The 72,089-nt window shown below is 31.8% G+C and overlaps 1 long non-coding RNA gene and 1 pseudogene across 1 annotated transcript; one reads left to right on the top strand and one right to left on the bottom strand.

The window, feature by feature from the left end:
• Positions 1-45,265: 45,265 nt before the first annotated feature.
• LOC143055238 (uncharacterized) lies at positions 45,266-62,208 on the top strand (annotated as a pseudogene).
• Positions 62,209-64,738: 2,530 nt separating this feature from the next.
• Positions 64,739-69,985, bottom strand: LOC143055106 (uncharacterized). The gene is made up of 3 exons (XR_012971953.1): positions 69,735-69,985; positions 66,637-66,798; positions 64,739-64,994 (listed from the first exon to the last, which is right to left on the bottom strand). It is a non-coding gene; the product is annotated as an uncharacterized LOC143055106 (long non-coding RNA).
• Between the last annotated feature and the right edge of the window lie 2,104 nt (positions 69,986-72,089).

Genomic DNA, 72,089 nt, shown 5'->3' with positions numbered 1-72,089 from the left:
GTTATAAGAATGTACTTAGTGCTATGCTATAAGAATGAATCTTACAAAATCTTTAACAAAATAGGTAAACATACACCTTCTCATACATAAGATTGAGAAAGGATACACCAATGTGTCTGTATGGCTTAGGGTGATGATTTCTTAAACATCTACTTGAGATCCCAAGCTTGTCTCAAATGCATCTGATTGAGTAAGGGCACAGCACAGTTTATTGAGTAATTATACCATTCCTCATTCATCCGATTTAGGTCCAAATCATATGTTAATATATTTTATTTAGTAGTATCTGACCAGAATGTACTTAATCTGATGTTAATATAATGTACCTAGTGTTATGTTTTAAAGTAAGAACAAAGTGTTATGCTATAAGAATGTACGTTTTTTTTTTTTAGTAAGTGTATAGTTTTTTTATACATCTGATTGAGTCCTCAAGCTTTCAAGTTCAGAATGTGTCTTTTCTTGTGTTATGCTATAAGAATGAACTTAGTGTAATGGGATAATAATGTACTTAGTGCTATGCTATAAGAATGGGGAAGCTTTCTCAAACATCTGCCTGAGATCCCAAGCTTGTTTTAAATGCATCTGAATGAGTAAGGGCACAGCTTTGTAAACACATCAGAATATGGTTGCAATCAATCCACAGTAGTTTATTGAGTACAGCTTCTCATTCATCCTTATAAGGTCTAAATGCTATGTAATCATATGGTTATGAAATAAGTAAGAATACAACTTCTCATACATAAGATTGAGAAAGGATACAACATATGTATCTGTATAGCTTAGGGTGAAGCTTTCTCAAACATCTGCCTGAGATCCCAAGCTTGTCTCAAATGCATCTGAATGAGTAACGGCACAGCTTTGCAAACATATCAGAATATGGTTCCAGTCTAATCCACTGTTTATTGAGTAATTGTTCAGCTTCTCATTCATCTGATTAAGATCTAAATGCTATGTAATCATATGGTTTCTAGTGGTATCTAACAAGAATGTACCTAATCTACTGATAATATAATGTTCCTTGTGATATGTTGTTAAGTAAAAACTTAATGCTATGCTATAAGAATGTACGTTTTATTGAGTACGTGTACAGTTTTTTATTCATCTGATTGAGTACTATAGCTATAAAATTCAGAATGTGTATTATGTTATGTTATAAAAATGTACTTAGTGCTATGCTATAAGAATGTATCTTGCAAAATCTTTAACAAAATAAGTAAAAATACACCTTCTCATACATAAGATTGAGAAAGGATACACCATATGTGTCAGTTTGGCTTAGGATCAAACTTACTAAAACATCTGCTTGAGATCCCAAGTTGTCTCAAATGCATCTGAATGAGTAATGGCACAGCTTTGCATATCAAAATATGGTTGCAGTCAAATCCACAGTTTTTGAATAATTATACAATTCCTCATTCATCTGATTAAGGTATAAATCCCATGTTACTGTGGATTCATTATTATTCGTTGGATACCAATTTTCGTGGCTTTCGTGGGTACAGGTGAACCACGAAATTATATGTTCATCGAATAGCAAATTTTTTATAGGCTTGTACGCAGACTTTGACAAAACCACGAAAATAAATAACCACGAACATGAAGGTTTTTCTTAATCCACGAAAATTGGTACCCACGAAAATAAATGAATCCACAGTATTATATTGTATATAGTAGTATCTGACAAGAATGTACTTAATCTTATCTTAATATAAAGTACCTAGTGTTATGTTTTAAAGTAAGAACAAAGTGTTATGCTATAATAATGTACGTTTTATTGAGTTAGTGCATAGTTTTTTATACATCTGATTGAGTCCTCAAGCTATCACGTTCAAAATGTGTCTTGTCTTGTGATATGTTATAAGAATGTACTTAGTGCTATGCTATAAGAATGTACTTAGTGCTATGCTATAAAAATATATCTTGCAAAATCTTTAACGAAATAAGTAAGAATACAACTTCTCATACATAAGATTGAGAAAGGATACATAAAGGCAACAGTAGTATACCGCTGTTCAAAACTCATAAATCCATGGACAAAAAACAAAATCGGGATAACAAACTAAAACCGAGGGAAACGCATTAAATATAAGAGGAGAACAACAACATATGTGTCTGTATGGCTTAGGGTGAAGCTTTCTCAAACATCTGCCTGAGATCCCAAGCTTGTCTCAAATGCATCTGAATGAGAGAGAGCACAGCTTTGCAAACATATCAGAATATGGTTCCAGTCTAATCTACAGTTTATTGAGTAATTATACAGCTTCTCATTCATCTGATTAAGGTCTAAATGCTATGTAATCATATGGTTTCTAGTGGTATCTAATAAGAATGTACTTAATCTTCTGATAATATAATGTACCTTGTGATATGTTGTTAAGTAAAACTTAGTGCTATGCTATAAGAATGTACGTTTTATTGAGTACGTGTACATTTTTTTATTCATCTTATTGAGTACTAAAGCTATAAAGTTCAGAATGTGTCTTATGTTATGATATAAGAATGAACTTAGTGCTATGCTATAAGACTGTACTTAGTGCTATGCTATAAGAATGTACTTAGTGCTATGCTATAAGAATGTACGTTTTAATGAGTTAGTGTATAGTTTATTATTCATCTGATTGAGTACTTATGCTATCAAGTTCAGAATGTGTCTTGTCTTTTGTTATAGCATAAGAATGTACTTAGTGCTATGCTATAAGAATGTATCTTGCAAAATCTTTAAAGCAATAAGTAAAAAATACACCTTCTCATACATAAGATTGAGAAAGGATACACAATATGTGTCAGTATGTCTTAGGGTGAAGCTTTCTTAAACATCTGCTTGAGATCCCAAGTTTGTCTCAAATGCATCTGAATGAGTAAGAGGACAGCTTTGCATATCAAAAAATGGTTCAAGTCTAATCCACAGTTTATTTAGTAATAATACAATAACTCATTCACCTCATTAAGGTCCAAATCCTATGTTATTATATTGTATTTAGTAGTATCTGACAATATTGTACTTAACCTTATGTTAATATAATGTACCTAGTGTTATATTTTAAAGTAAGAACAAAGTGTTATGCTGTAAGAATGTACGTTTTATTGAGTTAGTGTATAGTTTTTTATACATCTGATTGAGTCCTCAAGCTATCAAGTGCAAAATGTCTCGTCTTGTGGTATATTATAAGAATGTACTTAATGCTATGCTATAATTTAGAACTTAGTGCTATGCTATAAGAATGTATCTTGCCAAATCTTTAACGAAATAAGTTAGAATACAACTTCTCATACATAAGATTGAGAAGGGATACAACATATGTGTCTGTATGGCTTAGGGTGCAGCTTTCTCAAACATCTGCCTGAGATCCCAAGCTTGTCTCAAATGCATCTGAATGAGAGAGGGCACAGCTTTGCAAACATATCAGAATATGGTTCCAGTCTAATCTACAGTTTATTGAGTAATTATACAGCTTCTCATTCATCTGATTAAGGTCTAAATGCTATGTTATCATATGGTTTCTAGTGGTATCTAACAAAAATGTACTTAATCTTCTGATAATATAATGTACATTGTGATATGTTGTTAAGTAAAACTTAGTGCTATGCTATAATAATGTACGTTTTATTGAGTACGTGTACAGTTTTTTATTCATATGATTGAGTACTAAAGCTATAAAGTTCAGAATGTGTCTTATGTTATGTTATAAGAATGTACTTAGTGCTATGCTATAAGAATGTACTTAGTGCTATGCTATAAGAATGTACTTAGTGCTATGCTTTAAGAATGTACTGAGTGCTATGCTATAAGAATGTATCTTGCAAAATCTTTAAAGCAATAAGTAAAAAATACACCTTCTCATACATAAGATTGAGAAAGGATACACAATATGTGTCAGTATGTCTTTGGGTGAAGCTTTCTTAAACATCTGCTTGAGATCCCAAGTTTGTCTCAAATGCATCTGAATGAGTAAGGGCACAGCTTTGAATATCAAAAAATGGTTCAAGTCTAATCCACAGTTTATTTAGTAATAATACAATAACTCATTCACCTCATTAAGGTCCAAATCCTATGTTATTATATTGTATTTAGTAGTATCTGACAATATTGTACTTAACCTTATGTTAATATAATGTACCTAGTGTTATATTTTAAAGTAAGAACAAAGTGTTATGCTGTAAGAATGTACGTTTTATTGAGTTAGTGTATAGTTTTTTATACATCTGATTGAGTCTTCAAGCTATCAAGTGCAAAATGTGTCGTCTTGTGGTATATTATAAGAATGTACTTAATGCTATGCTATAATTTAGAACTTAGTGCTATGCTATAAGAATGTATCTTGCCAAATCTTTAACGAAATAAGTTAGAATACAACTTCTCATACATAAGATTGAGAAGGGATACAACATATGCGTCTGTATGGCTTAGGGTGAAGCTTTCTCAAACATCTGCCTGAGATCCCAAGCTTGTCTCAAATGCATCTGATTGAGAGAGGGCACAGCTTTGCAAACATATCAGAATATGGTTCCAGTCTAATCTACAGTTTATTGAGTAATTATACAGCTTCTCATTCATCTGATTAAGGTCTAAATGCTATGTTATCATATGGTTTCTAGTGGTATCTAACAAAAATGTACTTAATCTTCTGATAATATAATGTACATTGTGATATGTTGTTAAGTAAAACTTAGTGCTATGCTATAATAATGTACGTTTTATTGAGTACGTGTACAGTTTTTTTTCATCTGATTGAGTGCTAAAGCTATAAAGTTCAGAATGTGTCTTATGTTATGTTATAAGAATGTACTTAGTGCTATGCTATAAGAATGTACTTAGTGCTATACTATAAGAATGTACTTAGTGCTATGCTACAAGAATGTACTTAGTGCTATGCTATAAGAATGTATCTTGCAAAATCTTTAAAGCAATAAGTAAAAAATACACCTTCTCATACATAAGATTGAGAAAGGATACACAATATGTGTCAGTATGTCTTAGGGTGAAGCTTTCTTAAACATCTGCTTGAGATCCCAAGTTTGTCTCAAATGCATCTGAATGAGTAAGGGCACAGCTTTGCATATCAAAAAAATGGTTCAAGTCTAATCCACAGTTTATTTAGTAATAATACAATAACTCATTCACCTCATTAAGGTCCAAATCCTATATTATTATATTGTATTTAGTAGTATCTGACAATATTGTACTTAACCTTATGTTAATATAATGTACCTAGTGTTATATTTTAAAGTAAGAACAAAGTGTTATGCTGTAAGAATGTACGTTTTATTGAGTTAGTGTATAGTTTTTTATACATCTGATTGAGTCCTCAAGCTATCAAGTGCAAAATGTGTCGTCTTGTGGTATATTATAAGAATGTACTTAATGCTATGCTATAATTTAGAACTTAGTGCTATGCTATAAGAATGTATCTTGCCAAATCTTTAACGAAATAAGTTAGAATACAACTTCTCATACATAAGATTGAGAAGGGATACAACATATGTGTCTGTATGGCTTAGGGTGAAGCTTTCTCAAACATCTGCCTGAGATCCCAAGCTTGTCTCAAATGCATCTGAATGAGAGAGGGCACAGCTTTGCAAACATATCAGAATATGGTTCCAGTCTAATCTACAGTTTATTGAGTAATTATACAGCTTCTCATTCATCTGATTAAGGTCTAAATGCTATGTTATCATATGGTTTCTAGTGGTATCTAACAAAAATGTACTTAATCTTCTGATAATATAATGTACATTGTGATATGTTGTTAAGTAAAACTTAGTGCTATGCTATAATAATGTACGTTTTATTGAGTACGTGTACAGTTTTTTTCATCTGATTGAGTGCTAAAGCTATAAAGTTCAGAGTGTGTCTTATGTTATGTTATAAGAATGTACTTAGTGCTATGCTATCAGAATGTACTTAGTGCTATGCTATAAGAATGTACTTAGTGCTATGCTATAAGAATGTACTTAGTGCTATGCTATAAGAATGTACTTAGTGCTATTCTATAAGAATGTATCTTGCAAAATCTTTAAAGCAATAAGTAAAAAATACACCTTCTCATACATAAGATTGAGAAAGGATACACAATATGTGTCAGTATGTCTTAGGGTGAAGCTTTCTTAAACATCTGCTTGAGATCCCAAGTTTGTCTCAAATGCATCTGAATGAGTAAGGGCACAGCTTTGCATATCAAAAAAATGGTTCAAGTCTAATCCACAGTTTATTTAGTAATAATACAATAACTCATTCATCTCATTAAGGTCCAAATCCTATGTTATTATATTGTATTTAGTAGTATCTGACAATATTGTACTTAACCTTATGTTAATATAATGTACCTAGTGTTATATTTTAAAGTAAGAACAAAGTGTTATGCTGTAAGAATGTACGTTTTATTGAGTTAGTGTATAGTTTTTTATACATCTGATTGAGTCCTCAAGCTATCAAGTGCAAAATGTGTCGTCTTGTGGTATATTATAAGAATGTACTTAATGCTATGCTATAATTTAGAACTTAGTGCTATGCTATAAGAATGTATCTTGCCAAATCTTTAACGAAATAAGTTAGAATACAACTTCTCATACATAAGATTGAGAAGGGATACAACATATGTGTCTGTATGGCTTAGGGTGAAGCTTTCTCAAACATCTGCCTGAGATCCCAAGCTTGTCTCAAATGCATCTGAATGAGAGAGGGCACAGCTTTGCAAACATATCAGAATATGGTTCCAGTCTAATCTACAGTTTATTGAGTAATTATACAGCTTCTCATTCATCTGATTAAGGTCTAAATGCTATGTTATCATATGGTTTCTAGTGGTATCTAACAAAAATGTACTTAATCTTCTGATAATATAATGTACATTGTGATATGTTGTTAAGTAAAACTTAGTGCTATGCTATAATAATGTACGTTTTATTGAGTACGTGTACAGTTTTTTTTCATCTGATTGAGTGCTAAAGCTATAAAGTTCAGAATGTGTCTTATGTTATGTTATAAGAATGTACTTAGTGCTATGCTATAAGAATGTACTTAGTGCTATGCTATAAGAATGTACTTAGTGCTATGCTATAAGAATGTACTTAGTGCTATGCTATAAGAATGTATCTTGCAAAATCTTTAAAGCAATAAGTAAAAAATACACCTTCTCATACATAAGATTGAGAAAGGATACACAATATGTGTCAGTATGTCTTACGGTGAAGCTTTCTTAAACATCTGCTTGAGATCCCAAGTTTGTCTCAAATGCATCTGAATGAGTAAGGGCACAGCTTTGCATATCAAAAAAATGGTTCAAGTCTAATCCACAGTTTATTTAGTAATAATACAATAACTCATTCACCTCATTAAGGTCCAAATCCTATGTTATTATATTGTATTTAGTAGTATCTGACAATATTGTACTTAACCTTATGTTAATATAATGTACCTAGTGTTATATTTTAAAGTAAGAATAAAGTGTTATGCTGTAAGAATGTACGTTTTATTGAGTTAGTGTATAGTTTTTTATACATCTGATTGAGTCTTCAAGCTATCAAGTGCAAAATGTGTCGTCTTGTGGTATATTATAAGAATGTACTTAATGCTATGCTATAATTTAGAACTTAGTGCTATGCTATAAGAATGTATCTTGCCAAATCTTTAACGAAATAAGTTAGAATACAACTTCTCATACATAAGATTGAGAAGGGATACAACATATGTGTCTGTATGGCTTAGGGTGAAGCTTTCTCAAACATCTGCCTGAGATCCCAAGCTTGTCTCAAATGCATCTGAATGAGAGAGGGCACAGCTTTGCAAACATATCAGAATATGGTTCCAGTCTAATCTACAGTTTATTGAGTAATTATACAGCTTCTCATTCATCTGATTAAGGTCTAAATGCTATGTTATCATATGGTTTCTAGTGGTATCTAACAAAAATGTACTTAATCTTCTGATAATATAATGTACATTGTGATATGTTGTTAAGTAAAACTTAGTGCTATGCTATAATAATATACGTTTTATTGAGTACGTGTACATTTTTTTTTCATCTGATTGAGTGCTAAAGCTATAAAGTTCAGAATGTGTCTTATGTTATGTTATAAGAATGTACTTAGTGCTATGCTATAAGAATGTACTTAGTGCTATGCTATAAGAATGTACTTAGTGCTATGCTATAAGAATGTACTTAGTGCTATGCTATAAGAATGTATCTTGCAAAATCTTTAAAGCAATAAGTAAAAAATACACCTTCTCATACATAAGATTGAGAAAGGATACACAATATGTGTCAGTATGTCTTAGGGTGAAGCTTTCTTAAACATCTGCTTGAGATCCCAAGTTTGTCTCAAATGCATCTGAATGAGTAAGGGCACAGCTTTGCATATCAAAAAAAATGGTTCAAGTCTAATCCACAGTTTATTTAGTAATAATACAATAACTCATTCACCTCATTAAGGTCCATATCCTATGTTATTATATTGTATTTAGTAGTATCTGACAATATTGTACTTAACCTTATGTTAATATAATGTACCTAGTGTTATATTTTAAAGTAAGAACAAAGTGTTATGCTGTAAGAATGTACGTTTTATTGAGTTAGTGTATAGTTAATTATACATCTGATTGAGTCCTCAAGCTATCAAGTGCAAAATGTGTCGTCTTGTGGTATATTATAAGAATGTACTTAATGCTATGCTATAATTTAGAACTTAGTGCTATGCAATAAGAATGTATCTTGCCAAATCTTTAACGAAATAAGTTAGAATACAACTTCTCATACATAAGATTGAGAAGGGATACAACATATGTGTCTGTATGGCTTAGGGTGAAGCTTTCTCAAACATCTGCCTGAGATCCCAAGCTTGTCTCAAATGCATCTGAATGAGAGAGGGCACAGCTTTGCAAACATATCAGAATATGGTTCCAGTCTAATCTACAGTTTATTGAGTAATTATACAGCTTCTCATTCATCTGATTAAGGTCTAAATGCTATGTTATCATATGGTTTCTAGTGGTATCTAACAAAAATGTACTTAATCTTCTGATAATATAATGTACATTGTGATATGTTGTTAAGTAAAACTTAGTGCTATGCTATAATAATGTACGTTTTATTGAGTACGTGTACAGTTTTTTTTCATCTGATTGAGTACTAAAGCTATTAGGTTCAGAATGTGTCTTATGTTATGTTATAAGAATGTACTTAGTGCTATGCTATAAGAATGTACTTAGTGCTATGCTATAAGAATGTACTTAGTGCTATGCTATAAGAATGTACTTAGTGCTATGCTATAAGAATGTATCTTGCAAAATCGTTAAAGCAATAAGTAAAAAATACACCTTCTCGTACATGAGATTGAGAAAGGATACACAATATGTGTCAGTATGTCTTAGGGTGAAGCTTTCTTAAACATCTGCTTGAGATCCCAAGTTTGTCTCAAATGCATCTGAATGAGTAAGGGCACAGCTTTGCATATCAAAAAATGGTTCAAGTCTAATCCACAGTTTATTTAGTAATAATACAATAACCCATTCACCTCATTAAGGTCAAAATCCTATGTTATTATATTGTATTTAGTAGTATCTGACAATATTGTACTTAACCTTATGTTAATATAATGTACCTAGTGTTATATTTTAAAGTAAGAACAAAGTGTTATGCTGTAAGAATGTACGTTTTATTGAGTTAGTGTATAGTTTTTTATACATCTGATTGAGTCTTCAAGCTATCAAGTGCAAAATGTGTCGTCTTGTGGTATATTATAAGAATGTACTTAATGCTATGCTATAATTTAGAACTTAGTGCTATGCTATAAGAATGTATCTTGCCAAATCTTTAACGAAATAAGTTATAATACAACTTCTCATACATAAGATTGAGAAGGGATACAACATATGTGTCTGTATGGCTTAGGGTGAAGCTTTCTCAAACATCTGCCTGAGATCCCAAGCTTGTCTCAAATGCATCTGAATGAGAGAGGGCACAGCTTTGCAAACATATCAGAATATGGTTCCAGTCTAATCTACAGTTTATTGAGTAATTATACAGCTTCTCATTCATCTGATTAAGGTCTAAATGCTATGTTATCATATGGTTTCTAGTGGTATCTAACAAAAATGTACTTAATCTTCTGATAATATAATGTACATTGTGATATGTTGTTAAGTAAAACTTAGTGCTATGCTATAATAATGTACGTTTTATTGAGTACGTGTACAGTTTTTTATTCATATGATTGAGTACTAAAGCTATAAAGTTCAGAATGTGTCTTATGTTATGTTATAAGAATGTACTTAGTGCTATGCTATAAGAATGTACTTAGTGCTATGCTATAAGAATGTACTTAGTGCTATGCTATAAGAATGTACTTAGTGCTATGCTATAAGAATGTATCTTGCAAAATCTTTAAAGCAATAAGTAAAAAATACACCTTCTCATACATAAGATTGAGAAAGGATACACAATATGTGTCAGTATGTCTTAGGGTGAAGCTTTCTTAAACATCTGCTTGAGATCCCAAGTTTGTCTCAAATGCATCTGAATGATTAAGGGTACAGCTTTGCATATCAAAAAATGGTTCAAGTCTAATCCACAGTTTATTTAGTAATAATACAATAACTCATTCACCTCATTAAGGTCCAAATCCTATGTTATTATATTGTATTTAGTAGTATCTGACAATATTGTACTTAACCTTATGTTAATATAATGTACCTAGTGTTATATTTTAAAGTAAGAACAAAGTGTTATGCTGTAAGAATGTACGTTTTATTGAGTTAGTGTATAGTTTTTTATACATCTGATTGAGTCCTCAAGCTATCAAGTGCAAAATGTGTCGTCTTGTGGTATATTATAAGAATGTACTTAATGCTATGCTATAATTTAGAACTTAGTGCTATGCTATAAGAATGTATCTTGCCAAATCTTTAACGAAATAAGTTAGAATACAACTTCTCATACATAAGATTGAGAAGGGATACAACATATGTGTCTGTATGGATTAGGGTGAAGCTTTCTCAAACATCTGCCTGAGATCCCAAGCTTGTCTCAAATGCATCTGAATGAGAGAGGGCACAGCTTTGCAAACATATGAGAATATGGTTCCAGTCTAATCTACAGTTTATTGAGTAATTATACAGCTTCTCATTCATCTGATTAAGGTCTAAATGCTATGTTATCATATGGTTTCTAGTGGTATCTAACAAAAATGTACTTTATCTTCTGATAATATAATGTACATTGTGATATGTTGTTAAGTAAAACTTAGTGCTATGCTATAATAATGTACGTTTTATTGAGTACGTGTACAGTTTTTTATTCATCTGATTGAGTACTAAAGCTATAAAGTTCAGAATGTGTCTTATGTTATGTTATAAGAATGTACTTAGTGCTATGCTATAAGAATGTACTTAGTGCTATGCTATAAGAATGTACTTAGTGCTATGCTATAAGAATGTACTTAGTGCTATGCTATAAGAATGTACTTAGTGCTATGCTATAAGAATGTACTTAGTGCTATGCTATAAGAATGTATCTTGCAAAATCTTTAAAGCAATAAGTAAAAAATACACCTTCTCATACATAAGATTGAGAAAGGATACACAATATGTGTCAGTATGTCTTAGGGTGAAGCTTTCTTAAACATCTGCTTGAGATCCCAAGTTTGTCTCAAATGCATCTGAATGAGTAAGGGCACAGCTTTGCATATCAAAAAATGGTTCAAGTCTAATCCACAGTTTATTTAGTAATAATACAATAACTCATTCACCTCATTAAGGTCCAAATCCTATGTTATTATATTGTATTTAGTAGTATCTGACAATATTGTACTTAACCTTATGTTAATATAATGTACCTAGTGTTATATTTTAAAGTAAGAACAAAGTGTTATGCTGTAAGAATGTACGTTTTATTGAGTTAGTGTATAGTTTTTTATACATCTGATTGAGTCCTCAAGCTATCAAGTGCAAAATGTGTCGTCTTGTGGTATATTATAAGAATGTACTTAATGCTATGCTATAATTTAGAACTTAGTGCTATGCTATAAGAATGTATCTTGCCAAATCTTTAACGAAATAAGTTAGAATACAACTTCTCATACATAAGATTGAGAAGGGATACAACATATGTGTCTGTATGGCTTAGGGTGAAGCTTTCTCAAACATCTGCCTGAGATCCCAAGCTTGTCTCAAATGCATCTGAATGAGAGAGGGCACAGCTTTGCAAACATATCAGAATATGGTTCCAGTCTAATCTACAGTTTATTGAGTAATTATACAGCTTCTCATTCATCTGATTAAGGTCTAAATGCTATGTTATCATATGGTTTCTAGTGGTATCTAACAAAAATGTACTCAATCTTCTGATAATATAATGTACATTGTGATATGTTGTTAAGTAAAACTTAGTGCTATGCTATAATAATGTACGTTTTATTGAGTACGTGTACAGTTTTTTATTCATTTGATTGAGTACTAAAGCTATAAAGTTCAGAATGTGTCTTATGTTATGTTATAAGAATGTACTTAGTGCTATGCTAAAAGAATGTACTTATTGCTATGCTATAAGAATGTACTTAGTGCTATGCTATAAGAATGTACTTAGTGCTATGCTATGAGAATGTATCTTGCAAAATCTTTAAAGCAATAAGTAAAAAATACACCTTCTCATACATAAGATTGAGAAAGGATACACAATATGTGTCAGTATGTCTTAGGGTGAAGCTTTCTTAAACATCTGCTTGAGATCCCAAGTTTGTCTCAAATGCATCTGAATGAGTAAGGGCACAGCTTTGCATATCAAAAAATGGTTCAAGTCTAATCCACAGTTTATTTAGTAATAATACAATAACTCATTCACCTCATTAAGGTCCAAATCCTATGTTATTATATTGTATTTAGTAGTATCTGACAATATTGTACTTAACCTTCTGTTAATATAATGTACCTAGTGTTATATTTTAAAGTACGAACAAAGTGTTATGCTATAAAAATGTACGTTTTATTAAGTTAGTGTATAGTTTTTTTATACATCTGATTGAGTCCTCAAGCTACCAAGTTCAAAATGTGTCTTGTCTTGTGTTCTATTATAAGAATGTACTTAGTGCTATGATATAATTAAGTACTTAGTGCTATGCTATAAGAACGTATCTTGCCAAATCTTTAACGAAATAAGTGAGAATACAACTTCTCATACATAAGATTGAGAAAGGATACAACATATGTGTCTGTATGGCTTAGGGTGAAGCTTTCTTAAACATCTGCTTAAGATCCCAAGCTTGTCTCAAATGCATCTAAATGAGTAAGGACACAGCGTTGTATATCAAAATATGGTTCAAGTCTAATCCACAGTTTTATGAGTAATTATACAATTCCTCATTCATCTGATTAAATTCTAAATCACATGTTATTATATTGTATTTAGTAGTATCTGACAAGATTGTACTTAATCTTATGTTAATATAAGGTACCTAGTGTTATGTTTTAAAGTACGAACAAAGTGTTATGCTATAAGAATGTACGTTTTATTGAGTTAATGTATAGTTTTTTATACATCTGATTGAGTCCTCAAGCTATAAAGTTCAGAATATGTCTTGTCTTGTGTTATGTTATAAGAATGTACTTAGTGTTATGAGATAATAATGTACTTAGTGCTATGCTATAAGAATTGTAAAGCTTTCTCAAACATCTGCCAGAGATCACAAGCTTGTCTTAAATGCATCTGTATGAGTAAGGGCACAGCTTTGTATATCAAAATATGGTTCAAGTCTAATCCACATTTTATTGAGTAATTATACAATTCCTCATTCATCAGATTAAAGTCTAAATCATTTGTTATTATATTGCATTTAGTAGTATCTGAAAAGAATGTACTTAATCTTACATTAATATAATGTACCTAGTGTTATGATTTAAAGTAAGAACAAAGTGCTATGCTATAAGAATGTACGTTTTATTGAGTTAGTGTATAGTTTTTTATTCATCTGATTGAATCCTCAAGCTAAAATGTTCAGCATGTGTCTTGTCCTGTGTTATGGTATATGAATGTACTTAGTGATATGAGATAATAATGTACTTAGTGCTATGCTAAAAGAATGTATCTTGCAAAAAGGTTAAAGAAATAAGTTAGAATACAACTTCTCATACATAAGATTGAGAAAGGATACACCATATGTGTCAGTATGGCTTTGGGTAAAGCTTTCTCAAACATCAGCTTGAGAGCCAAAGCTTGTCTAATTGCATCTGAATAAGTAAGGGCACCAGCTTAGCATATCAGAATATGGTTCAAATCTAATCTACAGTTTATTGAGTAATAGTACAGATTTTCATTCGTTTGATTAAGGTTTAAATGCTATGTATCATATGGTTTCTAGTGGTATCTAACAAGATTGTACTTAATCTTCTGATAATATAATATACCTTGTGTTATGATGTAAAGTAAGAACTTAGTGCTATGCTATAAGAATGTACGTTTTATTGAGTACGTGTACAGTTTTTTTATTCATCTTATTGAGTACTAAAGCTATAAAATTCAGAATGTGTTTTGTGTTATGATATGAGAATGTACTTAGTCCTATGCTATACTAATGTATCTTACGACATCTTCAACGAAATAAGTAAGACTACACCTTCTCATACATAAGATTGAGAAAGGATACATCATATATGTGTGTATGGCTTAGGGTAAAGCTTTCTCAAACAACTGCTTGAGATCCAAAGCTTGTCTCAATTTCATCTGAATGAATATAGGGGCACAGCTTAGCATATTAGAATATGGTTCAAGTCTAATTTACAGTTTATTGAGTAATAGTACAGATTTTCATTCATCTGATAAAGGTTTAAATACTATGTTATTATATTGTATCTGGTGTTTTCTAACGAAAATGTTCTAAATCATATAGTAATATAATGTACATAGTGTTATGTTTTAAGAAAGTATTTAGTGCTGCGCTAAAAGAATGTACATAATGTTGTGCTACAATAGGGATACAGTTTTTCATCCCAAGCTCACCTCAAATGCATAAAACTAAGTAAGGGCGCAATTTTGTATATTAGAACATGGTTCCAGTATTATCTGCAATTTATTGAGTAAGTTCACAGCTTCTCATACATAAGATTGGGAAAGGATACACGAATATCAGAATACAGTTTCAGTGTAGGATACACCATATGTGTCAGTATGGCTTAAGGTGAAGCTTCTCGAACATCTGCTTGAGATCCCAAGCTTGTCTCAAATGCATCTGAGTGAGTAAGGGCACAGCTTTGTATATCAGAACATGGTTCCAGCATTATCTGCATTTTATTGAGTAAGTGCACAGCTTCTCATACAACTTATCAAATTTTGAATACTACTAGTTTGTTATTAGAATGTATCTAGTGTTATTTAATAAGAATGTACTTAGTGCTTTGCGACACGAATGTACAAATTAATGTGCTATAAGAATTGTACATTTTATTGAGTAAGTGCACAGCTTCTCATACAACTTTTCAAATTTTGAATACTATGTTTTTAGAACGTATCTAGTGTTATTTTATAATTAGAATGTACTGTGAGATAAGAATGTACAAATTAATGTCCTATAGGAATGGTACAGCTTCTTATACATATGCTTGAGTTGCCAAGCTGTCGCATATGCATCTGATTGAGTAAGGGTGCAGCTTCGCATATTATAATAGGGTTCCAGTCTAGTCTCAGTTTATTGAGTATGTATACAGCTTATCATTCATCTGATTAAGGTCTGAATACAGTGTTATTATTGTTGTTGTGGAAACTCTGCAGATTTTTGCACATGACGGAGACAAATCATTGGAGAAAAAGTTAATTCGTCACTTTATAAATCATATGACGTATTGTATGAACGAATTGTTTTTGTGAATTCAGCGCATTTTTGTGTATATAATTATAGACATGTTGAGACACAACACACCTCATTATTTCCCCTCCACAACTTAAAAAAAACGTTATTGGCTTATAGTTAGATGGTAACGACCTATCTCATTTTTATTAGAAAAGCTGTTACAATAATTTTGTACTCTTTTAGCTAATGGAAAACTGACAGAGAATAATTATTTATCATTTTGAACGGAATTTTTATTTTTCGGGACTCATTTTCAGCATTTTATATCGTGTGACATCTCGATCTGATTCCGTATTAAGATCTACAATTTTATTTATGTCACCTATTTCAAATCAATAGATCGAAACGGCGTCTAAACTTCTTAGAAAGATTTCTCTCTGTGTAGATTCAGTCTATTCAGACTTGATCAGAGCGAAATGATCGTTTCAGATCGAAATCTTGTTACTGGTGCTAAACGACCGTTTCAAATTGAAATCGTGTTACTAGTGCTAAATAACCGTTTTAGACTGAAATATTGTTACTAGTGCTAAATGACCGTTTCAGAATGAAATCTTGTTTCTAATGCTAAATTACCGTTTCAGATTGAAATCTTGTTACTTGTGCTAAATAACCGTTTCAGACTGAAATCTTGTTACTAGTGTTACATTACCGTTTCAGATTGAAATCATGTTACTAGTGCTAAAACACCGTTCCAGACTGAAATCTTGTTACTAGTGCTTAATTACCGTTTCAGACTGAAATCTTGTTTCTAATGCTTAATTACTGTTTCAGATTTAAATCTTGTTACCATTGCTAAAAGACCGTTCAAGACTGAAATCTTGTTACTAGTGCTTAATTAACGTTTCAGAATAATATCTTGTTTCTAATGCTAAATTACCGTTTCAGATTGAAATCTTGTTACTTGTGCTAAATAACCGTTTCAGACTGAAATCTTGTTACTAGTGCTAAATTACCGTTTCAGATTCAAATCTTGTTACTAGTGCTTAATAACCGTTTCAGACTGAAATCTTTTTACTAGTGCTAATTTTCCGTTTCCGATTCAAATCTTGTTACTTGTACTAAATAACCGTTTAAGACTGAAATCTTTTTACTAGTGCTAATTTTCGTTTTCAGATTGAAATCTTGTTACTAGTGCTACATTACCGTTTCAGATAAAAATCTTATAACTAGTTCTAAATGACTGTTTCAGACTAAAATCTTTTTACTACATGTAGTGCTAAATTTCCGTTTCAGACTGAAATAATGTTCCTATTGCCAAGTTACCGTTTCAGACTGAAATCTTGTTACAAGTGATAAATGACCGTTTCAGACTAAATCTTATTACTTGTGCCAAATCATTTAAAAAATACTGGCTCTTGTCTCAGCTTCAGAAAATGATCAATGTTGAAAGACCTTCATCCTCCATGGAAGAACTCAGACTTTTTTCAACATATTACATTTCTCGTCGTCTCCTTGTACTCCTCTTTCTATGCTTTCATTGTGAACAATACTTATAAGTGGCAATTTAACTAATGGGCCAATATTGCTACGCCTACAATAGTGGAGGCGTGATATTACAGGCTTGCTATAGTGTATACGTGCTATTATAGGCGTGCTGTAGGAGATGCATGCTATTATACGCCTACAATAGTGTAGGCGTTCTATTATAGGCGTAGCACGATTGGCAGAGTAGTTACGATTCAGATTGATTAAGTACACATTTTCGAATAGGTTCAAGTCACGTAATATATAAGACTCGGAACCTTGATAGTACAGTGAACCATGATGGACATGCTGGGGTGCGATGGTTTGAGGCTTAACTGGTCAACATAATTTTTTTCAAGTCAACGAAGAAGTCAATTCAGTTGTTAGAACACTTTTCGGATTTTTTATGTCTAAGGTGTGTATTTCAAAATAGCAAGGCATAAAAAGCCACAAAACTGACTATTGTTAAACCATTTGAACAGAAAGCCAAAGGTAAGGTCTATATAAAACAGAAACAATAATGAACCACATCAACACACGACAATCACTGAACAACAGGTTTCTGACTTATGACAGATGCAAACAAATGTTCCGGGTTTAAACGTTTTAATAGGTACCAACCTTCACCCTAGCCTGAAACAATAGTGTAACATCACAAAATAGAGTGATGCACTTATAATATTAATTGAAACAGCTTAATTTAATCGAAAGACATATTAACACAAACAAGTGAACATACAATGAACGAATACAATTACATACCATTCAGCAAACAAGCAACTCGTAGTCTTGTGGTCTATTGTCATTATCGTTCACTCTGTTTATGTCAGCCCCTTTCTAAGCAGTATTGTTTTTCCAAGTTCTACACATAACAAAATATAATACAAATGTTATTCGTTTAAAATCAATTGTCGATCATTTAATGTTTTACATGATTCTCTAACACTTTGTAGTAATGATAGAATTTTAAATCATGCAGGAATCATTTTTATGTGATTACTGTCAATACTGATTCGCAATCAGTTCTAGTACCTAACCTACATCGAAAGCAAAAACTAACTTCATCGTTATATGCACAAAACTACAACCTTCTTGAAGTTTTAAACTTTTCCACCCTCTTTTAGTTTTTACGAAGAAGCAAAACCAGATTTTAAAAATATCATTCAAATTCATCATGTAAACTTACCGCTATGATGATCCACGAAAAGATTATGAAAATGAGGTTGCAGTCAGATTTACCTTGCTAAACGTAAAAGTGACAGATGCCGATTTAGGATTTCCAAAAGGGGGGGGGGGGGTCTTGTGAATACCTTACAATCATTCCGTATACCAATAATACTGTTTCAATTGCTCATCTTAAGTACTCAAGATACAGGCCATTCTGTATGTATTTGCCTGTCCAAAGTAAGGAGCCTATAATTCAGTGGTTGTCTTTTTTTATGTTACATATTTGTTTTCGTTCATTTTTTGCACATAGTAAGGACGTTAGTTTTTTCGTTTTAATTTTTTTTACTTTGGCCTTTTAAAGCTGACTATGCATTATATTGGCTTTGCACATTAAAGAAAAACGTACGACTACCTATATTTGTTAATTTTTGTGTCATGTTGGTCTATTGTGGAGAGTTGTCTCATTTGCAATCATACCACATTTTAATTTTTGATATGTACAAATTGCAGAATATTAACAGTGTCAATGAAGCATGAGGCCCAAGTCATATAAACCCTACCAGATAGACATGTACACCTTACAATCATTCCATACATCAAACATATTTTAAGTATTGCTTAAAGCATCTAGTTAACTGACAACCCCATGAAAACTTATCACTGTCCAATAAACCAAGAGCTTGAGGTCAAGGTCATATGAATAAATCTGACAATTATGAACAAAAGAGGGACAAAAGATTCCAGAGGAACAGTCAAACTCATAAATCGAAAAAAAAATGACAACGCTATGGCTAAAAATGAAAAAGACAAACAGACATGCAATAGTACACATAATACAACATATGAAACTAAAGAATAAGCAACACAAACCCCGCCAATAACTGGGGGTGATACAATGTATACCCTACACTCATTCATTACACCAAATATAATGGCCTTATTGCTCATAGTAACTTATAAATAGACTAGAATGCAAAAACTAAACATTGTTTAATATAAAATGAAAATTAGGTCATGGTTAAAAAAACTGTCAGTCAGACATGTACACCTTACAATAATTCCATACATCAGAATAGTTTACTTATTGCTTATAGTATATGTATATGAACTTAATAGTGTGTTAATTTACGTTTTTTGATTGAGTTAATCCTGCCAATTGATATTTTATCGTGTGTTATTCTATGTTGTTATGTTATGCTATTTTGTTCAGAAAAAGGGAGAAGGTTTGGTACCATTACAACGTTTAATCCCGCTGCAAATGCTTGCACCTGTCCTAAGTCAGGAATCTGATGTACAGTAGTGGTCGTTTGTTTATGTAATTTATACGTGTTTCTCGTTTCTCGTTTTTTATATAGATTAGACCGTTGGTTTTCCTGTTTAAATGGTTTTACACTAGTAATTTTGGGGCCTTTTATAGCTTGTTGTTCGGTGTGAGCCAAGGCTTCGTGTTGAGGGCCGTACATTGACCTATAATGGTTTACTTTTATAAATTGTTATTTGGATGGAGAGTTGTCTCATTGACACTCACACCACATCTTCCTATATCTATTGACTACGAAAATTAGTTGATCCATGTTAACCTTGTCTGACAAACACGTTCTCCTTGTACTTTAGTTGGGTAGGTAGGCAGGCAATATCAACCAATCCAAATAATGTGTTTTGCCTCATTCAGATATTTCAAAGATTTTCCAAGGAAACAATACATAACCCTGCGATTCAAAATATGATAAAAGAAGACCTATTTCATAAGTAAATATAATGTTGTGATCTGAAATTTCAGTAAAAATTATCATCAGACGTTAACAGGACCTCCATGTCTTAACCATGTATTGTCGTTTTTACATTAGCTTTGGGATTGTCCAATTTATAGAATTTTTATTTTTTGGTTATTTTTTTGTTTGTTTTAGTTTCAAAAGGATTATATATATTGACTTCTTCCGTTTTGTTTGTTTGCTGCAATGAATACGATATAACACTAAGAGTAGTTTATAAACGATGATACTATATCACAAGCATTAGCCTTTCAAAAAGGGCTAGTCGACTCTTAGCTGATGAAAATGGAAAGTGCTCTCGTTTTGTAGATTAATTCATTTACTAGAATAGCCACGTGAATCAATCAACAAATTTTATCACACACGTGAGGTCACACGTTATTAAGTAGTATATATCATTTAACGACGTTGTTTACGAAACTCCAGAAGATTCGACTATGTATAGATAAAAGTTACCTGTGTACCAATATCATGAATATGCATGATTAATGACCAGGCAAAATCTAATTGCTAAAATAGAGAGGACAAATCCGATACTCTACGGGATTGAAGGACATTTACTAGGTTTGGATTGTCCTAACCAATCAATAAACTTTGATTATTCACGTCTCGTAATATCTTCCAATCAGGTAGCAAGAAAAATCCACGCACTAACTGTCCATCGTTCAATTCTTAATATCGACTCCTATGAGGATGGGTTGGAGTCACATGTAGAACATATTAAATAAGTTTAAATAGTTTAAATCTAAAGGAATATTTAACCGATATTTTATACGTTATACACCGTTGAGATATTCTTCCGGAGCACCTGAGAATACCACAGTTTTTGGTGGGGTTCGTGTTGCTCAGTTTTTAGTTTTCTATGTTGATTTTAGTAAAATTATTTGTCTTTTTTTTTTTTTCGATTTATGAGTTTGGCTGTTCATCTGGTATGTTTCGTCCCTTTTTTCGCCTAATGATTATTTTGAAAGTTACACGCAAATGTTAAAAAAAATAGCAATTCTTCTTATATATGAAATACCCGAAATCAGCGACTCATGGTCGAGAGTACAGGGCATATACACGATATACCAATGCTTATACAACTGCGTACCAAATATGGTTTACACAAGTCATCATAAGTGGTTCCCCTTAAAGTAACTTAATCATAATTTGCAAAAGTTACACAGTTTATAGACCAGGATTGTCGGTTCAACTTGGGACCAAATAATTTCCATAGAAACGAAAGTGCCCAACTGAATGCTTACACATCTGTTTTCCAAATAAAAAAATTTTTAAAATGCTATTTTTTCCTTGTTTATAGTCAATAGTCGAAAAAAATATTGACAGACAAAGACGTTCAATTTACTGGAGTGCCTCATCGATGTTCAACGTAAACTGTGTGAAGGAATTGCAAACTTTAATTCAAATGGAAATAATATGCATGCACAGTGCGGTTTAAACTTTGGAAATATTGCATATCCTAGTTAATTTGACCTTGGTTTCTTAAAAATGACAATAAGAATAATAATAAAAAACATTTATCATTAATTGATTTATTGATTTCTAGCTTGACTCCTTGTGGTGGAAACTTCGTGTATATTCAGGGCGATTAAAAGAATAGAGACAAAAACCTCCCTTGGAGATAGTTTTTTTTCAAAAAAGGAACTCGGATAGTGATTAAACTGTATTTTAAAGCACCTCCTAAAATGAAAACGATATTTCCTCTTCACTTTCCTGCTTGGGTAAAATTAAGGCTTTCCGTATTAAATTATATATTTTCCCAGCTTATGCTGCTTTAAATATATCAAGATACTTGTTATTGTAAAATTTATTTGACTTTAACTGACCTATTATGATAATGATTTTATTGACACATGTTTCATCAATATTAACTATAATTGACCTTTTCTATATAATAACTCGTCCTGAATATGCATGAAATATTTGCCACTGGACGTTAAGCAACCAACAATCAATCAATATATAACCCTTGGAAGCTCTTCCGTTTATTCCTTATATTGTCTTACACAAACCCATTTCATCAGTCTATACTTTTAAAATTTAAATACAGATGAAAAAATAAATCAAAGATTAATATGAGAAACTTAAGTATTTAAAAATATTTTTTTCCGGGAAGTCTGGTGACCTAAAATATTGCGTCTTTTAAACTTTCGAAATCACATATCCTACTATGAGAGAGCATAATATCATATCTAAAATCAAAATCATAACTTCGTCGAAAATTCAATGATAGTCTTTGTCAAATCCAAAACTCAAGAGACAATGAGAAAAGATTAATATATATATAAGGTCGTGTTTTTTTTTTTATTATTATATATAACATAAAATAAAAATAATCTGGGAAAGAATGAAGAAATAATTACCTACCTTGTATGTGTAGTTGTTCGAAAAGTTTCAAATTTAACATCAATCTGTTTCTTCCAAAAACATGGCTGGCTTTTTCATGTTGTGTGGCTATTTAAAAACATTGAGGATCGCAAAACATCAAACCAATGAAAACCCACAGAACAAGACACACCCTCGACACTAAAACTACTCACAACATTTGACCACATACTTTTTGATCAATTAACTTTTAATCAATTCGAGAAAAAGTAGCCTACGGACATAATATATAATAAAGAACGAAAACATTCGTTTAAATTCTAAATACTTAAGAAGGACTTAACTATTTCTTCATAGATATATTTTTAACAATATACATGTATATACCAATTGAAATTTCAATTACAAACTAACCGGCGAAATAAATGTTATCTAGATTTCAATACGGCACCCGGAATTTAATACACGTATAACTTATTGTTATTCATGTCCTGGCGCGAACTACTTCAGGAGTCCATACATGTCAACTTACAAGTGGAAATATTCAGACTACGTCCGAAAACAATAGACCATAGTCCTGGCCCTACACCAAATCAAAGGGGGTTTGGGGTTAGGGAGCCAAGGACTTTCCTGCTTAAACTAAATATATCGTTTTTGCATCGACTACTTACGTGTCCTACTCCATTCGTTACCTATAGTTTGGGGGTCCAATGACTCTTATGTCAAAATCATAATGACCATACGTATAGTTTAGTTCTAGCTCAGGGAATGCGTATGAAATATTTGCAACTGGACAACTAACAGATAGAATGATTAATAAATCACGAAATCCATCTCCGTGTATGATAAATATCAAGCTCCGTGCAAGTTATGAAAGCATTGTCATAATCTTTTTTTAGTTTTCGTCAAACTAGTCAAGTGTTCGGCCTGTACCTAACATACTTGTAAAAACATCCAGTCTTCGACTTTGTAATTTGTAGAAACCTTATAAGCTTTTCTCATCTTAATATGCATTAACTATTTGTCACTGGACATTAATAAATATGCTATAAAATAAATCGCATTCATCATTAAATATCAATATGAATCATAAATTGAGATATACATTTTCAAATTCTTAGCTTTTCCCGCCCAATTGCTCTAATATACATGATATCTTTTTTTTAATTTTGCCCATTATACCCTATCTTTTACAAATTAGAAACTCCGCTATTGTCTAATCCTTTTTTTTCTATTCATTGTTACTTTATAAATTATCAAAATAACATGTGACTGCATTCGGTCTCATTTTTTATGCTGATATTTTCATTTTTAACGCGATTGAGGCAGCAGATTGAAAGTGAAACATGAAATATAAAAAGTATTTTTTCCATTGGTATCGGATAATCACAATTATCTGATAAACAAAACAACATAGTTTACATCATTTAAAAGGCATGTACTTATTTAATGGACAAAATATTAGCATATCAAATGTAGATAGTTATCAAAGGTACCATAATTATAATGTAATGCACCAGACACGCGTTTCGTCTACATTACACTCATTAGTGACGCTCATATCAAAATAGTTATAAAGCCAAACACGTACAAAGTTAAAGAGCATTGAGGATAACAAATAGCAAAATATAAAGAAAACTGTCATATTCCTGACTTGGTACATGCATTAATTTCTGTACAAAATGATCGTTTTATAACCAGCTTACTGGAATAGAAATGTTGCCCGTAATCATGGTAATTGGAGTAATTTGTGAAAAAAAGCAAGTGCACCGAATTCTATCTTTATTGTATCATTTGGCTGCAAGCTCCACATTATGAACCGAGCTGCTTTCCGTAATGTTTAAGGGTTTCGTAATACCGATGGATATATATTCGTTTTTATATAGATTCTATAGATCGTTGGTTTTACAGTCGTAATTTTTGGGGCCCTTAATAACTTGCTGTTCGGGGTGAGCCAAGGCTCCGTGTTGAAGTTCGTATCTTGACCTATAATGGTTTACTTTTTATAAATTGGTATTTGAATGGAGAGTTGTCTCATTGGCACTCATACCACATCTTCCTATATTTATGTATATAGGGCTCAATTATAAGGTTTCACACTTTTATTATTGATTTCCAGCTATAATGGTCCAGGCTTCTTAGGAATGCGAAGCCAGTGTTATTACCACAGGCATTTGTCTCAGCATTTGTTTTCCTATATACTTTAATATTATTTTCTAAAAAGCATATCGTTTATATATATATAAGAAAAAATTATCAGAGACAAGTGCCTGTGGTTTTAATCCAAATAGATGAAATATATAGGACTGCAATATAAGAATCAATCAATTCACTGCTATGAATGAAATTACTTGTCCTGACTTTATGTTGATTTAGTCTTTTTACATTTTTTATATATATTTTAAAAGTAATCTAAACTAGTAAACTGTCTTCTTTGGTTATCTGTCAATGATTGAACCTAATACCGATGAAATAAACGCTATGTTCAACGTCCACTATGTGTAGTATTTCTATTTATATTCATCTGATGAGTTAAGCCTTTTCAACTGATTGTTATAGGTCATTCTTATGTGGTACTGATACATCACTGTCCCGGGTTAAGGGGAGGGTTAGGACCCCGCTAACATGAACAACCCCGCCAAATTATGTTTGTTTGTGTCTTTCCCAAATCAGGAGCTTATAAATCAGTGGTGGTCGATTGTATGTTGATTTGTAACATATTTCGTTTTCGTTTATATTTTGTAAACAAATCAGGCCATTAGTGTTTCGTTTGAAATGTTTTACAATTTTCATTTCATACATGTAGCTGACTATGCGGTGTGGGCTTTGTTTATTGTTTGATGTTGTACGGTGACCTATAGTTGTTAAATTCTGTGGCATTTGATATCTCGTGGATAGTTGTCTCATTGGCAATCATATCACATCTTTTTTTTTCTATATATATCATATGATATTTAGAACTAAAGCAGGGTTTGGAGCACTTTTTGACAACTATGTGCAACTGAGGAAACGTGATTCAAGGACTAAAAAAAATAACTGTGTGAAAACTATACAGCACAAACAAATAATTTAATAACGATCTAGTATACTGTGCAATACAGTACTGCAATGTTTAAGTTAAAACGACCACACAGTTGCATCCAGTGGTGAGTCAAATTATTTCATCATAACATGTGAATGTAGGTTACAAAGAGCGCATATATTCGTAAAGCATTTTCATAGGGTACCACTGGTGTTCCGTATTTCTTTTTCTATAAGACTACACAAAATAGGGAAAAACGGGTAGCTGTTCTTGTTTCTAGAAATGCCAGTGTTGCATAACAAGTCAACCAAAATATATATATAGGGTCATACTGCTCAAATTGAATTAAAACGCAGTTGAAAAAGGTCGTCTATATTTTTCGCTGAATGAAAACGGCATATTTTGTATGGCTCCGACGTGCAGAAATAGAAGATATTTTCTATACTTCGTAAAATATTCAAATTGTTTATACTCATTAAATAAGCTTTCAATTAAATGTAATTCCAATCCTGTATCATCCATTCGGAAGCCGTATATGATTCTATTCTGAGTACCATCTTGGGGTAGAAAAACGTATCGGTAAAATGTAAACAAATAATTGCGCTCTTGTAACCTGTATCTCCGTTCTTATCTTGCATCTATATAATGTATTTGCAAATGGCGACATGCATTTTAATATAAAAGCAGCATAGCAAATCGCATTGTCCCAACTTGCAAAAAATGTCTGTCATTCAACATCTTTCGATCAAATTAAACCAAACACTTTGCACTATCATGCGTTTGGATGTAATGCATAATATTACGCCACAAGCGCATGCTACGCCTATCATCTTGTGTGCGAAGATTGATGGAAGAATCATAAATAGTTTCTGAGATAAGCCCGACATGTGAATCCCCCCCTTTTTTTTAAACTCAAAATTTTGACGGGCGTATAATAATGCAGCGTACAAAAGGCAAGGCACTGCATGGTTTTGTAACTTGTAAAGCATGTTGAAGTTGTTGAGTTTTACTTTTAATTCAAAACTTATGGGATATTTTCATTATAACTTTTAATGAGGGTATATTAAGTACGATTGTCACAATAATTTAAATACGTTAGTATTGCAATAGTGGTCCGTGATCAAACGGTATTCAAAAATAGTTATATCTTAAATAAAATTGCATACTATTTGGAAAGAAGCATGAAGGGTTGTGTTTTATTAGTCATATAATAGTGCATGCAATGTTGATAAATAAAGAAACACGGGTATAACAATCAGATTTTTGCATTACACACACCGATGGTACATAAAAAAATTATTGTACTGAAATTTCAATTTAATATTTAGTTTAAACAGTTACATATTTATGCATAGTGAATTGGGAAACAATTTAATATTTATTTAAAACATATCAGTATCCATATACACTAGACAGTATCTAATCAATATAATGGGGAAACTCAAAATGTAGCATTTAAAAAAAAATGGAAATCGTAAAAATCACACACAACTCGTTTTGCGTGTGCGCTTTTGAGAAATAAAAACCATGGATACGTTGGATTCGATAGATGCGTGGACCATTTGTCACTATCATTAAACTGTTTTTGTGATATCAATAATCAGTAGAGCTATTCTTCATTCTTACTTTCACGCGGCAACGTTAGGATCACCTTTCACTACTTTCTTGGTTGTTATGCATATAACTAGTTAGTTAACATTTGTTTGGAACTGACGTATTTTTTCTACGATAAAGAAATATTAATATTGGATATCTTTATGTATACAGGTATCAGCAATTTTGCGCCTGTCCCAAGTCAGGAGCCTCTGGCGTTTGTTAGTCTTGTATGATTTTTAACTATAGTTTCTTGTGTATAATTCGGAGTTTAGTATGACTTCCATTATCACTGTACTAGGATACATATTTTTTAAGGGACCAGCTGAAGGACGCCTCTTGTTGCGGGAGTTTTCTCGCTACATTGAAGACCAATTGGTGGCCTTCGGCTGTTTTCATCTCTATGGTGGGGTTGTTGTCGCTTTAACATATTCCACATTTCCTTTCTCAATTTTATTTAGTATAAACACTGCAGCAATTAAGTAAGTATATGAGGTGGTCAGGAGGATTGATATTTTATTTTCTTACAGACATATCTTTCATTTTGGTCTTTAAAATAGAAAATCTTTTCCAAAACTACATCGATTTGTATTAAACATAAATCATTACAAACTTAGGGGAACGGTTGGAACCCCTCTTGCATGTTTAACCCCCTCACACTCTGTATGTATGTTTCTGTCCCATGTCAGGAGCCTGTAAATCAGTGGTTGTTGTTTGTTGGTGTGTTTCATATTTGTTTTTCGTTCAAGATCTGTACATAAATTGGTCCGTTAGTTTTTTCGTTTGAATTGTTTAAAATCTGTCATACATTTTTATTCGGGGCATTTTAAAGTTTACTATCCGGTATGGGATTTTCTCATTGTTGAATGCTAGACGGTGAGCTGTAGTATTTAATTTCTGTGTCATGTTGGTCTCTTGTGGAGAGTTGTCTCATTGACAATCATTCCACATCTTCTTTTTTATATAGACACGGTGATAATTCTAACATATAATTAAACAAATGTGTTGAAGTTCAAACTATAGTGTCTTGCTCTCTACTATAATATCAAGTGAAAATTAAAAGTGACTTTTTTGTTTAAATCACAAAATCCTGGATTTTAGGATGCCCCTTTTTCAATTATAACAAGACAATATGACATATACAAAAATCGAGTATTTGTGTGGAATACAATGTATTTCATGTGAAGTTATAAAATTGTATGTTCAAGATACATATATGTACGATAGATACATGTATGAATAAGCAATGAATGATTGTAAAGAATTCACATCTTTTCAAAAATATTTTGATTGTGTACTGAAATGAAACTTAAACAGATATCGAATACAATGCTCTCGTATCAAGTGCATATAATGATATCTAGCTCTTTAATCCGGAATTATTTAAAAACAATTATAACGTTATTTAAAAGTCTTTTCATTTAAAGAAAAAACAATTAGTCTTAAGCTTGTCTCCTACAAATGTCGTCAAAGCTAGACATAGCAATTCTTTTCTCTCGTGTCAACGTTTGTTCTTTGTCTTTTTAAACATCAATGACGTCTTAAAGTTTTGCTAGCACACTATGTGCTATATAGTTGATATTAAGTCTTCAGGAAAAATATGTTGTCTTGAATTTTACCAAAGAGGCAACGGCATGGCTAAAAAGGAAAAAAGTCAGACCAACAATAGTACACAAGACACAACATAGAAAACTACAGACTAAGGAACATGAACACCTCCAAAATCTGGGGTTGATTTCAGGCGCTCAGTGACGGTATTTTATAGATCTACAGTATTCCCTCTTAAAACAAAGTAAATGATGCACCTTTATAGCACCAACTTCCATATTTGAATGTTACTACCAAAGTAATCATAAATGTTGCGCTCACAAACAAAAATATTAAAAAGTACGACTAAAGTCTTTGAAAGGGATACTCAAGTTTATAAGAAATACAAGTATTACTTCAAACTATGTTTTAGTAACAGTGACCTTGACCTACTGACCCCAAAATCAATAGGGTTCTTTGAAAATGTTACAGTCATAAGAAACCTCAAATTAAAAAAAAAATCATGCATATGTTTTTTTATAACTAAATGGATAGTTTTCATTATACAACTTATGTACATATACTTTTTTCTGAGGAAAATTCTTTAATTTGTCCACATTTAGAAGAAGTTTATTTGTTTTTAATTGCTTGCTTCCAGGAGCAATTCGCCGACATATTTTCCGTATGCATAGTGACCTGAGCGTAACCCTCCTCGTAAAAATCCGGCGATCGCAATACACATGAATCTGTCATTAAACAGGTCGGGACCACTACCTTATATGGAAATGCATAAATTAGCATACTTATGTTCTCGCACATGTAATTGTTTATTTACATGTGACGCAATTTATTTTTACCTAGGTTTTTGACCAATCCACTAAATGAGTAACAATGCATGATGGACTACTAAGTGTTTACATTCAACCGAGAACACGTGTTATTTACTGAAATACAACACATTTTTTCGTGCAATGCGGGATTCACAATTTCGCTGAGTTTTTCATTTTGTGTATCTTCATTTATAGTTCGTGATACAAAGTATTTCTTCCATGCTCAGATTAACGAATAGTTGTTTCTCTCCGAAGAAAAAAGGGTTTGAATTACCCGATATATAGCCATTAATATGTTTGATGATGGCACGGAGATTTCATGTATTCGTCCACCAGATAGCAACGAAACAACAGCGAAAAACACAATTACCCATGAGACAAACTTACTAGTGTAAAGTAAGCCGTCGATAACTGTCGGTGCTAATATTCACGAGTACAGCAATTTTGGTATAGATAATAAAAGGCAAATGTGTGATCCTTGAACTTTGTGTTCGTAAAAAAGGCGAAGAAATATTAACATACTTGGCAGTGTTAACAAAATCTATAAGTATTGAATTTTGTCACATTTCAGTTTATGACACTTCCAAACTGTTCCCTTTGTTTTGAAGGTAGTGAAGTCAGCAACTGTAGTTTCATTTTGTTATAGTTTTTTAACGGGGCTCGGACATTTGCCAAACTGAATAAAATCATTACAACTGATTAACTTATGCTTGCAAAGTAAAACTTTGGTTGGCTTTCTTGCTTTGTGTGTATAGTTGTTAATACAAGCTTTGAAAATAAGATTGACATCTTTAAACAATATATATAGGAATATTTTAACTTGTATATTTTATATTTGAATTCAATTGGTTGTTATCCTAATATGATTGTACAGTATACAAACAAAGCAAGCAAGCTAACCAAAGTTTTGCTCTACATGCATTAGGAAATAAGCTGTAATGATGTTATCCATATGTATGTACGACGAGTTGGAAAATTTGATATGTTTTGTGAAAATTGCAGCGTTAGATCTAATATAAAAAAAAGATGTGGTATGATTGCAAATGGGACAACTGTTCACAAGAGAACAACATGACACAGAAATTAACATTTATAGGTCACCGTACGGCCTTCAACAATGAGCAAAGTCCATACCACATAGTCAGCTATAAAAGCCCCGATATGACAATGTAAAACAATTCAAACGAGAAAACTAACGGCCTTAATTATATAAAAAAAAAAATGAACGAAAAACAAATATGTAATACATAAGCAAACGACAACCACTGAAATACAGGCTCCTATACATACAAACATATTTATTTATTAGATAGATTTCTTCTCCTTTTATATATTATATTGGGCCGGGTTTTTTTTTTTTTTTGTTTTTTGTTTGGATTTTTTTTTCACAAGTAATTTTTGGGTCATTTATAGCGTACTTTTTGGCATTGAACCTATGACTGCTTACTTTACTAGACTATGCCTTTTTTGGAAAGATGTCTACTTTGGCACTCATACCTCATCTTCTTATTTCTATATACAAAGCACGTTTTAGAATAAAAATAATAGGTAATATGGCACCCACTGTGATCCAGGGGCTTTAAATATTGGAGAACTTTAACATACGTCAACATGACAGCAGCCGAACGACAAAAAACCGGGTGTTGGACCCCTTTTTTCTTAACGATCAATGCATTTGAATGGGAACATGTAGTTGGAATCCCCATCCCTCCTTTTGTCCTGGGTTAGGACCCCCTTTTTAAAACGGATGGATCCGCCCTGCCGCTTTCATAACACTTATTTTTAGCATACTGAATATTATGATGTTCTATTATATTAGTTGACACGTCTTCCACTAATTCCACGTGTTTTCCGGTTGTAGTAAACTCGTAGTAGCCCACAATGCATTGCAGCTCATTGAGTCGATTGGTCAGTTTTTCAAGGCCGTATTGGCCTTGTGTTTGGGAGATTACTATGCAAATATATTCTGACGTAAAGAAATCTAGAGTTCTCGACCTGTTAAAATAAACAATTAATATTTGATTGTACATGTTAAACACGTGCTCAATACCCATGCTTTTTGTTATTTATTTACTAAAAGGTGACAATCGGTAAACTTCGGCTTTTAAACACGGCATTTAATGAACAGCCGATATTTGTTAAATCATAACAGATAGAGAGAAAAAAAAATTAACGATTATACGATATATTTGGGTAAAAAATGACAAAATTTTGCACAGAGTTCTAAGTTTATGATATATACATGCATTGGTTCAAGAATTGGATAGACATTATTTTTCACCACTCACTGGTTTCATATGACTTTAAATCTGTATCTAAATCGTCTGTTTTTCGTTCGTTTCGTTTGCCAGTTTATCAGGAATTTAGGGGTGTAAGTAATGTTTTATACAGTTTCCGGTGAGTATATGTTGAAAAAAGATAAACAAAAGACGCTAAAAGCACAATCAAAGTCATAGATTGAAAATAAACTGGCAACACCATGGCTAAAAAAGAAAAAAAAGACTAAAAATAGTACACAAGACACAACAAAGTAAACTAAAGCATAAACAACACGAAAACACGAACCCCTACAAAAACTGGGGGTGATTTCAGGCGCTCAGTGACGGTATTTAATTGATCTACAGTATCCCCTCTTTAAACAAAGCAATGATCAGTTTGCTTGACCAGTAGTGATGGAAACTGCTTTTGGGCTGGGCTGGGACATGTAGGAGAAGAAATATAGCCAGTATCATCTAACAACGATCTTTTGACTGGTTTTGGATTGATTGGCTGAAGCGCAGGAGTCACTGGACTTGCAATATTACTCTTTACAACAGGAGTTTGAAATAAAGAAACTGCCACTTGAGACCGAGAGTTGCATGAGTTTGGAGTTTTAAATGAGGATTCTGCCACTGGTAATGGCGAACTTGTACAACTTATATGTGAACCATTTATTTCTCTTATGTTGGTCATGGAGGTTATGTCATTCAAACACATTTTAACACCTGGTTTTGAAGATTGGTACTTTTTTCTAAAGTCTACAACAGTTTGGTCTATTTTCAACAATTTCTCATAACAGCTTTGGCACAAACACCCTTCTGAAACTGTAAACTGTCCATACCTTGCCAACAACAACAAACTTTTGACGATTTTTTCGGTGTATTGAATTGTTTGGATGAATCCATCGCGACCAATAACATTACTAAACTAACACATACATAGATAAATTTCATTACCGATGGTTTTTCAGTACATGTAAAAGGAGACACAATTTTTCCTTATAAACCTTAAAATTTGACAGATTGTTGACGCCATGTTTGTTGTTTACTAGATTATGCATATATTACTTTAGATTCAGAGTCAACTTGCACTGAATCAATCACGTGGTATTTGTTCCCCACCTGGCCCTTACGACGCACAGCTAAATATCGGGCAATGATATCAGACTACAACTTTGTTTATTGTAGTACTATGTTGTGTTATTTTTGAATAATTACATTATATGTATGTTTCATTTATGATAACACGTTATTTTGATTGGCTAGCTGCACATCACGTGATTTTACTTAAGCAATTGCATTACTCAATAAAACTTATTATTCATGATAACACGAGGTCCCACAATAAGGTGCACATATAAATTAAATAAAAAAATATATAAAATTCGTGTTTTCATGATCCTAGATGAAAAATGTAATTATGAGTATTGAATGCTTCTTTTTGTAACTTCATAGGGTTGTAAAAGCGTTGACCGTGTGCACATTTTTAGAGTGAAGCGCTTTCGCTTTTCAAACAAAATATAATTCGGTCATCGCTTTTACACCCCAATGAAGTTTCAAAAAGAAGCATTCCATTCTTAAAAAGCAAATGCAGCAAAACAATACAGGTAAAAATAGAAATATCATGAAAAGAGAATATAAATGTCTCAAAATTGACATGGATGAGGTATTGAAAAGGCCAGGTCATAAAACCCTTTTCCTGATTACATAACGACCTCTACTTAAAGTACTTTATCTATAATTGATATGGAAATCGTTTAATGAACTAGTACATGTACTTCAATAAGATACATTGTGTAATCAAATAGAAAAAATAACGAGGAAAAAAGTTTCCAATAACATAAGAGGATACACAAATTCTAATATCAGCAAAATTTATCATACGTATTGTCCTATATTTTATAAGTTATGAATTTTTGATATATCTAATGTTTTCATGTCTTTCAAATTCACATGGCAGTAAATCATTATATAAGAATAAGTAAATGTGGTATCATTGTCAATGAATCATCTTTCCACAAGAGACCAAAAGGCATTCATTACGTTTTGAAATATTTATATACAAAATAACAATCATGTATTTTTATATTAATTACCTATTTGTGCAAACTAATGGACTCTGATATAATCACTATTCTAATCACTTTTAGATTAAACAAATATTTCATATCATTAAAAAAAAACACAGTATTGTCACATTAAAAAGCCATGTAATCGTGTTTTATTTTGAAATTATTAATTAGGTACTCGATATACACTTAGCTATGAAACATTAACATTAGCAGATGCCCCAAAAAATCCAATGCTTATGTTTCATTGTATTTTGTTTAAAAATCTGCATGACAACATTAAGCTTTTACTGATCTGAAATACGTCAAGTATGAAGTAAGATAATTTCATTTATATTTTTAATTGTTTATTTATTATCGTTTCAATGTGTCTACAGAAATGGTGCAGATCAAAATTTCAATAATGCATATATTGCAAAGCTTTTACTGATCTGAATTACGTGAAGTATGAAGTAAGATCGTTTTATTTATATTTCATAATGTTTATTTATTATCGTTTCTATGGGTTTTAAGAAATGGTGCAGATCAAAATTTCACATTCAAAGTAAGAGTTAACAATTTATATTTCTTCGTATGTATTGCAATGATTGTATGCATAATACTAGGTAAAGTGTTAAACCATAATGTCTGCTTTTGCTTTAGTAATTTTTTTGGAACAAAATATTTGCTACGTTAAAGAGAGTTGGAAGATACCAAAGTCATTTTCAAACCCATAAGTCGATTACATTCTGACAGTGCAATGACAAATACAGGACCAAAACACAAATAACAGGAAACAAAACAAAACATTGAATTTCAAATGAGAATTTCTGCCGACATAATGTTTTTACATACTGCGATGTGTTTAACATTAGATTGAACATTAAATCCAGCTATTTGTATATTAAAATGATTTGATGTCAGCAGCTTAACTTTTAACTTTTCATATTTTAGGCATTTTCTCAAAATGAAGGATGTATTATTGCTGTTTGTATATATCTCACCGTGTTTTATTTTTGGGATGCTGAATATAAGTGGTGGATCGTTTCAGAAAGATAAGTTTTTGGACATCAACCCAATGCTTGTGATCGGTAACATCGGACCTAAGCAATGTATAAAAGAATGTATGCTTCACTATGGATGTAATGCTGTTAATTATGATAGCATCAATCTGAACTGTGAACTGTTAGCCTTTACAAGTCCAAACGATACGTTGTTGTATTGGAAGGGAAAGCATTTTTCGGAAATAAATGAATCAGTACAGGTAAATAAAGTTCTCACAGACTTTTGAAAATGAAATATTAAAATAAGGGAATGTACCTCCCTCATGCACAGCTTTCATTCCTTGGCTGGATTTTGATTTTTACTTCAACCTTAATTGTTTACGCAGCTCCACATCATTTGCATTGGGTTTTCAATTTTAACATATACTGGCCTGTATGGAAAGCCAACGGCGTCATAATTCTTAATTCGTAACTTGTCAATTCGTAACTGAATTGTAGTTGTGTAAATTCATAATTCGTAATGTGTAAATTGTCAGTTTGTAACTTGTATATTTGTAATTTCAAAATTGTTAATTCGTAAATTGTCAATTTGTAACTTGTAACTGCGTGATTTCAAAATTCTTTATCGGTAAATTGTCAATTTGTATATTGATGTTTTGTAACTTGTAGCTTGTCGATTCGAGAATGTCGATGTGTAAAATGTTAAAGTGTTAAATGTTGTCGTTGTATTATGCTAACGATCATTATGACGACAGATGGCGCTCGGTTTCCTCTTCGTGTACATAAGTAGGAGCACATTCATAAGGAGTACATGTATATACCTAATAATTTAAATCAATTATGTTCAGCAAATGCCGCAAAAAATAATGAATGTTTACATGATCCCATTTTTATTTTGTTTACTGAAGACGACAGGCGGCGTTTCGTTAAAACGTAAACTATATAAAAATACATCCCGAATAGTTCAGTCCCTCCACGCAATAGATCTCTCATAATTGCGAGGTTGTTGAAATAGTCGTTTGTCAGCGGAATAAAACGACTGAACTATTCAAGTAAATACAATAAGGAGATGTGTTAATAAACCGTATGATTGCCAATGAGACAACTATCCACCAAAGTTCAAGGAAAGTTGATGTAATTAGGCAAGTATAGGCAACTTACGGCCTTCAACAATGAGAATACCTAATACCATATATAGTCGTCTATAAAAGGCTACATCATTACCAAAGCTTATTTTTCTTTAAAAATGAAAGATTATTGAAAGTGTACGAAAATTTAACATAAAGCTAAATCTTTGCATCAAAATAAACAGGCTTTGTTAAACTGCAATAGCAAATTTTTAAACTGAAAAATTCTTTCTTCAAACTCTGAATTTCATGAAACTATTGATATATGAGAATGCTACACATATATTATAAACATTTACTTTAAAAGAGCAGTACGATTTGTAATTGCTCTTTGAAATGGAAAGGTTCGCAAGCATGTACACTCGAGGAGAAGGAATTTAATTGTAAGCATTCAATTGACCTGTTTTATTGTTTAATAGAGTGACTGAAAACATAACTTTCATTTGTCTTTGTTCTATTTTAAATATCACTTTTACTGTTGGATTTTTTTTTTATGTGATATCCATTTAACATGGCTCGGTACTTAAACATCCGTCAATGTGTTTGTATTATCTTTCAAACTGGTGTGTTTTGTATAATTATGCGACTTTTTGTGTTTCTTTGGTTCTTATAACGTGACTCTGTGCTTTGAAAGATCCCGTCAGTATGATATTGTTCTATTATGAATTAGAAAATACGTTGAACCACAAACGTCAAAATTATTTATTCGCGTAGTGGAATGAAATATTTGTAAATTCTTAAAAATTCTATATAACTTTTGGACTATTTTGGATCTCGGTCTGTTTCTGAAATAATTTCTTACATACTTTTGATTTTTTAACCCTGTATGCTAACATTGCCTATGTGAAATTTCAAAATTGGTGTATATACATTGAACGACAAAAATATGTGACGTATACAACTTTCTGACATCAAACACGCGAATCAATGAATGTGTTTGTAGATAGACGTTTTTGTGTTCTGTTAAATTGGTTCTTTTTAAAACTGTGATACGATGATGACTCCTGTACCCATATTTTGACTATTTCATTTATTATGTCCGTTTAGTTCATGCATCATTGTAAATATAACGGAATTTGATGACACTGTCAATAAAGTGAGAAGTTTAGCGCTATAATACCAGGTTTAATCCACCATTTTCTACATTTGAATATGGCGGTACCACGTGAGGAATATGACAGCTCTTGTCCATTCGCTTTTTATGTGTTTTGTCATTTGATTTTTCCATTTAATTATGGACTTTCCGATTAGATTTTCCTCTGAGTTCAGTATTTTTGTGATTGTACTTTCCTTTTTTTTCATGAATCTGACACCTATTGAAAAATGAATGTATTTTGATCGTCCACGTTATACTTTTTATCACATACATTCAGATCGAGACTTGTTAATATTTTTGTATTCATGCAGATACTCCAAAACGGTGGTGCATTATTAAGACTTCTTATTGTATTCTAAAGATATCTCCTTAAGTTAAAATCAATTTCTGTTAAAAATTATTTCAATTACCTGATTTAACTGACAACCTTTTATCTGCTGATAATTCGATATACACGTAGGGGCTAATATTAGTGTTTTCCCTTTTAGAATGAGTACTCTTGCTGGCCAAATCCATGCAGGGGAAAAACAAAATGTCAAGCTGCTTTCAGCAACCAATCCATCTGTGTAACTTACGGTAATTTCTTATTTTTATTTTTTTATTTTGACATAACATTTATGTTTTATAATAAGATTGTTGAATAGCATTAACGGTACCAATGTAACTAATAATAAACTGTAAAGTCTGTTCATATACGTGTAAATTCTATATATATATATATATATGTAAAGTCTCTGAATGATTGTATAATAAAAACTATAACACAAATTCCCATACGTTTCGGCCATTACGGCCTTCTTCATTGGAATAAATTACAACATTGAAACAACAATTACATTGCTTGGATACATTACGTTATAATAACTTCTATGACGTTCATTTGCCGCGTTTTTCGCTTTTTTAATATAAATATTTTTATTATCGTTCATACATTGTGTTGAGTCCTTCCGGTTCTAAAGTTTTTAATTTGTTTATCCAAAAGGCTTCTTTGGTTTTTCTGTAAGTTTCTGTCCCAAATACTCTTTCTATGGCGGTAACTTTTAAATTTGTCATTGAATGATTGTTCTGAATGAAATGGTTGGCTACTGGATCTTCTGTTTTCTGTGTTCGTATTTTTGAAAAGTTCAATAGCATTCGTTGATATAGTGTATCACCCGTTTGTCCTACATATATAACTTTTTCACATTTTGTACAATTAATTGCATATACCACGCCTACGGTTTTACAATTTATTTGTCCCTGAATGGTATATTCTTTGCCGGTGTTGTCACAAAATACCTTGGTTTCATTTATATGTGAGCATAATGCACAATGTTTACCACATGGTCCACATCCATTAGTTTGTTTATAAAATAGTAAATTATGCTTTTTGTGCACTAAAATGTCTTTTATGTTGTTATCACGTTTAAATGCCACGATAGGCGGATCGGGGAATATTTTCTTTAGTCTTTCGGATTGATGGAGAATTTTAAGATTTTTTCTAAGAATTGAATGTACATTTGGAAGCGCTTTGGAAAAAGTAATTCCTAAAGGTACCCTGTTGTTTTCTTTCTTCGGTTTGTACTGTAATAGATCTTCTCGGTTTAAATTGTCGACTTTTTTCAATTGAACTTCAGTTGACGAGTTATTGTATCCACGTTTTCTTAGGTGCGTTTTTATTTCTTCTCTTCTTGTTTTGTAATTTTCTTCTGTTGAGCAAATTCTTTTGACACGAATACCGAGTCCATACGGTATAGCATTTTTTACGGAGTTTGGATGGCTTGACGACACATGTAAGTACTGGTGTTTATCTGTTGATTTTGTATAAAGATCTGTTTTAAGTTGTCCGTTTTCTATGTGTACAAACACATCAAGGAATTCAATTTTTTCAGTTGAGTAACGTATTTCTGTTTTAATTCGCGGATGCAAACTGTTTGATATTTCGTGAAATTCTTTTAGTTTATCTAAACCATGTTCCCATATTCCCCAGATGTCATCAACATATCTCCAATATGAAAATGGTTGTAAATTGCTGTTTTGAAATAAATTTTCTTCCCATTGTCCGAGGTAGGTGCAAGCATAATTCATGCCTAGATGGGAACCAATAGCTGTTCCTTCGGTTTGTAAAAAGTGTTTTCCGTTGAAGCTAAAATTATTGTTTTCAATGACTAAATCCATCATTTTAAGAACATCTTCAGTTGGGATTGATGTGTTAGTTCGATTTTCTAGTGCTGATTTGCATGCTTCTCGCGCTTCTTTTCTTGGTACGCTTGGATATAATTTAGTTACATCTAAACAAAACATTATTGCGTTGTCTGGTAAAGGCTGTTGTATTGCATTTAATTTGTTTAAAAAATCTGTTGTGTCTTTGATATAGGTGGGCAAGTTTCGAACATTCTCCGAAAGCTCGTTTTCGACTATTTCCGCGATTTTTTCTGTGGGATGGTTCCGCCCATTAATAATTGTTCTAACTGGGTGATTTTTTTTGTGTAATTTCGGATTGGCTTGTACCTTTCCGTTCAAAGAAATCAAGAAATTTTACACCCGCGAAAATAACCCGCAATACGGTATTACACGTATCTTTGGTTCACACCATAAGCGATGTATCACATATGTTAGTCCGTCTTGTTCGACTTTTACATGTTAGAGGTCAGGAATCGCTATCAAAATGTCAGATTTATTAAATAAATAAAGGGTGTTTTTGTTGTTGCTGGGGAATAATAATTCAAAACTACTGAAATCATATATATATATATGTATATAGGAAGATGTGGTATGCCCCAAAGAAACAACTCTCCATCCAAATAACAATTTATAAAAGTAAACCATTATAGGACAGGTACGACCTTCAACACGGAGCCTTGACTCACACCGAACAACAAGCTATAAAGGGCTCAAAAAGTTACTGGTGTTAAACCGTTCAAACGGGAAAACCAACGGTCTAATCTATTAAAACGAGAAACGAGAAACACGTATGAACTACATAAACAGACGACAATTAATGTACATCAGATCTATGTTTGTTAAAAAAAAAAACATCCAACAACGCCTTGACAAATCAGAAGACGAGAGTACGTAATGAATAATTAAGAAACAAGACAACATTTAGAAAGAGACAAATTTTCTTTACACCGTTTAAGCGCAAATGCAATTAATTTCCAAATAACATACACTATTATACTAGTTCCACTTTGTCGTTGATAATACACAAGCATTATTGCGTTGAGTTATGGAGGTTGTGGATTTAAATTGATGAAATATGCAGGAAGAATGACCCGCATAGAGAAGCTAATTTTTTTTCAAGGTAGTAGGGGATTTCTAAAAATGAGTAAAGTCTTTCTTTCACGCCGCATCAATCAAAATCATGACATTTTGATCTCACGGCGAGTCATATTCAAGGGAATAAAAATTACAGTTTGTTTGTGCATATTCATTTAGAATTTAGGTCAGAGTATAATTTGTTACCCCTAGTCAATATTTTCGTCATCTATTCATCATTGTAGATTACAGTTACATCAATCCGACTGAAGGTATAGTAATTTCTTCTACTTTGTATCCATCAAATTACCCGGACAACAATCGGAGAGCTTGGAGTTTTGAGACTCAATATGGAAGAAAAATTGTAATACATTTTCTGGCTTTTAGCACCGAAGACCGTCACGATGTTTTAATGGTATGTGCTTTCAATAATACCGTGTAGCGGGTTATTTTCGCGCAGGATGTAAATTTTAGCTTATTTTCGCGGATAGAGTAAAATCGACAAAACAAATTCCGCCAAATTAAAAGTGAACTTGCAGAGGTATTGATAAAATTTTGGAATCCGCCAAAATAAGTACCACCAACATATTTCGTATTCCTTATTCAATGGAAATCAAGAAATTTTACACCCGCGAAAATAACCCGCTATACGGTATTACACGTATCTTTGGTTCACACCATAAGGGATGTATCACATATGTTAGTCCGTCTTGTTCGACTTTTACATGTTAGAGGTCAGGAATCGCTATCAAAATGTCAGATTTATTAAATGAATAAAGGGTGTTTTTGTTGTTGCTGGGGAATAATAATTCAAAACAACTTAAATGATAATTGATATAATATAATATATTAATAATCGTGACGGCGTTTGGACAACTTCATGTCCGTAAATAATAACTGCCCAACAAAACAAGTAGTAGCCTTCGGTTGAAAATTTCCTTGAAAGCAAGTAGCTAAGTCATGGAAATCACTATAGGAAACGCATGCCGTGTAATGCCAAATCAACTGAATTTATTTACTTTAAATACAGGTGAATTTTTCATGTAATTCATACTTTGCAAAGTTATGTTAAAGTTATCTGAATTGTCTAAAGTTATTTACAGTTCTACACATGGTCGCTCAGTCGTGTACAATCATGAGTTTAATCAATATATGCATTGTTTTGTAGATATATACCAGTTTAAACAAATCAAGTCATCTTGCTTTATGTGGTACCTCTATACCTACAGATATCGTGTCAGTTGATAATACCGTGCATATAGAATTTAGTAGTGACCATTCTATTAGACATACTGGATTTTCAATTTACTTGTATACTATAACAATTTAAGCGTAGAATGAGAAAATATTTGATGTTTCTATGGCTACAGTCTATAAGTCGTGTTACAGAAAATGCATGATTCTGTTGTTAAAAAGATTTGTGCTGCCCTAGGTAGTTTTGCGTGTTTATTTTTATTATGTGGTTAGTCAGCACTTTGATGTTGACATGAGTAACAATACTCTGGTCATTCTTATAAATTGACTGTTTGCACAAATATGAATTATTCTAAATACCATGGATTTTCTTTTCCTATGCATAGATAACCTTAGCCGTATTTGACACTTCTCGTTGGAATTTTGGGTCATCAATATGCTGTAACTTAATACTTGTTTGGTTTTCTTACTATTATTATCTGAGCATCACTGATGAGTCTTATGTGGATGAAATGTGCGTCTGGCGTATTTTAAAAACTATAAGCCTAGTACCTTTGATAACAATTAACATGTCGAAATGTACTATTGTATTGTGCATTTGTTTATTTCTCTGTTATGAATGTTCTTGCATTTATCTGCAATGTAGTCCTGTTTTGTAATGTTGTCAATTTAGTGCTATATTTAACATTGCCATACATGTTCGAGGTTTGGCTAGCCATAAAACCATGTTCAACCCACCATTATTTTCTTAAACTGTCCTGTACCAAGTCAATAAAAATGCCTATTTTCATCTTATAGTTCATTTTTGTCTGTGTTACATTTTCCTTTAAGTTTTTGTTGCACTTTAGTGTTGCTGTTGTTTCGTTGTTTTTCTCTTAAAGTTGGTGTGTTTTTCTCTCGATTTTAGTTTGTAAACCGGATTTGTTTTTTCTCTATCGATTAATGACTTATGAAAAGGGGTAAACTACAATTGTCTTTATTCTGCATCGAGTGTATCTAACCCTTGTAATTTGAAAGCAAAAGTTTTTAATTTCCATAGCCGACAATACTAATCTTTTGCAAATTTATCACTTCTTATAATAAAAAGGAGGACAAAACAGAAATGATTGGTAATAATACTTAAGTCTGTTTTAGTAATTGAAGTCAATGGGTTTCATGACCATGTCCAACGGAGCATGTTCATGGTATATATGCCCACCGTAATTTTATATCAAATATATGAATATAAATAGTTGCGTAATTATTTCTAAAAGACACGGCGATTAAAATCCAGTCGGGTGACGTCTTGTCTTTTTCAAGTGTCTGACATCTCGGTCGAACTCTATGTTCATTTGAATTTTAGATTAATTTACTAACTTTTCTCACTTGTTTACCGAACAGTCTACCCATTATAATTTAACGCTCATACATACAGTGTAAATATGTAAGAAACAAGTAAATAAATCATACACTTTTATGTTTTATTGTATGTAAATTAATATCGAAAAAAGTGAAAACACGTTATAATTTTGATCCGTCCGAAGATTCTTTTCTGGATTTACTTTCATCAGGAACGACCAAAGCCAAATATTTGACAGTCAATGATGAAGTAGCAAAAATGTTGCAGAGCTTGAAACCAAAAGAACCAAAAAAAAATATTCTCATTATAATTTTTTATAATAACATTGCTCATTTATTATTCTTGAACCTGACATGGGCATACAACACAGTCCGGCAAAACAATTGTATTTGAAGTTATATGTTTAAAAAGTAAAACTTTAATAATACCAACTATAATATAATTAGGAGTAATGAATACATGTTTTGTTTTATCATCAATTTGCTTTGAATGGAAAGTTATACGTAATTGTTTTAAAATACTTAACAGTGAATTTAATTAGACGAATTTTCATGCATGCATCACTAAATCATTTACATTTAACTAATTAATATTCTGGAGTTTCTCTTTATGCATATGGATAAATCCCAGACTGTTACACAACGTGGTATTTCAAAAGATCAACATAACTATTTTAGCTATCATGTAAATGTCCCTGTTAAATGAATAATGATGCAACATATGAAATTTAAATTTAACAGGTTTAATAAGGAAGAAAGTACAGAATTACAACTTAATGCGTCCAAGCTTAGCGAAAGGTCGTGCGACATAATCAGTCAAACAATTTTCTAGATTAACTCTTTAAGGAACGATCGTTTTCATTGGTCAGTTCAAACCTTCGACCTCACACCTGCGAAAATAGAACATACGTACTATAACGTTGAATGGACTGATCAATATTCACATAGCTGGTCAAGGTCGTTTAAAGCTGCCATCGTCATATTCGCGTACATGATTGTGTTCTTGATTATTTTAATTTCATTTCTAGGGACGATATCAAAAGTTCAATGTAGGATACAAAAAAAACTTAATTTACATAGTTTTTTCACTGAACCCCTTCCCTTCTCAACCTAATTTGTGAAAAGCTTGATTGACCAATATGGATAAATGTAAAATCGGTGTCAAATCAACAAAAATTGCAGCAATGTTTACCCCCAACCCCCAAATTATTCAAAATTATTTTTGTTTTATCTTACATTAAGGTAACACGATACCGAATGACGATACGCCATGAGTTATCGTTCCTGACATTATCTAATATCGTTCACACATACAAGCTAATGCAGAGGGTTTTGTGTGACATTTTTAACGGTAACTTTCCCTATATGCAGAGTGCCGAGAGATTTGATGCAATACGTAGCGGTTATTTGACATAGATTGTTTTATCGTTTTCCGCCAATAATTCTGCTCATTGTTAATCTTTAAAAAGTATTACTTTACTTTTTAAATATACTGTTTCTTTGATATTTAAGCATCTGCGCGCTTTATCTATGTATGTTCTCATGTATAACAGACACAGTTTTATCACTTTATCTTTATTCTTGGTATAGATATAGGAAGATGTGGTGCGAGTGCCAATGAGACAACTGTCCACAAGAGACCAAAATGACACAGACATTAACAACTATAGGTCATCGTACGGCCTTCAACAATGAGCAAAGCCCATATCGCATAGTCAGCTATAAAAGGCCCCGATAAGACAATGTAAAACAATTCAAACGAGAAAACTAACGGCCTTATTAATATAAAAAAAAAAGACGAAAAACAAATATGTAACACATAAACAAACGACAACCATTGAATTACAGGCTCCTGACCTGGAACAGGCACATACATAAATAATGTGTATAGCGTCAGTTAAAATTTTCTCGACCATCATCCCGGATGCCCTGCCTCTATTGCAAAACCTACCTACATGTATTGACTGTATTTATTGTTAACTTGTTCTCGTCCTAAACATGCATGAAATATTTTCCACTGGACGTTAACCAACCAATAATCAAAGCAATCAATCCTACCATTTACACCCGTCACTTGGAACTTTAGTTGTTAAAATTTAAATCATTGCCTCTAATTTTAAAAAAAAAATTCGACAAAGTTTAAACGCAGACCACGAGGAAGACCAAAATTGAACAGTTACGCAAAACTAAATATCTATGTTACAGCTTGCTCATTATGGAAGTGGGGTAACATGATACTTTATTTATAATTCAGTCCCTCCCCGTAATCGATCTCTCCTACTTACTTAATGTAGTAAGCGGAATATAACGACTGAATTATTCGGGTTAACAGTTTGGAAGATTTGTCCGACTTGCTGAGCAAACAAGAAACATATTTACACCACCAGAGTACACTATACTACATGTATTGTGTGTACCAAGTCAAGAATATGACAGCTGTTTATCATTCTTTTGATGTTTTTCAGCTTTTGATTTCGTCATTTGATAAGGGATTTTTTCGTTTTTGAATTTTTCTTGGAGTTTTGTTATTTTATTTTTTGGAATGTGTATTTTATCAGGATCATTATTTTTCCTCATTATTTTCACAGAATTATTATTCTTTTTTGAGTGATGCATCAAATGTGCCTTTTATAAACAACTGTTTTCAAAATTGTATTGTATCGTCCCGAGCATGCATGCACCATTTGCCACTGAACGTTAAACAACCATCAAACCGAGTAATTAAAAAAAATGTTAAATGAATCAATTTTTTTTTAAAATACTATATCATGTATATTTCTGCATCACGGGATGCAGTGATGATATCACCATTGTCTAATATTTTGGAGTTAAAAATCAGTAATTCGGATGAATCTAACGTGAAATGTTTCATTTAATTTTCACGTAAATCTGAAGGTACTTTTTATGGTTTTAATCAAATTTTAGAACAAAGCTATTATTTAAATAATTTTATTTCAAATATTTACGTAAATTTAACGTGTAAAAAATTCCGGTGATTTATGCATGAACTATTATCATAAATTAAGATTCACATGGAACCTGTTCGCGCAAGTTTCAAGTATATGCTCGTTTGATGTGAAAATCAGACGATATTAATATTAATTCATATGAGTGAAATTCCATGTGCAGGACGAAATAAAATTATATTTGATTCAGTAGAATTTTATATTGCATTACTAGGAACTTTACGACAGTCGAAAGGGGGAATGAAAATAAAATATACTCATTCAGATCCCGACACATATTTTTCTCTCCATTTCTCTGAGAAGGAATAACGTTATGTTCCGTACACCATAACGTCACACGTTTTTGGTCAAATTTTAGGCCTATCGATCAACTTTGAAGTCATTTATTTCAAAAACAAGGATGGTGACATGTGAGTTTCTATACGTGTATTGATTCACTATGCAATCCTGGATATACTGTTAGTTTTTTTTTTGTTTTTTTTTTCTCCGTATATAAGAAAATAGCCATCCATTCGAAAATCTAAAAAGGTAAGCCGAAAAAAAAGGCATTTCCCCTATATACCTAAGTAAATTTGTCGCCACAATTGACGTTTTCCTATGAAAATTACAAAAAAACAAAAATGGTGACCCCCATTTTTTATTACATATTCCGATGTAACTCGATTCAAAGTAGACGTATGCCAAAAATTTCGGAAATCGGGAGATATGCCATTCGGTATCGTGTTACCTTAATCTTTTGATTTCGTCCGTAAGGGTGCTACCATTTTATTTTGATTTAGGGGGGGGACTTGAGTGAAACATTTTGTCATGCATTTTTTTTTTAGTTGTAATCTCTATCCTGTCTTTTATTTTCAGTAAATTCAGTCCTGCATTTTTTTATTAGTTTATGAAACCGTACTTAACTACACAAATAACAAAATTACATGCTGACTATATCGCTTGGTTTTTTCTAGTAAATGGGTCTGTGTTTATAAACTTTCATGTACACTATTCATATTCTTTCGCAAGTTTTAGGTATTTGACATAGGATAGTGTGAATTATTTTCCTGATTCAGTTTACTTGATTTTGAAAAAAAATCCCGAAATTTTAAGTAAATTCAGAACATGTAACCAACCATGCTTTGTTAAGAAAAAATGGAGAGTGGAAGGAAAGATTCTTTATAAACTCCAGCGATATACTTCATGAATTTATAATTAACTGTTTTGCTATTTTCGGTTAAAAAACGAACGTAAATTTCATAATGTAAATATCTAAATAGAAACATAGAAAACAATCAGTTTTTTAAAGCGTGTTTATTCAATAAATGTATTGATAAAAAGCGGGTGTGTCCCTTCTTGTACACGCATTCATTCATCCTCATTAGTAGTTTCTTAATATTTTGATTCTCAGTTTATCTTACATGTATGATTTTGTATTTCATTTTAAATACGCATGCATACTACACGTCACTTTGGGGGATAGTTCAACTATTTTTACGGTATGAAATTAAAAGATAAGTTTTCAGCCAATTGAAATCGAAAAAAGTACATTTATATTGTTCCTTATAAACTAGTCTACGATATTTATTATAATTATTTATTTATTATTTTAGTTCCACACGTACAAAAAAACACAAATGATACGATTATTGTTGCTTTGTTTCTATATTTCGGGACAATTTGCTCCGTAAATGATACGTAATTTCTGAATGACCAAACGCTTAGCTACTGCTGTAATGTTCTACCGGTATGTTCGTTTTATAGCATGAAAACACTTAAACAGGAATGTGAAACCATCATAATTTGTTTTTAAATTATTGTAATGGATCAGTATTATGAGATCCTTATTACAAGTAACTTCGACATTGGAAGAAATCAAAAGTGGTCCGTATAAAAAGCGGCACATGTATTTTATTTTATCCATATATTTTTCATAATGTGGTACAAGATAATTATGTTGCTGCGGTATAATATTTCGACACAACTATTTGAATTTCACAAAACATTTATTTAATTCTTTTGACCAAAGATTTGTAAACTTAACTATCACAGTGTAGATACTATTCTGTACGCTATCCGGACGTCGCGATTTTTGAAGCGAGAACTTTTTGGATCACATTTTAAATTTGATTGGTATACTGAATTAAACGGTAAGTTGATCATCTGTACATTGCTTAATGATTAATTCAGCCGACATCGATATTCTCAAATGGTTTAGAATTAAATTCCGCACATTCATTATTCGTATCTTTGCCTTAATCAAGAGATTTACAAGTGCATCACTAAGAAAAATCAGTCGGCGAACCTAAAAACAATCTTTTTACCCTCTTAGTGTACATATTAACGTAAAAACCTGACTTAATTAACTAAATGAAGTATATTTCAAGTGGTGGTAAAAGTTTCAACCAGATCTTTGAAGCCAGAAATAAGAAAATTACACTTGTTTGAATTTCTCACTGTACGATCAGTCTCGCTTGTATATTTTAAAACTGTATGATCAGTCTTTATGTCACTGTATTCTATATATTCTCGAGGCCGTACTGTAGCCTATAATTGATCACAGTTCATCACATTGTTTAAGATGTAGAGCTGTCTCTTTGACACTCAATTGTACACCACTTTGTCAAGCGGGGGGTTATAGTGATAAAGAATTCCGTCTTTCCGTTCGTCCTTTGGACCGGTACAATATGTTTTGCCGGTTTTGTAAGCGCATCTCCTCATAAACCACTTAATATATACATTGGGGGTTCCGGCCATTTTTAAAATGGAGAGGGGGTCCAATCCAGGAGAAAAGGGGATTCCAAATGTATGTTCCCATACATATGCATTGATAGTTAAAAAAGGGTTTCAAACTGCCGGATCCCCTTTTTTTGAATCCGTCACTGATATAACTATTAATCAATCTAATTCGGTTTCCTTATCATAAATGATAATGACTGTATTGTGCACCGTCTATTTCGAATTTTAGTAAAAAATCTTTTATGGGGTTACTTTATATAAGATACGGACTTGAACATTGCATTATATGGCGGCATCCATCAGGTATTTCCAACACCTCCTAAACCAATCATTAAAGTTTTCTGAAATTGCTCCATTTTTACTCGAGTAATGCATTATGGACCTTCTATTTCTGTAAACTTACCAAAATTATATCACATGAATTATCCCCCTATGCAAAGCTGTCTTTATCCATTTTTTGTTAATTTAAAAGAGACAAGCTTGATTTATGTTATCATCAATTGGTCAACGGCGGACGGTGTAAATAATCTTTAAAAATGTAATAGCTAATTCTAATGCAACAACGTTTGTAACGTTCATTTTGATTGGATAACGTCACTTATCCACATGGCATCGATTGGCAATTGATGCTATGGGACGTAAGCGCAAGCGCAGACGGTATATGACAGATTTTAAATTCATGTTTTGACGTTGTTTTCTGTCAGTTTCTTTAGAATGTAGATACCAATATTGTATGTTAAGCTCAGTCGGCATCAATTGGGTATTTGATGGTTGCAAATACCCGTTTACTGTCTCCGCTAACGCGTCGCCAGTAAACTTAATTTGCGACCATCAAATCCCCAATTGATGCCGTCGGAGCTTAAAATACAATACAGATATCTCCTAAACAGATACATGTAACTGTAACGATATACTATTAAAAAGTCCACAAGCGAATCATGTGTGACGTAGAAAATATTCGTTCAAAATAGAATAGAAGAATATATAATAAATGAAAGTATATTAAATAGATAGAGCAAAGACTTGTTAAATTTACAAATAAATAAAAAGGTTCATATTTTAAGAGAAACTTAATAAAATTGATTTTAAAAGTTTTAAACAAAGTTACAACGCAATATTATGTAACAGGAAATTATAGAAAACATTATCAAAAAGATTGTGACATGTTAATCCCCCTGAAATAAATTAAGCTTTAATAATTATGAAAAGGGGTACATTTTAGACAATAAATCATTATCAATAGGGATAGCGTCCCGCCGAAGGCAAAGCGATTATTTTATAAAAAAATAATCGTCTATTGTATAATAGTTTTAGGGAGGAGTAACTCAAATTAAGTGTTAATTGAAGAATAAATTATCTTTTGATTGGACAAACAAATTTAGGTTGATCTTGGGGTGACCACGTGAAAAAAAGGTTTTAAGGGATAAATTTTGATAATAAACTTCACTTGGTCACTTGATAGCAAGGATAAAGATATAGCCTGAATTTGTGTCCATTATATTTAAGGTATGTAAAGTATAAGTGTTAACAACTAATTAAGAATAATAATTTAACTCTTAATGGATTTATTTTTGTTAAATCAAACTAAAGTAAAAGTACTTATTCAGTTACGATAAGTATATATATATAATTTGTAAAGTTTATAGGTTAGTTGAATATTAGGTAATTTAATCAAGAATTTAAGCATATGATAAGTTCCGTAAAGATTACATGTTTGCAGATATTGGTTTTATTTTATAATATTAAAGGGACATAATTTGATATTGTTTAGAACGATACTCGTTTAAAGAAAACAATTTTAGAAATAATAAGAACCAAAGGAATATTTAAAATGATATTTATAGATAAGTTCAACTCTAAGATATTCAGGAAACTGAACAATAAGCCGTAAGTCTTGGGAAGGCGGAAATAAATAGTTTTGATCAAGAAGAGAAAATGTTTATGTCAACGGGATACTAGGACTGATAAAATAATGTTTATCACTTAAGAATGTTAAGATATAAGTAAATATATATTGCTCGAAAGTCCTTAATTAATCATATCTTTCAATTCTGATCATGCATTTTACAATATAAGTTATTAATTTTTATAAGAAATAAAATATACTGCCAGTTCAATTTGAGCTTGAAATGTGAAGATTATATATGAGAATGAGATATACAATTTTACAATGTTCATTGTTAAAGGTTTATAATAAAGTATTTAGTATGACAAATAGTCAGGGACTATCCAAATTGAGTGTTAACTCTAATTTCATATATATATTTAAAGAATGTAAAGATGAGAGTTAGTTCCCTTGTTAAAAGATGATTTTGGAATATACAGAATTTATATTTAAGGTTCTTTATATGCATGTATGTTTCTTTTATTTTGATATTGTTAATTCATAATGTATGTACAATTGTAATTAAATGTTCATGATGTTCACTTGGTCACTTGATAGCAAGGATAAAGATATAGCCTGAATTTGTGTCCATTATATTTAAGGTCCAGCGGCAAAAAGTTATCAAGTATAACACGATACGAAACACCCCCAAGTATCGACACAACAGATTTGGTGGAGGAGAGAGGAAAGAACGGTACCTAAAATTTAGAAATGCCAAGCACCCCCCTAAACAGAAACTTGCGGTCGACCAACAAAACCACAGAAGGAGACCAGCAAACAACAGAAAGTGTTGGAACAACACCTGGTACAAGCGGAATAACAAGAACTGGTACAACTGGAAACACAACAACTGGTACAACCGGAAACACAACAACTGGTACAACAGGAAACACAACAACTGGTACAACCACAAACACAACTAGTACAACCACAAACACAACTGGTACAAGTCAAATAACTACAGTGGAAATACATCCAGAAAGTGACACACAAGGAATAGTACAACATACAAACATGCAACAACAGGACCAAGCACAACAAAATCCACAGGTACAACCTTTTATATTTAATGCAACAGCACTCCTTCAACCGTCAATATATGACGGATCTTCAAAACCTTCATCATGGATTTCCCAATTTTCATCGTGGACTAAACTGCAAAACCTAACAGACAAAAACGCCATAAATGCGTTAACATTCTATCTATCTGGTCCAGCAAAAATTTGGTTTCAAAGTTTGCCAGATTCAGCAAAAACAAATCTAGCATCAATTATAAAACTACTAGAAATAAGATTTACAACATCAGATGATGAAGATATTCTTACAACACAAGCGTCAAATGAGAGTGTACATGAATTTTTAGACCGACTTACTCTAAAAGCTACAAGTCAACGAATCCCAGAATGCTTAGTTCTAAAAATAGCAAGAAAAGGGTTTAAACAAGCGCTACAACAATCCATTATACAACAAAATCCGAAAAACATGGCCGAATTGAGAGAAGCCGCCGTCATTGCAGAAAAATGCTTAGCATCAAACATCAGTCAACAAATCTCAATCAATGCCATTTCACAAAATGACTTTAAATCGTTAAGTGAGACAATTAAATTATTATCTGACAAGGTAGAAAATTTAAATATTGAAAATCAAGAACTGAAGGCCAACTTTGGCAAGGCCAATCAAAATTATCAAAACAAGCCAAATTGGCAAAATAATAGAACTCCTGGCAGAAACTTTAATGGTCAAAGAAATTTTCAAAAGAATTCAAATTATCAACAAGCCAGACCAGCTTACAATTCAAATGCCAGGAACTCATATAATAAAACCAACACATGCACAGCATGTGGCAATATGTCATGTTCAGGCAAAAGGGAAACTTGCGATGCAAGTGATAAAAAATGTTATAAATGTGAAAGAATTGGACATTACTCAAGGCAATGTCATAGTATCAGAAACATAAGAGGCGAAATTATTAGGCACTAGGGACGCGAGCCTATTTTTAGGCGGCTGTCTAAAAGTGGGCATAGTGGCAAGTCTCCAAGAGTTAACTTAATTACCCCCATGGATAAAAATAAAATTACAATAGAAATTTATGATGTTAAAACAATAGGACTTGTTGATACAGGTGCCTCTATCTCATGTGTCTCAGAAAACTTGATAAATAAGTTAAATCAAAGTAAAATAGAACTTGAGAGAACAAATTTCATGAATATTTATGGAGTAGGAGGTGAAGAACATAAAGTATTGGGTAAAGTTACACTCCCACTTAAATTTCAAGGACTTGTCATTAAACACAAATTTCATGTAGTTCAAGATTTACAATATCCTGTAATTTTAGGTGATGACTTTTTATTACAAAATAAATGTAATATCCATTATCCCTCCCGCACATTGTATATACATGAAGGGTCACTACAAGTTTCCCTCCTTAGTACAAAATCTGGAAAAGCAAGAACGGCTAAAAGATTTAAAGTACCTGCTAATAGTATGGCAAATGTTTCAGTAAAAATTTCAGATATTTTTTTGAATGATGTAGTATTATTAGAACCACTACCTTTACTAAACAAATATGAACTGATAGGAGCCTCTTGTTTAGTAAAAGTTTCTAAAGCAGGTTCAAAACTTCAAATTATTAACCCTACTGATATGGCAGTCACAATACCTAAATTTAGCATAATAGCAAATGTGATGCCAGTGGTTGAAGATAGTATTCAAAGCTTATCTGATGATAAAAGTGAAAAACAAAAAAACAAATGTGTAGCAAATATAAATAGTTCAAAAGTGAAAAGGGAAAAAAGTAAAAGATCTAAAAGTAAAATAGATTTTGACCTTGACTCATCAGATATGACAAATGATCAGAAACAGAAATTTTTGAAATTTTTAAATGTAAATAGAGATGTGTTTGCAGCTGACTTGTCTGAATTGGGGAAATGTAATATAGGGGAACATAAAATTGAAACTACTGACAACATTCCTATTAGAGTACCCCCATACAGAGCAACCCCCAAAGTTAAAGCTGAAATAGAAAAGCAAATTGACAAAATGTTAGAGAACAAGATTATTGAACCATCCACTTCCCCGTACAACAGCCCAGTTGTGCTCTGTCAGAAAAAGGATAAGTCCTTTAGATTTTGTATAGACTATCGCAAGCTAAATTCTAAGACAACTGTAGAATGCTGGCCTTTAGCAAGCTTAAATGACGTTTTTGACGCTATTGGGGAAGCAAAAGCCACTATATTTACTAGTCTCGATCTTTGTCAGGGATATTGGCAAGTCCCACTCCACAAAGATTCACGGGAAAAAGCTGCTTTTGTAACTCATTCAGGAATATATGAATGGACAAGAATGCCATTTGGTCTGAGAAACAGCAGTATTACTTTTTCAAGAGTTATAAGTCAAGTATTACAAGGTTTAAACTGGAAAAATGTATTGGCTTACATAGATGATATTCTGGTATTTAGTAAAAATTTAGAAGATCACATGTATCATTTAGATCAAGTTTTTGACCGACTCAAAAAGGCTAACCTCAAACTAAAACCAAGCAAATGTCACTTTGGAGTTAAACAAGTAAACTACTTAGGCCATATTTTGACAAAAGAAGGTGTTAAAACAGATCCTGAAAAGATTCATATTGTCAAAAATCATCCAGCTCCTAAAAACCAACATGAGGTACGACAATTTCTAGGCTTATGTAACTATTACAGAAAATTTGTGGAAGGCTATGCAAAAATAACAATTCCATTAAATTCCCTACTACAAAAGGAAAGTGAATTCAAATGGACAGACAAATGCCAAGAATCATTTCAATTATTAAAATCAAAGTTAATATCTGCACCAATTTTGGCATTCCCAGACATGTCAAAACCTTTTATTCTAACCACAGATGCATCAGGTCAAGCGATAGGGTATATACTTGGTCAAAAAGATGACCAAAATAGGGAAAGAGTAATATCTTTTGGTGGTCGGGCCCTGAAAAAGGAAGAAAAGAAATGGACTGTTAGTGAAAAAGAATGTTTGGCTGTGTTAGAAGGAATTAAACACAATAGGGTCTATTTATCCCATGACAAATTCACTGTTTTCACTGACCACAAAGCTTTATTATGGCTAAATAAGGTTAAAGATACAAATGCAAAATTAGGAAGATGGGCACTAGAGTTGCAGAATTTTACTTTTGATATCATCTTCAAAGAAGGTAAAAATAACAAAAATGCAGATGCAATCTCAAGAATACCCTACCCACCCATCCCCGAAAAGGTAGATATTAATCAAGTCGAAGTACTAGGCTTAGAAACAAATGAACCAGAAGATGTAAGTATGTTAACAGAAATTACATTTGAATATGAAATTCAAAAACCATATATTGCTGCCATAAATGATACAAATGACAAGGAGGTAAGATTAAATGATATGTCAGAAATAGCAAAGCTACAAAGACAATGTACAGAATTGTCAGACTTAGTAACCTTTCTAGAAAGTGGTATATTACCTCAAAATGATAAAAAGGCAAAAAGTATAATATACGAAAAAGACCTGTACAGGTTCGGCACAGAAGGTGAGTTAATACATCAATACCTACCTAGAACAAAAGGAGTACCTAGATCAGAAGTGATGATTGAACAAATTGTACTTCCAAAATGCATGAGACAAGAAGCTTTAGAAGCATACCATGATTGTAGAGCTGGTGGAGGTCATAAAGGTTTTCGTAGAACATATGCAGCTTTACAACAAAAATACTACTGGTCTGGTATGTATCAAAATGTGTACAACTATGTCATTTCTTGTGATGCATGTCAGAGAGCAAAAAGACCAACAAATAAACGACCAGCACCATTAATGCCTCTGCCAGTCGCAGAAACATTTGAAAGATGGCACATGGATATCTTATCAGGATTTCCAACAAGTAAAGATAAGTATCAACATGTATTACTAGTGGTTGACAGTTTCTCACGATGGGCTGAAGCATTCCCGCTGAAAACACAAGAAGCTAAGGAAATTGCTCATATTTTGTACAAAGAGGTATTTACTAGATTTGGAAGTCCTAAAACTTTGGTGTCTGATAGAGGTCAAAATTTCTGCTCAAAGCTCATACAAGCTTTATGTGAACTTTTCCATGTTACACGTCACACAACAAGTTCATATCACCCACAATCAAATACAACGTGTGAAAGGATGAATAGTACAATAGCTCAGACCTTGCGTACATATTGTACTAAAGACCAAATGAATTGGCCAGAGCTAATTCCCAGTGTTATGATGGCTTTACGGATGTCACCAAACACAGAGTCAACAGGATACTCCCCATTTCATATGGTTTTTGGTAAGGAAATGAATATACCATTTGATATCTCAGTTAAACCGAAAGAAAACATAGGTAGGTCAGTGAAAGAACATATTAATGATCTTATAGAACACTTAAAAGCAGTACAAACAATTGCCAAGAATAATGTAAGTAAAAGTCAGGAAAAAACTAAGACATACTATGACAAAAAGGCAGCGAAACCAAAATTTCAGGTAGGTGACAGAGTTTTGATGCAATGCATGAAAGTACCTAAAGGGTCGGCACCTAAACTCCATGAAAAATGGGTAGGTCCTTTTTATATTAACCATGCCAATGAAAACACTTATAAGTTAAGAAGATTAAGTGATCATAAATTGATAAAGTCAAGAATCCATGCAAATAGAATAAAAATATATGAGGATCCTAGGGACCATAGGCAACCACAAGTAGATCGACAAGTAGACGAACAACAGACTGACAATACACATGACGGACAGCAAAATAATGAAGAAAATATTCAACAAAATGATAACAATGATGTTCAAGAAAATGATAATGATAATGTTCAAGAAAATGGCAATGATAATATTCAAGAAAATGATAATCAAAATGAGAATGATGAATTAAATGATGATAATCAATTTGAAGCTGAAAAGCTAGTAGCAAAGAAAAGACAAAATGGGCAAAATTTTTACAGGGTCAAATGGGTTGGATATAAAAAAACAACCTGGATACCTGAAAAAGACATTGGTGAAGGTTTGTTGGTTGACTTTCACAATAAACATACCAAAGATGGAAAAATAAGAAAAAGAAAACATATGACATGTTTTCAAAATCAAAAACATAAAGATTAAATGAGAAAAATATAGAATGAAAATCAAATATTTAGCTTTAGCTATAAAAATTAGGAGGAAATAAAAATTAATCCTATATGGTCAAGCGAAATGAAATTTGATAAGGAGAAATGCAAAATGTATAAAAGGAAAATTAGAAAATCTTACCCCAAAACTATGCGCATAGTAAAATGATGAGGGAAATAATGTGAAATAATGAGAAATAAAAAAAAAAAAAGTATGATTTGTAGAGTGACCAATACATGATAAATTTCATTACGGCAAACAAAACAAAAATTATCAAAACTAAAACAATATTTGAACTTTCTTTGTTAGAATCATAAGAATAAATCAATTTAGGTAAAACTAAAAAGATAAATTAGTGCTTATACATAAGAAAAACGTACGATTTCTAATGTGTATATCTTGGATCTAACAGACAAAAATTCTCTCGTTGTAGATAAAAAGACAGGTGTCTGCTTTGATCAGCCCAATTGCCATTTTGTTTTGGATATTCATCATGTTAGCAGCTTTCATTCAGTTAAGTGAAGCAAAGTCTACTCATAAACAAATTCTTAAACTTAATTATGGCATTATATTTGAAAAACAAGGTAGAATTCATTTTGGAAAAGATGTCTGGAAACATACCTTTCAAATTAAAATGCCAATAAAGAAAGGAAGTGTAGAAATTCAACAATGTAAACAAAAGCAAATATGCAGAAGATACAATGAAATGATTGTACAACTAGATTTGTTGCAAAAGCAAAATGTGGTTAATTTAAATGAAACCGTAAATGTGATAAAAGAATTAATACCAACCAACAAACCAACACTAGTCAAAGGTAGAAGAAAATCTAAAAGAGCAATCTTATCTTTCGTGGGGCAATTATCAAAAACTCTATTCAATACAGCAACTATGGATGATGTAAACCTATTAGCAAGGCACATAAATGCCCTAACTACTAGAACATTAAAGTTAACAAATACAATGGCTCAACATGATCAGCATGAATCTTCATATATGGCTTCTGTGGATAAAAGAATTTCAAACCTAGTTACGCAAATATCAGACAATCATAATGAAATTAATATGATGCAAAAATCTGTATTAGACAATGTCAGAGAAACAGAAAATTTATTTCTGCATCTTCAAGCAAAGATAATAGAATCATTTTCTTTATCTTCAAAAATTAATCAGCAACTGGAACAATTGAAATTGGGAATTTTTGATTTAGTACAGGGAAAATTGTCTCCCTTACTAATAAAACCTTCAACTATAACCAGCACACTAAACAGGATACAACAGGTATTAAACACAAAATACCCAGGATTTTATATTTCGCAAACTAGTCAAAATTTTTATTATGATACCAAAAATTTTGTATTTTCAAAACATAAATCTGATATATTTGTGATGTTAAACATACCATTAGCATACAAAATGTCAAAATTTGACTTGTATAAAGTAACGTCTTTGCCATTTCCACATAATTCAACAACTCATGCTACACAATTGTTAAATACCCCTAAATATATAGCTATTACAAAAGATAAACAATATTATATAACATTGTCAGACCAAGAAGTAGAAAAATGTACCAAATATAATGATAATTTTCATTGTCAGTTTACGAAATCATTTTCAACTAGTATAAACTCATGTTTAATATCAATATATAATAACCAAAAAGAGAAGGTAAACCAATTGTGTGACTTCAGATTTTTACATGATGTAATAAAACCAAAAATTGTTGCATTAACACAATCATCTGTAGTAATATATAAAACCCCCCAGTTAAATATGGATTGTAATGGAAAACAAATAATAAAACAAGGTTGTGATTTTTGTATAATTCAAATCCCATGCAGATGTTCTATTTTAACTAAAAACTTATATATTCCACCATCATTTACAAATTGTAAAAGATCAAATAATATAACTACTATATATCCAATAAATCTTGCTTTATTACAACAATTTTTTGATGCTAAACAATTAAAAGATATTCAACCAAATTCTACATTTAGTACAATACCAAACATTGCAATTCCAAACTTTAAAATGTATAATCATTCTTTTTCAACATTTTTGTCAAATGATAAAAGAAATCATTTAAGCCTTACAAAAATGGCTGAAGCTACAAAACAAGAAGGCATGGTTTTCCATAATTTGGCAGAGCCACTGCTAGAAGGAATCATAAATGTTAAAGATAGTTGGCCTGATTTAAATGGTATTTTAGGCATGATAGGAACAGTACTAGCATCCATATCATTTACTTTTGCTATATGGGCATTCTTTAAAATAAAAAAACTAACAACAGCAATAATAATACTTCAAGGATCTTGCCATGTAAAAGCTATGACAGCACCATCATTTATTTATAAAAACATTCAAACAACAACATCAAACCCAATTTCATCAAATTTTTTTAATGAACTAAAATTTAATCATATTTTGGTGGCCATCATTGGTATTTTGATTGTCATTGTGGTTTTTCTTGTATTATACAAAAAGAGGAAAAGTTCTCAACACACATTTATATCATTAGAGATAACCACAGGTTCAAACTGCTTAACTCTTCCCCTTTGCAAGCTACCACTATGTCCATCATATTGGACTTTTTCAATGCCACCAGAAGTTGAAAGTCTCAGTGTTTCTGGAATTTTTAGACCTAGTTTACATATTAATTGGGAAGATTTTATCATAACGAATACTTTGACACAAAAATCTATAGTAGGTCCTAAAAGTATTAAAATTTCTTTCTGGGAAGCTTTACGCTTAAAACAGATTTTAAAACAACCATTTTTTGTTTATATTTTATTAAAACACAATAATATGTACATAATCATAAACGAGCCTTGAGTTTTGTTGATATTGCCTGAACATGAATATTTTCTATCTTGTCATCATATAAATAATATATAGTAAGGTTAGGATTGTGAAAAATGGCACCGGATTATTAAATGACATTAACATTAGTGGAAATGAGAAAAACGGAGGAATTCGAAGAAATGAAATACATGTGAATATTAAAGAAAACTAAAGCAACTACAAGATGTCATGTGTTATACGTTCAACATAGAAGGATAGGATTCAATAACATCATTATATCATGTGGAGAAACCAAATGTGTAGATATAAATTCATGGATATTGTTACAAGAAATAACCGAATATAATGTATTTTTCCGTATATTGCGCGACCTTGTTACCTTTATACAAAAATTATCTCGTATTCTGTTTTTACTTATTAACAAAAATGTAAATGTGTTTTATTTTTGAAAATGTATGATCATATATATGTTACATTATGTTTGAATATTAATCATATGTTGTATTATTTTGTTATAGATATTTAACCATAGTTACTTCTTTTCATCCAGTAGAGGACGTGGAATCAAACAACATATTAAATGCAAAGATTTTTTTGTTAAACCAGGTGCCAAACTTTTTGATCTTTGTGAAATTGCATTTCAAAAATTGAAAAATATAAAAGAAAAGAAATTAGTTTACATTATGGCAGGAATTCCTGACATTTGTGTTAAAGACAAAGACTACAAGAAAACATATGAAGAAGTATATTTTGACAAAAAAAGTGACAAAGTCATTGAAATTAAACATGCCTTAGAATTTATTACAGAAAGGTTAAGTAAAATAAATTGCTATATCATTTATGTTCCAATTACAACAATGAATATTGAAAAATGGAACTACCATAGACTTTATATAAATAAAACAAAATTCCTTCTTCATACAGAAAACTATATGAAAATGCAAGACAACTTAAATTGGGCTGTTCATCAAATAAATATATATATTATAAGCCACAATAAAACATCTGAATTGGCAACTCCATTAATACAAGCATATGTACACAAATCTACTGGATCAAAGAAAAGATATGCATATGCAAAACTGGTGGATGGTGTTCATCCATCAGAACAATTGATTCAATCATGGGTAAATCAAATACAAAAAAACCATGAGTGAAAATGAATCCAGGTTACAAATGTAGAATAGATGAAAATTGATGTGCATGTATATATGTATATATGTTATTGGTGTAATTTTTTTTATATAGAAACAATAACAATGAGTATTTTGATGTTATTTTATTTAGCATACAGTTAACTTTGAGGGACCAAAGTTTTTTTTGTCCGACAGGGTATTTGTGACGTAGAAAATATTCGTTCAAAATAGAATAGAAGAATATATAATAAATGAAAGTATATTAAATAGATAGAGCAAAGACTTGTTAAATTTACAAATAAATAAAAAGGTTCATATTTTAAGAGAAACTTAATAAAATTGATTTTAAAAGTTTTAAACAAAGTTACAACGCAATATTATGTAACAGGAAATTATAGAAAACATTATCAAAAAGATTGTGACATGTTAATCCCCCTGAAATAAATTAAGCTTTAATAATTATGAAAAGGGGCACATTTTAGACAATAAATCATTATCAATAGGGATAGCGTCCCGCCGAAGGCAAAGCGATTATTTTATAAAAAAATAATCGTCTATTGTATAATAGTTTTAGGGAGGAGTAACTCAAATTAAGTGTTAATTGAAGAATAAATTATCTTTTGATTGGACAAACAAATTTAGGTTGATCTTGGGGTGACCACGTGAAAAAAAGGTTTTAAGGGATAAATTTTGATAATAAACTTCACTTGGTCACTTGATAGCAAGGATAAAGATATAGCCTGAATTTGTGTCCATTATATTTAAGGTATGTAAAGTATAAGTGTTAACAACTAATTAAGAATAATAATTTAACTCTTAATGGATTTATTTTTGTTAAATCAAACTAAAGTAAAAGTACTTATTCAGTTACGATAAGTATATATATATAATTTGTAAAGTTTATAGGTTAGTTGAATATTAGGTAATTTAATCAAGAATTTAAGCATATGATAAGTTCCGTAAAGATTACATGTTTGCAGATATTGGTTTTATTTTATAATATTAAAGGGACATAATTTGATATTGTTTAGAACGATACTCGTTTAAAGAAAACAATTTTAGAAATAATAAGAACCAAAGGAATATTTAAAATGATATTTATAGATAAGTTCAACTCTAAGATATTCAGGAAACTGAACAATAAGCCGTAAGTCTTGGGAAGGCGGAAATAAATAGTTTTGATCAAGAAGAGAAAATGTTTATGTCAACGGGATACTAGGACTGATAAAATAATGTTTATCACTTAAGAATGTTAAGATATAAGTAAATATATATTGCTCGAAAGTCCTTAATTAATCATATCTTTCAATTCTGATCATGCATTTTACAATATAAGTTATTAATTTTTATAAGAAATAAAATATACTGCCAGTTCAATTTGAGCTTGAAATGTGAAGATTATATATGAGAATGAGATATACAATTTTACAATGTTCATTGTTAAAGGTTTATAATAAAGTATTTAGTATGACAAATAGTCAGGGACTATCCAAATTGAGTGTTAACTCTAATTTCATATATATATTTAAAGAATGTAAAGATGAGAGTTAGTTCCCTTGTTAAAAGATGATTTTGGAATATACAGAATTTATATTTAAGGTTCTTTATATGCATGTATGTTTCTTTTATTTTGATATTGTTAATTCATAATGTATGTACAATTGTAATTAAATGTTCATGATGTTCACTTGGTCACTTGATAGCAAGGATAAAGATATAGCCTGAATTTGTGTCCATTATATTTAAGGTCCAGCGGCAAAAAGTTATCAAGTATAACACGATACGAAACACCCCCAAGTATCGACTCAACACATGTATTACTTTTTAGGCATTTGATTTTAAATAAGACTGATGGAACAAAATACAATTATTTTGCCGTCTAAAAAAAATCATCAGAAATATATTTGTATTGTCTGATGAAAGTAATTACACGTTATAGTTCCCTGGATAGTTCATAATATCACATATACACGTATATATACTTTCAAAATGCTGTTGTTTTTTCTTCAAAATCACGACTGGTCATACAGCCAAAGAATCTGAAATCGCTTCTAGAATACAGTCAGTTCTAGACTGATCGTACAGTAATTTATTTTGGGATCCTCAAGGAAAACATATTTTTAATGGGAAATACGAATATTCTTCTTCAATACGAAAAGAATATTGAAACAGTATATATTTAACTGTAAACTGATGCAAATATTTGCAATAAAAGATTATTTGCTTTGTACTACGAGAGCAAAATTGTTCGTCGATTTCACTTTTTTCTACCAAGTTGATGTGATGCACACGTATATTTTATATTCTAATGCATGTTTTTGTTACAGTTACTCATATTTATGATGCTATATATACCTTGAAGATGTTCAAAGCACTTTGTAGATATAGGAGTAAACAAATGATGAGAAAAGTTACCGTAGGCAAAACCGTCCTGTTAGCTAGTTGGAAATCATCGCTTCGAAAATCGCGACTTCCGGATAGCGTACAGAATAGTATCTACACTGTGACTTTGCATTGTGAAAAACTTGTTTTTACGTTCGTAGTAACATAGTACATTCCATAGTCAGTCACCTGTGTCAATTCATGTGCACACTACGATTGTGGATTGTATTTGAATCTTTCAGCCAATGAAATGAGACGTTAAAAGTTGTTTGTTTGTGATACGCCAGAATGTTATCAATGAACTATGAAACGCTAAACTTGACTGCATTTCACTGTAGATGTATTGACAAAATGTCAACGAAAGATCATACCTTTCGAACGTACATGTAAACGATCCGTCTTCACATATCAAGTGTAGAAAGGCTAAGCATTATTATTTTATCGGGGCATATTATTCAGACTATGGGCCCACCAATCTTTGTCCTTACTCTTTAATGTTGCATGCTTAGTGGAGAAGCAGCAAACGTCAATTTTCCTTGGATTTAACGTGATTTTATTAGAATGCACAGGACAAGAATACACCAATAAGAATCTTGAAGTATTTAAAGATACACGTATAGGCAATCATAATGGCTAGAATATTATCGATTTACCACTGAATGTGAATTGATAGTTTTATTAACAGCGATTTTTTTTTTTAATTCCTAAAATTCGTATCGGAAAGGCCCTATTACACGATGATATTAATTTGCATTGCGATATGCATAAATATGCAATCAAGTCTTGTTAAAATAGTGACGTTCAATCTAATTACTGTTTAGCTATATGTACGTTGGAGAACACTGACAAAAAAAGGGTCTTTCATTATCACTGAACTAGTATATATTTGTTTAGGGGCCAGCTGAAGGACGCCCCCGGATGCAGGAATTTCTTGCTACATTGAAGACCTGTTGGTGACCTTCTGTTGTTGTTTTTTTTTCTATGGTCGGGTTGTTGTCTCTTTGACACATTCCCCATTTCCATTCTCAATTTTATTTGCGTGGTCTAATGCAAACAAAGTTGAATCTCCATATCAAATATAATATCCTTCTAACCTGTTCATATTGCTTTGCACAGCCTTACTATGAAATAAGTGCCACTTTGTTCTAGATCTGATTATGCCTGAAATATTTGACACAACCGTTAAGAGAACACAAATTAAAAAGAAATATTGTAGAAATAAATAACTCCCAACAGTTATGACATCTATGGCGTGAATGCAGTCACTATTTTTGATGCATATAGCGTTTAACCCAAAATGCATCATTTATTTGTACCCATTCTTTGATTCAATTTCTTTACGTATCAGGCAAAAGGTTTTTTGTTATTTATAAACAATTTAGAACAGTTCGTTGGTATTAAAAAGCTTTATGATATGCTTAAAAATGTATTTATAATTGTGTATTAGAGATGAAAATCGTGTAAAGGTTCGATATTTAAAAATGTATGGAACGAAATCATATACAAACTAGAATATGTCCCAAGTACACAGATGCCCCATCTGCATTATCATTTTCAATGTTCAGTGAACCGTGAAAATGGGGTAAAACTCTAATTTGGCATTAAAATTCGAAAAATCATATCATAAGGAACATGAATACTAAGTTTCAAGTTGATTGCACTTCAATTTCATCAAAAACTGCTTTGACCAAAACTTTAACCAAAAATTTTAACCTGAAGTGGGACGAACGGACAAACGGACGGACGCACAGACCAGAAAAAAAAATGCCCATAAATGGGGCATACAAATATCAATTACAACCGTTAACGTTTATAAACGCTGTTTTACTACAATTTTAATGATGTTGTCATTTGGAAATAAAAGGAACTTAAAATCAGTAAAAACGGTTTAAAATGTTTTTTTCACTAATTCCACAGATAGAACGTTTGTACAGACAATTCTACCAGTCGGCTGCATTCGTTAGTTTCTGACCCATCGCCATGCTAGGAAGAATACAATGCCAGAGAACAACCCTCCGATTCCACCAACAATACACAGTCCAAAGGAGTAGTGAAAGTGAGAATACTCCAACTTAAATTCACCGATTGACATTGTTGCGTAGACAATTACTCCGACCAAGGAAAGTCCTCCTGCAAAAAAAAAATATTTTTCTGTTTTCTGACGAACGTAAAAAAAAACAAGCTTTAACAATAAACAATGCATGCATATAAAAAAATGTCTTTAAACTGATTAAAAATTAAATAAATAAAGCTTAATAGTCTAATAGTCCGAGGTTTTCATAAGAAACAAACTCATTATAGATACTTTTTCATTTCGTCTACAAGGGAGTCACCAGTGACACTCGAATCAAAAAGAAAACATACAAATGTATATTACTAGTATATGTTGAAATACTTAAACCGCATATGATCAACATATTTTGGATCTACGCTTTTCTAATTTTGTTTCTGTATTTCATGCCTCTATTTTCTATGTATCTGAAATATATATAAACCTTTGCGGGTAACCTGATATTATGGTATCACATTGTATACAGTTTACAAGGTAGGGTATGAACCCTGTTCTTGGTACATGTATCTTCCGATCCCCTTTCCCCATAGTTTCGGGACTTTGATAAGTTGCAGCTATCATGCTTACAGCGTACATATAATCAACTCTTAAATTTGCAAACTTATTTTTGCACAATTAGGTTATTCCTTCTAATTTTCTGAACAGACTTCAATTCTCAGAATTGGCGTTTTACGGAAAACTAAAAAAAAAAAACAGCACGAAGTCCTTTTTCAACACACATTCTCCCTTTAATCTAAGAGTTGATTATTCAAATTAATATAGAATTAAACTTTTTGAAACATATGTTTTTGTGTATAAAATGGACCAATGCACTAAAAAACAAACAAAAGTCTGATTTTTACGGTATGTTAAACTTTGTGAATGACTTATTTATACACCACTAAACGCCTTTATAAATAGATACGTTTAGTCCTGATAATTCTTAAAAAATTGGGATAAGGAATTCGATTTACCAACTTGTCACATATATCACTCGTAAATTGTGTATTTGTGTCACTGACTTGGGCTGGGGCATGAATATATTGTTGGTTAATGAAAAAAATTAACTCCATGAAATTTGCTATCTGAAAATAAAATTAACAAAAAAAAACTTCTTATCAATTAAAATGTTTTCTGTTTTTCATTAAAAATGAACCCGATGTGAAAATAAATATTTTTAACGTCGAGCCATTTTGTGTTATTATCGCAGCCATCTTGTTTACATTGGTTACAGAAAGTAGTTCGGTCAACGTGGTCTATCGAAAGATATCACTACAAGAGCCACTACCAGCAGACGTCTCAACCAATCACATAATCGTACTCCCTAATATTGAAATTATATAACTTAAAGAATAATTTTCTATTTAAGACATTTACTCGAGAATAGAATGCCCAATATGAATATACTAAGTTATTTATTGCGTTAACGTTACGCTCAAATCTAGTCTAAATTTAATTTTCTCTTTAAACTTATAAACTCATCAATAGTTTTATTCACTTCAACAAATCGATTAGAAATGAACAGTGATACTATTCAACTTGTTCGTTGAATCTTTTTCTTCATGAATCTTAAATCCTGTTTTTAGTCATAAATAAACTCATCATATGTACCTGTATTGCAATTTTGTATTTGTACTAGACACGCGTTTCATCTACAAAACGTCTATAAACATCCGATAGTATCTTTCGACGCATATTAAAGTTATTAATATTAGTAGTTACCTGCCAGCCAGTTAAGTAAACCTGTAACAATAAATAGAATTCCTTGCTCCTTGAGTACAAACATCTTCAGGAAAGCACATGTCACAGATGCGACAAAGGCTACCAGAGCAAGACATTCCATAACTTGCGCGGCTATGAGTTGGTTGGAATGTACCTCTTCATCTGCAATTATGTATAACACGTATATTCATTATATGATCCCTCTTATTTTTGTTCACAAATATAAAACGCTCAAAACACAAGCAGAAAAACGCATTGACGATATGACCGTTTAAATTATGGAAAGTTATTTAAACGGAATTGTAGCTGTAAGGTAACACTAACCAACAGCTGATCTACATGCTAGCAAAAAACAAGTAAGTAAGTCAGTCAGTCGCTTAAGAAGTGAAAAAGTGAGTGAGTGAGTGAGTGGTTCAGTCAGGCAGGCAGACAGGCAGGCAGGCAGCAGGCACTCTTCGATCTCACCGATGAGCACATCTCGTTGAAATATCGAAGAATGGAAGGAGCTTTAAGCAGTGCTTTTACTTCCATCGAAGATGTTGCTAATGCAGTATGACTCCTCCGCCTTCCGATAAGTAAATAATGAAAGAATACAACAAAATGTAATGAAAATGAAAAGACAATTTCCTACAGTTATTTTGGAATTTTTCATATACATGTATATATGAAATCACTGAACGGTAAAGATTGCTTCAATTTATCAGTGGAGAGTAATATAAAATATGGCATTGGTTGTAATTGATTTAACAGCTATTCTAGACAAAGGAAGATAACTCCATTTATTGAAGATGAGGTTAACAATTACATAATTTATATTTTTACTTAGATATTAGATTACTGCACCTTGCAAAAGTTATGTAATTTTCTTGACAGGTCTAACATCATTTTGTGCCTTGAATATCAGAGCACATATTACATTAATAAATTACGTGAAATGTTTATGCATAGGATGTATAGAATATTATAATCAATGCACTATATTTTTTATAACAAAAAGGTAGTGATAAGCCTTGGAACATTTAGATATCAAGTCAGTCCCATAAGGTTTTGATTGAATTTCATACAACCTTTACCTAAACAAATTATTGGTCACTTGGTGTTTGTCATTTTCTCCATTTTATAAATATCCGTGAATTGATTAGGCCTCAAATATTTTACCCTGAAACTTACTAGCAATCAACAACAATTAACTCCAATATTACCCGATAATTTTACAGTTGTTGGGAATGGAAAAACAGTATTAATTACTTTCATATACAATGATATATTGATATTGAAAATGTTTCCTTCTTATCACAACGTTAAACACGGAGTTTGTAACTATACACGTCCTGTTTGGGGTTAAAGGCTGATAAGCATCGACTAAAATTGTGCATCTACTCCCCTCTTTCCCCCCTTAGAAAGAAAACATATTTAATAAAACAAAAATAGCTATCGTGTTTGAATTTATTTAAATATACCTGTATCTGAAATACAAATCCAATTGTCATCTGCAGCATGTGTTAATTTTCTGAAAATCGAATATGATAACACGCCACTTTCAATTGTTATATTGAAAAGTACAGTGAAACATTTTTATTTATTTATTTTTTTATGATTGCAATTGATGAAACAAATATCTATCCGAGTTAAAATGAACTGAGCGTTATGTGTAAGCAATTATCGAGCACCAGTCCTTACAGATAAAGCTTTTCAAAAGGCATATCATTCAAATGTGTTACAAATGAAAAATTTTCACGAGTTACTAGTTTAGTTTAAACAATATTTTATTCAAATAAATTGAATTGGATTGGGCAACAGGCATAGCCTATGTAAGCCCTCTCCACAAAACAAGGTACAATATATTACATTCAAACAAAGCAACACATACACAAACATAAAGACAAAACAGAATTAATTTTTCAAAAATACCTCTTAGCTGACTGGAATGATATTTCAAATAGTTACCTCAGATCAAAAGTATGACTATTTTAAAATGCTTCAAATGTTAACTCAGAAAAATTATGAAAAAATAAATTGAAAAAAAAAAAAAAAAAAGTTTTAGTATTCTAGGTTATATACTCCAACATTGATTTAGAGGTCTCACATTAAATTAAATGGTCACCAGTCAGCTATCTAAAATAATAAATTTAAAAACTCATTTTTAAAACAACATGTTTGATATCATGTACTTATTTTTACTAAATTATTGCACCTGAAGAAAAACGACAACGAGTAGTAACCATATTGATACATTAAAGAATTATAATAATATAAAAAGAATTTAGAATGTTAATAATAAAAGAAAAAAAAATAGATTTAAGAAATTAAAGATATACAAATTGAATATATGAATGATATAGAAATAAAGGTGCATTTAATAGCTTTTTAGCTTTAATAATATTAATTTCAATGTACTGTCGTTTCATTATACTTTTGTTTCAATTTTAATTATTTTTCAGCTGGTTCGGGTCTAAGAGCTTAATATAATATAAAGTACAGACATACAAAGTAAAAGTTAATTTTTAATTTGGTTTTGGACTATAAAATACATTTCATTATACAAATCTCTCTGAATTTTTTATATATTCATGAACAGCCTCAACTATCTGCACATTGTCTTCAATACTCATAGATTGATCATCAAATAGTATCAAGTTTAAATCAATATCAACTCCATAAGCAGACAGTTTATCACGAGTTACTATATTGTGCGCACAAGTGTGTGGAACATGTATATAAACATATGTTTGTATTCACTAGCTACGGCGTTCCATAAAGTAGCCTCTTTAACAAAACAGCACATGTCTATCAGATCACGTGTAACTTGTGCGTACGTTCAAGATAGTAACTTGTGCGCACAAGATAGTAACTTGTTCGCGCTAGTTAGTTATTCTTTTTTTGCATGGCACTCCAGGGCTTCCGTAGTTCTATGTGGGGGTTTACAGAAGATATTCAAATATGATATTTCAAAGAAAAAAAAGACTAAACAGATCTGGAAAAGAGAATAATGGAGTCCTACGTTATACAGAATAGAGAATAAAAGACAAAAATAGAAATAATAGAGAAAATGACATATAAAGCCATTCCACAGTGTATAGAGAAATCATTCCAAATACCTATAGGGTCAAGGCAAAACTCTGCTCCTTTTACATCTCCACAATATTTCCATAATCCCATGTGAGCAGTACCTACTCTATACCAGTATGTAGTTGAAAATCCTATAATATGAATAATCAACGATACCGCACTTAAAATACTCCCTCCAATCACCATAAATGGAATTTCTGTTAAAGATCCAGGCATTTTTTTTTTATGCTGACTGTCTGTTATGTTTCAAACTACGTGTAAATGAAGCCTTTGTGATCAAGTCATTTCCCAGAAATGTAAACCATGACCTTTTAAAAGAGGTGCACTGACAGGGGGTATGAGATACTGTGTTCGGTCACGTAGATTATTTATATAAAAAAAATAGATATAAGAAGATGTGGTATGAGTGTCAATGAGACAACTATCCATCTAAGCCACAATTTAAAATAAACACTTATTGTCATCGTACAATTTCTAAACTGTTCGTTTTTATCAGTAATATTTAATATCTATATATATATATATATATTGACATAATAATGCAAATTTCAACAAAAACATATGTAAAAGATTTTACACAAATCAATAATGCAAGTGTTCCTTGTTTTCTGTACCAGTGACCGTTTTAAAAGGAAAGTAGAATTTGAACGTTTTAAATTCAAAATGTATAAAATTAAAAGTATAATTCTTCATAATACCCTAGTCCCACTAGGCCACGATCGCACTACGATCTGTAAAAAAAAATGCAAATTTTGATGATCGTAGTGCGATCGTGTAGATCGCAGTAAGGTCGTATCACGGTCGTGGTGAGGTCTTCAAGATCGTGAAGAGCGTGGCCAACTTTGAACATGTTCAAAAAAATCGTGGTGCGGTCGTGGCGAAATCAGGTCGTAGTAGAAGCGTAGTGAGAGCGCACTAAGATCGTAGTAAGATCGCAAAGGTCGCTGTACAATCGTAGCGAGAGCGTAGCGAAAGCGTGATTCTATTCGGAGAGACTGCGCTACGATCGCACAGCGACGTTATCACGACCTCACTACGACCATCACGTTCTCACTGCGACCCAACTACGCTTCCTCTACGACTATACCACGCTGTTCAAGACCATAGTACGATTCTAGTACGCCCTTGCCGTCCTCATCACGCTCTTCTTACGACCTGACTACGTTCACACTACGACCATCATTCTCATTGTCATTTTCACATAAAATATATAAAAAAGCTCCCTAGATTTTGTTTGTTTGAATGTAATTATCCATTTGCTCTAACGGCTCAACCATGCTTCTCGTTTTTATATAGATTAGACCGTTGGTTTTCCCGTTTAAATGGTTTAACACTAGTAATATAACGTGCTGATTGATGTGAGCCAAGGCTCCGCGTTGAAGGCCGTACCTTGGCCTATAATGGTTTACTTTTATAAATTGTTACTTGGATGGAGAGTTGTCTCATTGGCACTCATACCACATCTTCCTATATATATTGATACATCTATGTCATCTCTGTTATCGTTCACTAAAATATCGTCATTGAGCTTCATGGACTAGCAATAGGTTGTAATTTAGGTTGGATTGGTCGGTCCGACATCTCTGCTTGATCAGGATTCGTTACTTTGCTCCCTTTTCCTCTACATCAACTCCTACCACTATGCCCACGTGTTCTGGTAGATTTTGGTGGCATGACTGTATTGTTTCCGAGAAATCTACGATTTAATCAGAAATAGAAGGAATTGAACTGTATTGATATGGAACATGATGTTGACGTTATTGCTGAGAACGTAGTAAGATCGCGCTATGAGTATGAACGTAGTATAATCGTGGTAAGAACGTGTAATAATCGCAGTAAGATCGTGTTGCAATCGGATAACTCGTGGTATGGTCGTAGTGAGAACGTGAAGAGCGTAGAAAGATCTTGATAAGCGTATTGAGGTCGCAGAATAAGCGCGGTGAGAACGTGGTATAATCGTAGCGGGATCTTTGTAGAAGCGTAGAGAAGACGTAGTAGCATCGTGAAAGCAACGAAAATTTACATTTTCATGCCGCTCATACCGCGACCTCACCACGATCTAAATTTAGTTTAGATCGCGGTGAGCGTGGTGCGATCGTGGTCTAGTGGGACTGGGGCTTAATATAAACATCAAATTTTGAAACACTATGAGTATAGCGTATAATGAGTAAATATTTTACGTTTCATCACCGAGTGTATCGCCATCCTTGTAATTGGAAAGAAGAGGTACAAATGTACTTAGGCTGCAATCAAACCTTTTGTTTTATCCTTTTATATATTTATGTGTTAAGAAATATTTATAAATAAATAGGATAGGGTCATTTTTATCAATTTCCTGTTTACAAAACTGAATTTTTCTAAAAAAAACTAAAAATTATCTTCTC

Source organism: Mytilus galloprovincialis, chromosome 12 (assembly GCF_965363235.1).
Source record: "Mytilus galloprovincialis chromosome 12, xbMytGall1.hap1.1, whole genome shotgun sequence".
Lineage (NCBI taxonomy): Eukaryota > Metazoa > Mollusca > Bivalvia > Mytilida > Mytilidae > Mytilus > Mytilus galloprovincialis.
Note: the sequence above shows the minus strand (reverse complement) of the source record. Positions and strands in the feature narration are given on the sequence as shown.